The 72,089-nt window shown below is 37.6% G+C and overlaps 1 protein-coding gene across 5 annotated transcripts; it reads right to left on the bottom strand.

Annotated features, from left to right (window-relative positions):
• Window positions 1–669: 669 nt before the first annotated feature.
• SFSWAP (splicing factor SWAP) lies at window positions 670–50,041 on the bottom strand. Of its 5 annotated transcripts, none has more exons than XM_056326941.1 (19): window positions 49,496–50,038; window positions 46,845–47,014; window positions 46,186–46,323; window positions 44,014–44,099; window positions 39,807–40,032; window positions 39,230–39,345; window positions 38,249–38,384; window positions 35,414–35,651; window positions 34,948–35,079; window positions 34,479–34,572; window positions 32,066–32,243; window positions 29,288–29,521; window positions 27,678–27,868; window positions 15,726–15,991; window positions 9,509–9,649; window positions 8,038–8,163; window positions 4,003–4,173; window positions 3,346–3,418; window positions 670–1,092 (listed from the first exon to the last, which is right to left on the bottom strand). In XM_056326941.1, exons 1-19 carry the CDS (start codon window positions 49,753–49,755, stop codon window positions 1,027–1,029), a joined length of 3,042 nt encoding a protein of 1,013 aa, XP_056182916.1. In that variant the 5' UTR covers window positions 49,756–50,038; the 3' UTR covers window positions 670–1,026. The 5 variants fall into 5 exon arrangements, with proteins under 5 accessions (XP_056182916.1, XP_056182918.1, XP_056182923.1 ...); XM_056326943.1 differs by having other exon boundaries at window positions 46,892–47,014; window positions 47,393–49,638; XM_056326948.1 differs by having other exon boundaries at window positions 46,892–47,529; window positions 49,496–49,620.
• Between the last annotated feature and the right edge of the window lie 22,048 nt (window positions 50,042–72,089).

The raw sequence follows: 72,089 nt of genomic DNA on the forward strand, positions 1-72,089 counted from the left end.
TGGAACCAGGTAACTGCCCATAAGAGCATCTTCTGAATACACCAACTATTACAAACCCTCACAGTTAAAGCAGGCTTGGGGAAAAATCCACACATGCCTTTTTGTACTCATTTTAAGAGTATTTCAATTAAATAATAGTCTCACTGTACTACAAAGAACGCATAATGAACAAAGGTGCAATTATAGAGGCCACACACTTTTCGAAAACTGTATGTCAGTAAAACAGCAGTTAGTAATGATCTTCCTCAACTGTATGAAAGACGTTGAATCAGAAGAATGCTGATTTCTGTAAAGTATGCCTGCTCAATGACCACAAAAATATACCCTCTTTCCCACAGCTAACTAGAAAGGACAATGCACATTAAGGCAAGGACTACTGACCATTAGTTATTGACTTCAAAAGGTCAACTCCTCCAATGAAAGCTCAATGATTTTTCTAAAATGATGGACAGAAACCATGTCCCTTGTCCAAAAACTGTCCACTACTAACACCCAAGCAACCAAGCATTCTTAGATTGTTCCATATATGAGGGAAGATAAGCATTTTTCAGCTTAAGGTGGTCAGGCAGGCTAGACAGTTGTTATTTTAAAAAGCAGAAAATATTAAAGAAAATTAATTAGTAACAAAAGTCAACTGTAAACAATTAAGGACTCCACAGAAACTCTAGCTAATGAAAGATGTTTCCTTCTTTATTACTGTGTAATACTTCACAGAAACATGGTATTTACAAATATACACATATAGACTGCTGATCATAAAATGTTACTGAAGAATTAGTCAAAAAAATCAATTTACAAAACCCAGAAACTTTCCAAAGATATTCTGGCTGAAAAATTTAATGAAATTTCAAGGAGATGCTTCTGTACAGAAAGACAGGGTTTAGCTCCTCAAGGTCTGGTAACATTAGACGAGTTGTGAACCAAGTGAGCTAAGCTCAGCTGTACATTTGAGATGAGGCAGTTTGTTTTGTTTTTTTTAATATTGTTCTTTTTCACACAATTTCTTGATGGTCAGTTCAACAGGTCTCAGGAGGCACTAGTTTGGATGTTTTTGGAAGCTGCAAGCATTGCTCTCACTTTGGCCATAAGGTCCTGTAGAAAATAAAAGGACAATGATCAGACATGTCTGGGCTTTGACCAGAGCTAAAGTATGCGATTACAAAAACCTGCATGAAAGGGTTAGCTTATGCTCCAGTCACATAGAATAGATTCACAATCATCAGATATGAAAAGTCCCTGGACTAAATGAATGAAATAATTTGGAGAAAGTTCCTATGACAGCAACTGAAGTCTGTTTTTACTACAATGCTACAAAGTGCTCCGCATAAATGTTTAGAGCAATTTCTATATAACGAAACACAGAAATCATGTCAACTCAAATGGAAATAAATAACTGTTATCTTCACAAAAACTGTAATGAACACACAACTACTAACCACTGAAGGTTCACAAAAAAAAGAAAGAGGAAAAAAGAGAGAGAGCACTAACAATTACTCTGTAACAGAAAGGATTTTTTGTTTGCTTTGTAAACCTGAACCAAAAATTTACATAGCAGAGCTATTTTCACATATGACAAGAGCGGCTGAAACATTAAGGCTGTTGTGAAACCAAACAGCAACTCAGTCTTGCCGAAGTATCCAGTGGGAACAGCGTTACAAAAAGGAAATGAAATCTCATATAAACAGCATCAAGTAAGTGGATTGCAAAAAATGTTCACAAAAATAAGAAGCGTGTTATCAGTAATGAGTTAAAGTTACTTAAAACATTTCTTCACAAATTCTTAGTTCTTTTAAAGCATTTTTCATCTGAAGCTCTCAAAATACTTCACAGGGGAATTCAGCATCATTATGCCACTTTACAGATGGAAGGATTTGAATGAGAAAAGATACTGAATTAGTCAGGGTCAGCCAGCACACTGGCAGCAAAATGATCTTACTAATAATTAGGCAAATTAAATTTCTTTGGCCTCTTACAAAAAAGCTGAACTAATCTATGTTGGGAAATACCTTGCAGATTCATAACAGTTTCATTCCTCTTTTTTATTTTTTGCAAACAGTAACTAAGAACTGTTATTTTAATACAGCAATCTTTCCTCCTCTTACAGCTGCACTTCAAGCAAGCAGACTAATATCGAACTAGCAAATGCTATGCCATAAGCAATATTTAACCCAAGAAACAATTACCTTTGTCTGAAAGGTATTGTGTTTTTTAAAGGGTGGGATTTTTGCTCTACTTTGAAGACCAGGATGTAGTTCATATCTCATTTCTCATACCAGGTATTTGCATGTATTGTTTGGTAACCTAACAAGTGCTATGATGTTAGTACTCCACTTTCTTTCTCTGGTGTCTATACTTGCTATTTTCTATTTTCCTGAATATTCTTGTTTTGGATTTCTCATTGAAAATGGATCAAATATGGTATGTAAGGTACTAATCTACTAGACTTAATTCCCAACTACAACTAAGTCCCCAGCAAAACTAAATCTTTGAACAATATTAATTTATTGAAAAAAATAGTCTATCCATTGAAAAAAATGAGAATATAAAAAAGCAACTCTGGTATTATATTGCAAAATTTCCAAAGCATGATTAAAAGCTTTCCTCCTCTAAACTTGGCCTATTCAATTGAAAAAAAAAAAAAGCGTGAAGACTCTAAAAGGATGAGTGAAATTAAAAATGTTAAAGAGTGATACCATGCAGTAGCTTTTCAAAAGGGAATGGAATTATTTTGACAGAGGTTAGGTATCTTAAAACTTAGGGAAGCTAAATGCATTTAGATTACTGCACAGCATATATCAGGCAGATACCTGATATGCCATGATTCACAGCAAACTTGAATATATCAACAAAATCATAACACCAATAGTTCAGAGACATAAACAGCAACAAGGGTAAGATAAGTGAGCTGAAGATACTGCTTAATGCAAAGCATGCACTTCAGTTTGCAAGAGGACATAGATTTCCTCTACTGCCAACCCCACAAACTTAACCTTTGCCAAGGTATTCCTCCTTCCTCCTTTCCTCCATCAAACTTGTTAAGAGCACTACACGGTAAGATAGGCTATGGGTAACTGGGGTATTGTAGCATAACGTGGACTTTCATATCTTAACAGTGGATATGTTACAGAACAGTGAGTTTAGCTCTGTCTTTAAAAGCTTGATTAAACTTGAAAGGACAGCAGCTAGAGAAACAACAAAATTGTTTTTCTCATAAGCAAACAGATTAAGAATGTCTCTACATCACAGGCAAAGCTCAGAATTGTATAAGGTAGTAAAACAATGTGATGGACACAGTTAATTAGAAAAAAAACAACAAACCAGACTCTGAATCTGTTTTATTTGTACCTGAGTAATTTTACTCTGCACTGAAGACACAATTGCTGAAGAGATTTGGCCATCTTTTTCCTGAGAAACTCCCCTGAAAAAATAAAATTATAATAAGAAATTTACAGTAAATGTTTTAAAAATGCATTTAACTCATCACCATGATTTTGGATTTCATTGTACAAGTCTCTCATATGTCAGTCAACACTTCTCTCATTCAACTAGAAGCCATGTTCAGTCACAGTCAGAAGAGTCACTTCTACAGCTGATGGAGAAATCAGGACAGCAGCCTAGGGATCTTTTAACACGACTGCTCTGTAGAAACAATTTAATTGTGAATCTTGCACACACAATTAAAACCACTATTAATAAAATTCTACTTCAGAGAGTACTCCTTTAGTGAGAGTTTCCAATTTCTAACTTAGAATTATGTTGCAGAATTTCCTGCACCATATTTACTATAAGAGTATAATAGAGATGTTTAATCCAGTAAGCAACAGAGATCAAATTTCTTCATCAGACTGATGCACACAGTGCTGTCCTCTTAGTGTCTTCTACTTTTAGTATGCCAACATGTCACACACACACAGAGCTCCTTACCCCACAAGTTAGGTCAAAAGATACGCTGGCAGTCAAGAGACATCAGCACTGCAGTATAATAATAAATAAGTGTATTACCTGGAGCGTTCCTGGCTGGATTCCCTGCTCTCCACAGGAGAGACACTAGTTGAATGTACAGAATTTTTGTGTGTGGATGGTTTGCCTGGTGACATGGATGGTGAAGGAGACCTAGCTTTGGACTTGGTACGTGATCTAGACCGCCTCTTCTTCTTCTTTTCATGGGGACTTCTGTGAGCAGAAAAGATTTTATTGAAGGATTATTTGGAGCAATATTACACTAGCTCAGCTGAAATTACTTTTCACACTTCTAAAAGTTTATACAGCCCTCTTCCACAGGATACTTCTCATGCATTCAGCAATCATTAGTCTTACACCGATACTGCACTTCTATGGCTGTGCAAAACACATTCTCAGCAGCTCTTTATGACATACTACATTAGGCAACTACTAGTACCCGAGGTTCTCACTTGGAATGCTGCTTCATGGGTACACAGAAATCACTGGCCAGTATTTGATCACTTGAAGGATATTAATGGAAAGTCTTTCATTGGAGATTTGCAGAATAGCTTTGCTAGAGGGAAGTTCCTTTCTAAACAACATCAGGCACTTAGAACATAATGAGAAACATTAAGAGTTTATATCCCTTACAATCTTCCTAGCTCATAAACGAGCAAACCATGGAATCATAGTTATGTGAAAGATCTACAGAGCAAAGCCATGGTTGGTTTTTTTTTTTTGCTTTTTACAAGAAACCACCCTTTTCCTTGTGATCCAATCTATACTGCAACAAACTGCAGGCTCCAAATTATAGAAAAAGCTCTTCTATGCCATTCAAACAAACCTAAACCTAGCAACATGTTTTAAGTGCAAATAATTTATGACTTGAAAATTAGATACACAAATATTTGTCACTATGAAAGCTGGAACAAAGGACTTCAGAGTACCTGACATGTTCATTATTGACAGAAGGGGAAAACAGAGGTAGCCTCCTCATATGCAATATTAAGCTCAAAGAGAATTAATTTAGTAATATACTAGAAACAGAACTATCAAGTCTTTATATATGATTGTGAATTTATGTCTGTATGATTTACATAACAGTATTGATATTACTGTTAATGCCTTAAGGGTTAGGCTATACCTCATTGTAGGCATCTCTCTCTAGCATGCACTGCTAGAAGTCTACTCAGAAGAACATTGTTGAAGCTTCTAGAACATCTTAAAACACTGTAAAACTTTGATCCATTTTTAAGTACCCCATCATTCATTCCTTTACTTTGATATTTTTTATTTTTTCTTTAGGAATGTGATACTTTAAAAGCAGCTATGCTATAACATATTAAATTCCCATATAAATACATACACCTCTGATGCTTAAGATTTATCATACAAATATCTGATTTTTATATGGAATTTAACATTCAGGACTGCAAAACCCCCTTAAACTTTTCTTGCATAAATTATCATTAAGTGTAGAAGAAAAACCCTGCAGCTCTACTAGTCTCTAACATTTTCATGACTATACAAAAAACATCAGCTACAAAGCTAGTTATTCCTTGACTAGCTAATTATGTACTGTAATTGCTCAGTTTCTTAAAACATCATTATAATCAAGCTGTGAACATATTTCATACTTCACTCTTGAAAATCTCAGCAAACATTCATCATGCAAAAAAGAACATTCTACCGTAAGCTTTTTCAGTGTTTTTCATCTCAGATTATGATGAACAAACATCGTAACAGCTGAACAAACGTGTCTATCAATTTTCTATTTTTCAAACATTCTATTTCTAGGCTTACTTTTTAATATTTTTCTAGGTACAAAAGCTAGCAGAGGGTGACAGAGCGCGGGAACAGGCTGCCCAGAGAGGTTGTGGAGTCACCTTCTCTAAAGATACTCAAAACCTGCCTGGACATAACTCTGTGCAACCTGATCTGGGAGAACCTGCTTTAGCAGGGGGTGGAACCAGATCATCTCCAGAGGCCCCTTCTGACCCTGACCATTCTGTGATCCTGTGATACTCTCTGCAGAAAGTAATTCACTGTAGTCAGATTAAAATGCTAATTTACATTAGACTTCTTTTTAAAGTGACTATGATGGACTGAGATACAGGATAAGCAGAAGAAAAAACAACTGTTGTATTTATTCTGAAGTACACCTCATTGTACAAGCAGTGAGCCAGCAATTCCCAGACAAGACAAAGTAAAACACAGCTTCCTAGTTCCCACATATTTTCTTCTGGAAATATACTTAAAAATTTACAAGCAATGCCAGCTCTTCAGCATCACAACTGATCTCAGGTCAATGCCCTGAGAAAGTTTAAAATATTGCAGTACTTGTTAATTCTAATTTTCAGTCCTCTGAAAGTACTGGATTCTAAAGCTTGCCTACTTCTTAGTGTAACTATGGTTAAAAAACACCACTCAGCTGACTGCTGCCATGTAAGACTGAAACTTGCTCTCAGCCGTCAGGCAAAATATACATTACTCGTTCATAGACCCAAGTATGCTAATCAGCTTTTAACAGCCCTTAAACCCAAATGTTGCTTCCATTACACCACTGCGAAGAATCCACTCCATAACTGATGATGAAAACTGGTCTACCACAGCATCTACACCCTTACTTGAAAATTTAACATGTCAGTCCTAACAGGGCTGAAACAGTAGGCCTTTGCAATCAGAACTGCAAAATATCCTTATCTATGTTTAACTACAACATTCTTTCTTCTGACTACATTTTTTGCACTTACTGCCAGCCATATTTTATTGTGTAGTGTTCTATGTTCCTGTTTAAGGCCTAACAGTTTACAGTTTCCACCTATATACACAACACTGTCTAAAGAGGAATCTAGTTTGTTTCACAATCATCATCATAATTTCCCATGTGGAGTGGTGTAAGTCTAAAAATAATTCATAGCTTAACACACTGAGTGGTCAAGCAGCAGACACACCACATAGCACAGGGCCATGCAAAAAAATTTGCTTGTGTTTATAGGAAGAAAAACATTTATGAGCTTCCATATCTTTTCTGTTTAACCAAATCTGCATGTTGAATTCCACGGATGCCTCTGTTATCTCGAGTTGAATGCAAAAAGCTGAATCAGTTGAAGCACACACTGATGAAGTTCTCAATTACACATTAATTAATATAGAGGCTGTAAGAGATGGAAAGTTATCTTAAGAAACAACAGAAATTTTTTAATAATCATAAAGTTGAAAGCGATCTCTTTGCTTCTTATTCTACAAGAGATATGGAGAAACAGGTTAAAGACTAAATCTTCACTGATGAGCAGAAAAAATCTGTATGCTCAGTTTAGTAACTTCAATGTGTTGAGCTTTGTGCACACATACATACAAGCATGAAACATTTTCACTTCCTTGCATGTTGAAGACACAACACACCATAAAACATTAGAGACACTAAACATTTCAAAGCCTTCTGGGCACACACTTTGCAGATGTTTTACTTCTGCAATTGCTTAGCTGAAATAATGGTTGGTATCCCATTTTGATTATAATAGGTTCAGAGAGACTATATGCAAGGTGCTTTCAAAAAATGGCACCTCTTTATTCGCATTTCATATTCCACTCTACCAGTAAAATAACCGCTACATGTAAAGCACATGTAACATGCTACATGCTTTACATGTAGCAGTTATTTTACTGGAAACCAGAGTTTCCCATTACTTATGCAGTTATGCTGTGATGTCAAGCAATGCCAGTAGGAATAACATCAATACCACCATACGACCTCTGTGCCAAGGTCATACAGCTTGCACAAGCATTGCATGAAAAATGACCCCACAAGAAGGAAATATGAAAGTCTAAATAAAATCTGAACTCTCACAGCTAGGAGGTAGTAACATACTAACATTCACTGATTTGGTTGTACATTTAGCGTTCAAATGCACGGAAGAATGGGAGAAAAAGAACAATTGCTTCTATTATTATTTTTTTTTCTCCACAGTAGTATTTGTCTGTTAAAATAAAGCTCTGGAGCATAAAAAAATGTGAGTATACATCACATCAGGCAATGCTTGAAGTCTTGTACAATGCCAGGACATCACCTTCTCCAGGACCAGACATACTTACTTGGAACGTGGGCGTTTCCTACTATTTCCAGGACTATTACTAATGCGATAAGCTGTTGGAACACTTCTTTCATCTCTCCGCCTTTCTGGTGTGTGAGTCCTTCTCCTAGGTGACCTTGATCGTGACCTAAGCAGGAAAAAAAATCCAAAAGTTTGCTTTTTGTTACTTATTTCATTACTTTTAATTCAATGGAATTGTGCTGTCACCAAATGCAAATATAACACTGCTCAAATGTTTATTTTATAACAACATGGGGTATTTAGTCTCCAAGACTTGTCAGCTGCATACAAATTTCCTACCCATCCAAGACATTCAGGATGTAGTTATCCATTGCTTTTCACTCCCAATGGGGGAGGGGAGGGACGGGATGACAATTAATTTTTTGTTATTGTCTGCTAATGTCAACTTCTGTATTAGTAGGTGGCAAAGTTTTACTTCAGTCCAGTTACCTTTTGTGGCAACAGAGCTTATTAACATCAGTATGTAGAAGTCCAATTTGGCTTGAAGCCTGGAATTGTCAGGCCTGACCCTATCTTCTCAAATTAGTGGTATGTTTTTAGAACTGCTGCATAGATAGAGATAAGATACAAGTTTTTGTTTTCAGCCCATCTCCAACACTGACAAGTCCAGGAAATTTTGTCCCTGATGTCGCAGGATAATCCTAGCACAGCCAATATCTTCACCTATGCAAGTGACCAACAACCCACGATTGGTATTGTTTGGCACTAGCACTTTGACTTGAGGTATTTTTTCCTAGAAAAGTGAGACAGAGAAAAAGATCAAGAGGGGAAAAAAAGAAAGCATGCCCAGTTAAGATCAGAGATCAATTTAAAAGCTTAACTCTTTTTCTCTGTGATTTGGAATTAAGTGGATGTGCAAAACCTGAGTATTTTGTAACAACAAAATAAATGGAATGAGAAAACTCCTGAGACGTAGAGGGGAGGGGAGAAGAGAGAGAAGGGGGCAATTCAGGGACACAGTTTGGAAAAATGAAAGAAAAAAAACCCCCAATCCCTATATCCACTCAAAATTCCTGACAGTAAGTTAGTTTTGTTCTCAATAAAATATATAGTTCTACTAATTTTAATTCTATTTCCTTATTTATTTTAATGCCTTTCTTATTTATATACTGTATGTCATTCCATCTACACCAAACATTCATGTTCTTGAAAATACCTAATTTTCAGTGACTAAAAGACAAGTCATTTGCAAAATCACTGATCTTCTGTGGACTCACACCATATATATAATGTACACAAACACACACTCCTGAGCCATTTCTCTTAAACCTACAACAAAAGAGATCAACTGAAAATGAAAGAAGTAATCATAATGGCAGTTAAGTGTTGCAAATTATCTGGTTTGTCACTTAGAAATCTGATCTTTACCAGGCCATTCAGAAGGATTAAAAAAGGAAAAAAAAACAACAGATTATAAAGTTTGGGGTCAGTCAGACACCTTGACATTTTACCGATTTCCCTCAAAAGAGCTCCAGCAGTCAAATCTTTTCGTTGTCGAAGATGCCTGATAATTTTCCTGCTCTGTTGCTGCTCCCATTGATGAGCTGCTCAGACCCGGCTCCATGCTCAGTGTCCCTGTGGATGCTGTGAGTCTGTGATACGGAGGCACACACTTCACATTCAGAATAAAAGTCCTAGTTTTGGTATTAACTAGAATCCTGAAAAGGCTCAGTCCCTTAACCAAAAGCTGAACCTTAGTGAAACATGCCTATATGGACCAGCCTAAAAAAAGTCCAAACAATCAGAAAGAAAAAAAGCATTAGCTTCATTTTTATGAACTGACGTTTGTGGTTCTACAACATTCTTCCAATCACCAATTTCTAAGAACTTTGGCCGTTAGCTTCAAACAATTAAAACCAGCTTAATAGTTTTACTGCAATACATCAATTATTACTTTCATTAGACTGTTATTTCAAAAGGCACTCTATTCCTTTAAAGTCAGTATCACCCGTGTTTAGAAGGGCCCCCGAAGTTCAAAGGGTTACGAAGCTTGGCATATCTCACTGCAAAATAGGAATTAAAACTACGTGAGTTGCCTCAGCAATAAGAAAATCAGTTTGGAAGGAGAAAAAACACCCAAACAATTTATTATTATTTTTTTTTTTACAAAGAACAGCTACTTCCACATCTCTTAAATTCCTAACATTGAGGCAAAAAGTCTCACAAACACACACACAAGTGTACTCTATCCAAACTTACTGAAAAGTAACCTGTTGAAGTACACCACTACTAATAGTGGTTTACAACACATTAACTGAATAAATTATGTGGCTTATTACTACCCTATTACTAGATGGTATAAATATAAATCAATTGCTATCAAAGACAAGTTTAGACTTTCCATCTCTACTCTAGTTCAAAATGAGCATCCATATTTCATCTAACCAAACCACGAAATCATTCAGTAACGAGCGCATCTGCTTCCCTTCCTCTCCTCTCACATACACGCACAAACCACCCTCACAAATATATCATTAGCTTAGATCATGTACAACAAATATCTGTTGGTAGAAAACAGACATTCAGATCAACACTGTCATTATTTACACTTACTGCCAACCAGCTGTGAAACCTAACTTCTCAGCTAGAACCGCACACTGAAAACCCCAGTGACTGACAACCTACGCTCCTTTAAAGAGGGGCACTGTCAGGTACATTTCACATCATTTTTAATGGTGCTTTGAAGTTGATCAGAAAAAAAAAAAAAAAAAAAAAAAAAGATACTGATGCAGCATTTACTACAGATGACCAAAAGGTACCAAAGGCTGTTTTCCGAGACAGATTTAATGTAAAAGATGGGGCTAACTAAGTACTTATTTGGAAAGAACTAATTATCTTTTTGGGACTGACGGCTCCAAAGCAGTCCACATAGCAATACCTTACAGCACTTTTGGACATGGTTTACTGTTTCCATGACTTTTTTTAACTTTAATCTGTCATGTTAGTCTAGAATTAAAGCTGTAAGATACCAGGAGCTTTATGGAAGGAATTTTGGTACAGAAATTTTGTTCCAGAAAATAACATGCATTTATACAGAGAACCACTGTTAGCACACCACATGCCACAACTAAGCCAATACATCTGGGTTCATTATGTAGCTACAGTTTTTTAAAGTTGCTTCTGTAAAACAGGTTTGCTTGTGCTACCCAGAAAAATGAATATCCAGAACATGCTTTGAATCAACTTCACGTTATTCAAACAGAATTTTTCAAATTTAATACTGTTGAAGATGCCTTAGAAAATACAAAAAAATGCAACAGTACAAAAAATTGCATTTTACCACCAAAGACTATTTTTAAATTAAGCAGAGCCTCTAGACCTCTAACAATGCAAAAATAACTAATAAAGAAGTGATATTAAATGGTATAACAGCAAAGTATATTGTGAAGTTCACCTGTAGGATTTCTAAGAACAATATGCAAGGGGGTGTGTGTGTGTGTGTTAAGATGCACAAACCAAAAAGAGAGAGCTTAGAAAAGTACACTGAACATCAACTGGATAAAGAACAAAGTAAGTTACTGCAAATCTCTGTTTAACTTCACTTCCCACATCTCATTCCCTATTAATTTGCCACAATAAGTTATACGGTAAAGGTGATTTTTAATCTTACTTTTTGAAACAACTTATACAATTAAATAATAAATACTCAAAATTGAGTTTTTAAACAAAAGGTCAACCAATGCCTATATGGGAACCTCACAAAATCTAAGGCTTTAAGATTGTTCCCCCAAATGCAGGGTATGTGTTGAGTGCCATTATTAAAATTTAGAGATTAAAATTCATTATCATCTGAATGCAATATAGCGTAACGAAAAGTTACAAAATAAGCATGGCTCATCTTTTGGCTATCATAGTTAATTTAAATATAATAGTTCAAATAACTTCAAATCCAAAATCACTGTGCAGGTATGTCAAACGTAATAAGCTACTCTCTAAGAAAGTTATGAAACCTTGTTTCTTAAGAAAGAGAATTGTTTGTTATTCTAAATCATTTGATTAACAGCAACTAGAGCAGTAATTACTACAGAAAAGAAAAATTCCAGCTTTTTCCAGTCCACTCTTGAGGTAAAATAAAGCATCAATAGTCACTTTATATTGAGATTTGCAGGTTAGAATATGTTTTGAACAGAATAAAACAAGGCAACAAAATCTCAAACATGCAACATTAGACTGAGACACTCGAATAAAGCATAGTTACTCAAAAGGGATGTTCTACTATGATTCAGCATCGATGTCCACACAATAAAGGCTATCTCTAAGCACTACCCATTTAATATGAGACAAATGCATTAACTTCTACAGTTTACACTTATCCCAGGAGGGTATGACTCTTCACGTAACTATTCACCAGTAAGTTGTAACACCCAATATTGTGGGAATCTAGGAAAAAAATATTGTTCTAGGTGAAGCACTAGGAAAACTAAAGAGCGAAGAGATGTGAAACGTGCCATGTTTTGAATGAGATAAAACAATGCATGGAAATAATCTTCTCTGAATCAACTCTAAATAAATAAATAATAATAAACCCCCCCAGTCATATCTTCTAGCTAAGCAACAACATTTGCCTTTTTTGGCAATTACTCAGGTAAGGTATTGTTTTTGCCTAAACATTTGAGAAACAAAACACATCAGTATCTGACTGGGTTACGAATCAGCCTCCCACTCTTGATTACTCTATACATTTTCTGGTTTCAGGAGCAAAAGCTTTAATTTTGGAAATACAGCGAGTATGTTAAGGCACATCAAACACCTTCAATAAAGCAAACCTTCAATCATCACCATTTCTTGTACAATGTGAGACCATGTAGACCCCAATTAGAAAGGCAGGGCCAGAAAAGACTTTAAGAAATAAGACTATTCAATATTCTCCAAACCATAATTCTTGAGACAGAAATTCCCCACAATGGAGCCTTCACAAGCTGTATTAACTACCTTTACCACTGAGACACTATGAAAAGCTTTCTAGTCACTCTGTTACCAATTTAAATCCACTACTTATTGTCCAGACCCCAAGGACTGAAGATGAATGTTCTATTCCCTCTTTGTTTTGGTGTGAAGACTCATTTCATCTTCCCTCAGTCTTCTTAAGCAGTCATTCCAACTCTTTTTTTTTTTTTTTTTTTTTTTAATTCTCAAAAATTGTGATGATTCTCTCTGAACTTCCTCCAGCTGGTCTAATTCATTCTAAAGGATGCACAAAACGGGACACAGTACTCTAGGTGAGGCCCAACAGAACAACAGCTTCCAGATGAGGAGATATCTGATGCATCCTGCATAAGACTTGCTTGTCTTTACTGATTAAAGTAAAACAGCACAGTTTCTATATTATCAGATGCAGAAGAAAGGTATTCATTGCAGCTGAACTACAAGAGGTTCAGATTTAGCCATGTTCTTGTGGAATGCTACGGACAGGAAGGTACATTCAGATTTCTAACAGGTCTCCCACCTGACATAATTGTCAATAAAAGTATTTCATATGACCTGCAAAAAGCTCATATGGAATTGGCACCCACTCACCACTGATGATACTGCCTTAAGCTCCCAGAAACAATGGATTTCTGAATCCACTGAGGGGAGAGAGACCCTTCAGAGACCTTTGTTTAAACTAGTACTTGCAGAACAGAAAGACAGGCTGAATGGAAAGCTCCTTCCCATTCAGCTTTAACTTCTGTCAAGTTTTATAACGTGCGTAATGTTTTCAGTGCAAGATGTGGTGCAGTTTTTCTGAAACAATTGAGGCTCTGTGTGTCTGTTATTTGATTTGTGCCACGAGGTACACTGAAGATGGCACACAAAGATTAGCTTGAGTAGATGAGCTATTCTTTGTGTAATTTCTCTACCGGCTGAACTACAGCCACCAAAAAAACCCTTCAAACAACCAAAACATAGTAAGACTATCTGCTATGTAGACCATGGTGGAAGTATTCAAGCCTCTTTAAAGGACCAGATATCTTACCTCCCTAAAGACTTATCTCAGTATACATCAAACTGAACTTGCAGGTTCCCATTGATTTGGTTACTGTCCAATGCAAACTCAAGCAACATGCAGGATTATCCTTATCGTATAGAGTAGTATACCCAGGAATTGGTAAGGATCTTCTCAGATGATTCTTTGTCCTTTTCAAGGTATCACAGAAGATGACTTAATTTTTTTTTTAGCATGAGTATAAAGTTTTCTCCTTGGTTTTACCACATGTCAGCCAAATCATGGATAAATATTTGCAGCATAGCTTGGATGAAGCGATGTGGGAGGTTCAAGTGAAGATATGGCTCAACAAGGAGTTGAAAAGATCAGTAATTCACCAGTGGAGACTTGTCCCCAAGATATCCTTAACTTTGAGAAGACTTAGGTTTTGAGAAGATTTGCATTCACTTCTTAAACAAGGACAGCTTCATTCAACACCAAACCCTTTACACGCTGGTAAGCACAGAAAAGGACTGGCACACAGTATTTTGGAGTGTGCCTTATAACATAGAGCATCATGACCACCTACTGTCAAAGGCAGTCAAATAATCAGCATGTCAAACCGACCGTTTCAGGCCAAGTTACGTTGATCTAATTCCTTGCATCTCTAAATAGCAGAGAAGTCTACAGCGAAGTACTGTATTTAACCTTAAAAATACAGTACAAAATAAAAAGTTGCAACATGTTAACACTTCCTCATATTAGTGTAGTTAAGACACTCTGTTACACAAAAAAAATGCACATGGAAAATACAAGACGAGAAGTTCTGTCACACCGCTGTCAAGGGCTAGAAGGTGTTTTCCAGGAAGAAGCATATGTCACAGGCAAGGCCACAAAGATAAAGGATTATATAATTTTGCATGCATCACATATATAACTGTAGTAGTATTTATATGCACCATCTGTTTGAACTATGAGTTACTTAAACACTGTTTGGTAGCATGATCCAGGGAACGTAACTTCAAGAATAAACCCTTCCTACTGACCACAGTAACTGCTGTATGGCGAGGCGTTCAGATACGACAAATTTGTAGAAGGTGCCTAGATTTAAATGTTTTAGATATAATTAACAGCATTAATATAACACAATATAGATAATCTTATAGCTGGATAATTGAGATAGTGAATTTAATCTCATTAATGATTAAATACAGAGTTAACTGCACTGGGCTACATTATTGCATGGTCTCCCTTCCTCATCAACTCTCTTTTCACCCTTCTTGGATTCCTGTCATATCTCTCCTGCCATTTATATTTATCCATCATATTTTTTCACACACCACCTAACTGCTTGCTTTCCTTCTGAGCTTTGCTATTCAACCACCTGGTTCTCTACCTCTCTTTCGTATCTTAATATTATCCGGTTACTTTACTCCAGCAACAGAACAGCCACAGGCTTATTTGTAAGTTTTCTTCCTGCTAGAATCACATTCCTACAGATTATTGTCAGGTATTTCACAGACCAGAGTGAAAAAGCATTTACTGGTACAAATTTTGCACTATGCAATAAGAAATTAAAGACTCATTATTTCATTAAAACTCTTTTCTAAGACCCTCCACATCTTCTGATATTTACTGTCCTCAGGGTGACTGTAGCCTTTGTAATGGGTATGAAGATGTTTATATAATGGAAGAAGTGCAAAAATGTTTTAAGTGTTAGCCCACACAGAATTCTAAAGCCTATGTTTGGTTTCCAAACCCACCTTGAATGCCTGACAGTTCTATAGGCAGTGGGAAGTGAGTGCTTTGCTTTTGAATGTGATCTAGATCTGGATTTAGATGATGAATGGTACTTGAATGGTGATCGAGATCGTGTCCGAGATCTTTTCTTGTGCTTTTTTCTTTTCTTTTCCTTTTCTTCATCCCTAGGAGGATCTTTGCTTTTGCTTGAAGGCCTTTCTGCTTGTTTAACTTCTAAGGTGGGTAAAGCTCTGACTGCAGTCACAGGACATGGTGTACTATTGACACCCTGAAATCAAAGGTAGACAAAGATCAGTGTTAAGTTTTCAAAGCTTCATGCAAATTTTTAATTTGCGAAAACCCTGTAAGTATGGACAACACATAAGCATCTCCAGTCCTTTATACTAAACAGAGAGCTACATCTACTCCTCTGCATGCCACATACATGCAAATTTTACAGAGAAACTTAAGATATCCTGCATGGTAGTCTTGCCAATATACAATACAGGGTTTTTTTTGCAGAAATGCCGATTAATAAGTACAACAGCAAGGAAAATAACAACTAACAATCACCTTGCATCGTTTGACTCATGAAAGTATGTGAGAAATACATCGATCTTAAGAAAGTAGTTATTTAATCAGTAACAATCTAACCACCCACGAATGCTTTAAAAACTTGAAGTGCTGCATCAGCATTATGTAAAGCGTGCATAAGTAGGTCTGACATCTTCAAGAACATGTGTCTAGTAGTATTTAATGAAGGTATACAGTTCCCCAAAGATATACATGCAAGTTGGGATATGCATGCTAAGACTGTCAGCTTAACTAGGACATAGTTCTGAAGTTTTCAGAACTTTTTTCCAGTTTTTAGAAGAAAAGTGCTCTAAAAAAAAAAAAAAAGGTACTATCAGGTATCTTTTCATCTATTTATCCCTTTTATTTAAAAAAGGATAAATCTGGAAACATGATCAGGAACTACTGACATCCAAAGTTAAGTTCTAGTGTCACTTTCATCCCTGAATTGAGCTGTTTAATTTACAACCCCAAGGAAAACAACAAGATGAATTAGTGCCGACAAAAATTATTTCTGTACTTTGCAAAATAAGTGTTTTGCATTGACAGGGTTAGGAAGATCACAAATATTATTAATTTCAAAGACAGAACAGGTCCATGCACAGTTTATGTTCAGTGAGTAATTCTGGCTGCAGTTGGTTAAGCAAAACATAGCATACTCCACGAAATTTTCAAATTATCAGCTTGCACCTGAGAGAATTCTGCTCAATGCCTTGTTGAAAACAATTCAAGTCAGGCACTCTAGATATACTCCTGATTTCAAAGCCTGTCATTCCCCCAGCTGCCATTTCAAGGCAACTGGAGAAATCAGTTTCCCTCTGTCATAATTTCTGCTCCACCTGGTCTGACACTTCCACCATCTGATACAAGGATGCCTACCGTGATTGGAATAAAACATAATACACTAAAGCCTGTTCCTAACTTGGTTGTTTCAGGTTATCTTTTCCTTTCTTTTTACCCATCTCCTACTGTGAATATGTCGAGGCAGTAACTGACCACATTTGAATAACTGGAAATCTAGCTTTGCTTCAAGTTAGAGCACCATAGTTCTTTTCTGAGCTTTAACTGATAAATGCTATTGCGGTATTTACAAAAGTAGCAATAAAGCAGTACCTTTGCTTCAAGGATTATAAACACTTTATAGCACAATCATTTGAGTGACTGGTTTACCAGAGGTCCATTTCCAATCTCACTAACTTCACAATCCACATTTAATTACAGACAATGCATGCCCAAACTTTGGAGTTTGCTAAAAGACCACTGCAGCTGACTTTTGCTCCTTGACAATGTTATTCATCTCTTTATACAGTATCTTAGTCTTGGCTTTGAACACTACTGAATATGTAACAGACTGGTTTGCCTTGAAGTAGACTCCTCTAACAGCTTGAAACAAAGGAGCTATAGGCAAAGTAGAGTTAAGAAGAGAACAAGGCGTGGGGGGGAATTGGTTTTCACCACCCAAGTTCATTTGGCCGCATAAAATACAAGCTGTCATACCACTGCCAAAAAGCAAGTTAATATATGAATGACACACTTTGAGTTCACACAGAGGTGCTCTCAGAAACCAGAATGAAGAACCCCACAATGCTAAGCCCCTCTACGTATCCACGAAAAGCACTGGATGCTGAACCGTGGACTCCCCTTGACTTTCAGGATGCTTACACCAAGGGGTGACAGTGCTGTCCAGACACCTCTGAGAAAAGCACAGCTGCAGGCTGGCTGGCTGTAGATTCAGACACCACTGCTTCAGGTTACTAATGAATCATGTTTGGAAAGCCATACAGAAGTAATTTTAGCTACCCCTAGGTGAGTATGTAGGCTCTGGAGTGCAATACAACAGCTAACACACAGGGAGACGTCACCTATCCATCTGAACCTACGCAATGCACCACTGCAAACCAGCAGCTCAGCTGATCGTTGTCAGGGCACAACACAACTGTGAACAAATGCGCTGATTCCCTCAGTGGCAACCCTGGTTGCCTTCAAGAAAAAAAAAAAATCATCAGCAAAATGACCTGATTCACCATCAGAGCACAGCACAGAGCTCAGTGAAAGAACTCAACGCCCACAAGTTACCAGGCCACAAAGAAAATTTCTGGGTGTGCAAGTAATGCTGCTGAACAAAAATAATTTGAAAAAAACAAACCCCCTGTCTTAGCATCTGGCAAATAGAAGAAGCTGTCAGGGGTTTGTGTTTTCACTAGTGAAAGCTGATCTAGGCAAACTAAGGTAATGGGAACTAAAACTGGAAGCAGGAATGCGGGAGTGGGTGTGTGGGTAGAGTGGTGGTGGTGAAATCAAAGCAAGCAGATACTGACAGATTATTCAGCATTTCCAAAACCGGCCTGGCTTTGCAAATCTGCAGGACAGTAGAACAGTCTTAGAAAGCACGGTAACAAACTGGTTACCTGATGAATTTTATTATGCATCTCAAAGGATGAGAGATTTAAATTTTTTGAGAGCTCTTCTAAGGACTTACACTGCAAACGTTCAGGAAGCATTCACTTAATCTCACTTCCTTGTCCATTTTGGGTAACACCACAATTTTTTTGGCCCTTATTAAATGTTACAGTGGCAGACAATTTCACTGACAGAGTTGCTCTTCAACACTTTATCTGCATGACTGAAGCAAATCTGCCTAAAATAATGCTTCCTACAGTAAACACTTGGTATAAAAAAATGTTTCAGAGATACCTTTTTGGAAAACAAAAATGATTCAACAACTTGTTTAGCAGGAATGGGTTAGGAAAGAGCTCAGTATCATAAAGAAATTATAGCTTTATGAGCACAGAAACGAGCACTTCAGTTCATCACAAGACCTTTGCATATTTGCAGTATTCTTAAGACCAGAACACAGACTGGGTATTCTGAGGTTACACTACTTAAGCAATACAAAGCCAACATGAGAAGGGAACCAAAAGGCGCTTATTGCAACAGAACAAAACACTAGCACTGTTCCTAGTACAAACAAAATCTACTGGTAAAGAACATTATCAATAATGTTACTAACACTTTTACAACTGGGTAGTATTTCTTCTGTTCTGAACAGCTGAATTTTGCAGTAATTTGAATCTTATGTTAGATCAAAATTGGAAAGCGAGGAATGTCAGAACTGTGAAGTCAATCAACAATTCTTTTACTTCATTAAAATCTGAAAATACCCTAGATTCTTTTCTACTACTGTACCTTTTTCACTGCAGGTTCCCCAAAACTTATGGTGAAGTATCCCCTGACTGAGAATTAATAAGCAACTGTCCACCAGCAATGCAAGTGTATGATCGCTCTGCATATCAAAGCGAGCAGTTACCACTTTCAGAAGTTTGTCAGTCCTAGCCTCAATAAATTGGGCCAAAATGATTAAACAGAAGTGATAAAAACATTTTGTATAGAATAAGTTCCTATTGAACAAATGCAATACTCAATACTCATAAGACTCAACAGTTTCATCAAGGTTTACCTGCTGCACTGAAACACAGCTATTAACAGTACACTGACTGTGTTAAGTACTCCAAAAACAGTCAGAATTTTGCATTTTCAATTTTGGACGCCCAACTGTAAAGAAATAAGTGGCTGTGAATCTGTTTGTGTATGGACAATCAACATGGCATTGTATCTTGAGTACTCTGAAGACTAAAAATCGAGGCATAGAACATTCTTAGCTCCCTCACCTATCTTAATTAAGATGGCAGTTCCTGATTTTTACCTTTATTCCCCACTATTAAATATTAATAAAAATATTACAGTATCAGGAATTAAACTCAAGTGTATTTTTATAGTAGGGTTCTTGCAATGAAAAATTTCTAAGTGCCAGCAAGCTATCCACCCCCCAAATGCCACATTAGTATGTGACATTTTGTTCTATGTTTTTATCTGTCCTTTTGAAAAAGCAAGATAAAGGAAATATATAAACATACACACACACCCCTTCCATGCTAAACAGAAGATACAGATACCTGGATTCAGAAAAAAAAAAGGTAAAGAAATTAATGGTCCTGAAATATTCTAAAGCATTTTTTCATTAAGTACTGATTGGATAGTTTTCATCAGACAATTACATTTTGCTCACAAATTAACATTAAGAAAATATGTAAACATAAAATATAACATTATTATTCCAGAGAGACATGCAGTAATATCTACAGTCAGTCCACTGCTAAAAATAGTAGGATCAACTACAACAGTAAGTGTGGAAGACGTACATTGTCTACGGTTGTTCATAACTCTGTTATGCTTGGAAAAACTTGAATAGCATCTCATTTTTAAACATGGCACACTTCTATTTCACTTGTAAACAGACTATTTTCCACAGGAAATAAAAATAAAAATTGTTACGTACACAACAACCAAAGACAAGCCATGTAAAGAAACAAATAACAAAAGAGGGCTTCAAACCAAGGAAGATGAAAAAGCCAAAAGAAGTGAAGTTTTGTTTTGTGCTATAGAATCTTTATATTCAGAGGCACACGGCAGGTGACATTTGGGACAAGCCGTTAAAATAGAGCTACTTTCAAATCACATGCCTGTCTGGTTTTGCAGCATTATTATGCCAACTTTCTCTCCTTGTTTACATCACATACTAAGTTTTATATCGGTAACAGTTTCGGTATAACCAACTGTCTTTTACATGTGTATCAAAGTACTATTGCCCCTAAAGCATTTCTGACATAGGATAAAATACAAGAGAATTAGCAGAATAATCTGTATTAGAAGCCCATGAGACATGTTATTAGTTAAATCATGCCTGGCAGAAAAAACCTGGACAGTACAACACTTGCAGAACACTTGTCACTACATCAAGTCACTACTTTCAAGAAGTCAAATACACTCTGCCTCATCTAGCCAGTCACCAGTGCTGGCCCCTTCTATTTTTTTCAGGTATTATCAGCACCAGTAGATTCTGGAAGAAATTTTATCAGTTATATTACTTTAATGGTCATTTATGACTAGTTTCTTTGACATAAAATGAAGTCTGCAGGCCTTCCTTTGACAAAGGCAGCAGGGAGGGGACTTTACCAAGGCAAATTATATTTACCAAGACTTTTTGCTGGAAGCAATGATTTGGCAGCTTAAGATCTTCCCTCTGCAAGACTCCTATAACCTCCTACCATTATCAACCACTGTTAACAAAAACACTAAGCAAGTGTTCACAGGCAAGACACTGAACTATGACAATTTTCATCTGTCAGGCTTGGCTGCACACAGATGGAGACCCAGGGCTCCATCACAGATTCTTTTACTTTTTCTTTTTCAACCTTTTGCTCCCCGATGCACTCACGAACAATGCTGCTCAGATGGACAGGGTTAGGGATAATCAAAAGTCCTGAACGGATAGATTTGCAGACAAACAACATTTTGACTCCTGAAAAAGGTTGGGAAAAATGTTACAGGCCTACCATACCAAGTGTGCTGTAGCAAGCCCTACTACCAAGGGTGACACTTGTATTCAGAATTCAACTCATGCCAATAGCCAGCATGCTTGTTTTGTTAAGCTGGGTGGGGGTATAAGTAAAACAAGACAAACATACCATCTTAACATGACCTCTCCCAATGTCTAATCTACTTAATTCAGGTTTTGATAAATATATATAAGAGCATGCACAAGCCTTTATTCTCCTTATATATAAATATACGTGTAATCTTAAATTTTAAAATTTAAATTAATTTTAATAGTTTTGGAATGAACTTTGCGTTTCAGACCATGAAACACCTTACTTTATTTTTTAAAAAATAAAAAAGCACTTCAATGCAGCACTCCAGATAACCTGGTGTACCCCAGCTCTGCATACCTAGAAGAACTGCAGTTGTTAGAACTGCAGGTTGTTTGCTGTTACAGGACAAAGAACCTATGTTCACTGCAGAATAATTGCAATTTCTCTTTACTGACACTGCCTGACAGATGGGCCAGTTGGCCTGATTTTTCTTGTTATAAAAGCGTCTGTGTGAATTACACATGTAAACACCAAGAAGTGAAGTGCCACTCAGTCATTGTTTACCCACGTCCTGAAAAACAGCAAAGACTTCACTGCCATGTTACTGGAAGCTGATCAGATGTGGAAACTAAGCTACGTATTTTCCAAGTACTGCTGAGGAAATACGATGCATAACTCTACTGTTGTAATGCATGCAAGAGTAGTGAGGAGCCAATTATGAAAAGCTGTGCTGCTCCATTGCTCGAGCTCATTTTTCAGCCTTTTGTTCCTCTTGCTTGATTTCACTTTAAGGAAAAACAGAAAACCATATAAAAGAAATAATTCAGCTATGGAAAAAGTAGATCTGACTATTTTTAAGATTCAGCTGAAGCCAAAAAATCGTAAAAGTGCTATGTTCTGTGGTATCGACTGTCCTTTACATGCAGTTAGTAGAATCAATTTTGTTCAAACTTGTAACATATACTCAGTACTAGCACTTCTTTCAAGAAATACTAGGTATCAGGAAAATCTGACAGAGCTCAAAAAAAGCTTTGCTCATTTAATGCATCTCTACAGCAGTGTGATAAGCAGGTTTTCAGCACAAACATACACTGTGTATACACATAAATAGCATCAACTAGTTTTTATATAGTTGTTAGGCAGGGGCAATTTCAGAGGAATTATGCATCTCCCATGAACATTCTCAACTTCTCTTCATGCTTTATTACACATCTCAGTCATTACTCCATTTTTTGAGACATTTTAAGCTACAAAAATAATTCAAGTACATTAACTCTATGGCCGCTGTAAATCAATTGTTTGTTTCCTGGACTCTTCATTGGATGCTCCTTCCCCCCAAACAGGAGATGAAATACATTAAGTGACATTTCTGCGGACTTTCATATTTAAATAGTATTGTTTAAATATTTAAATTCTGAAATTTCCCCAATTAGCACCATTAACCCAACTACAAAACTAAATTTACATCTCTCTCTCAACCTTTTTTTATACACACATTTCTATTTTTTAATTGCAATCAGTGTTTTTAAATGCATCTTCTTGTTTCTGAAACATGACTGAAAGAGCTTAACCCCCCCCATGCTACGTATTTATTTATAAACTTATTTAGACATCATGATGCAATTTACTATATTCTCAGTGTTTAGAAAACAGAGGCTACCAAATCCACACTATGATTTCACTTATCTTTTTCCAATAAAATTTCTTGAATCAAATGGGCTGTTACCAATAGGCAAACCAGGCAAGTAGAGCAAAAGGCAGATTACATATTGGAATGAATGTAGATGGATGTGGATACCTGGCTAGCTGAAAAGGGTCACATAGACATAGTCCAGCTGGCTGGACAAAAATGCACACTGCTCTCAGCTTATCTGAAGTAAAGCAAAAATACACTGTCTTTGGCTGTTCTTGTTACACAGTAACAGGAAGATTTCGGTGGGAAAAGAATGTTGCAGGTGGGAACAGATAACTACAGAAGAGAAACTAGGGGCGGGCTTGATATTTAGGCAACTAACCAATAATGAGCTTAACTTTTGTAATATGTATGAGCTAATTATAACAAGGCATAAAAGGTGACTGTAAGGGACAATAAACGAAGTCTGCTGATCACTCATACTGAGTGACTGTGTCTTCCCTCCGTCGCAACAGATGGAAGCCTTTTCAAATACGGCAAAATGGAAAGGCAAACAAAACTGAAAAGCATTCACGTTTCAAAATGAAATTCTATATGCATGTATCTATATAAACATAGACAAGCATGTCAATAAGCAAACTACACTTAGGACGAATATTACTTCCAAAGACATTATGGCATTTTAGACTGCTCATTAACACATTACTAGCATTCCCAATAAAGGAGTCAATTTTATTTCAAAAAAAACCCCCAGTAACATTTAAATATGTATTTGAAATCCTAAATAATCCCTTTTATAAAGAAAGCATCTCCAAACTATTTCTATTGGTAAGAAGCAGAGCAATGGGTTACTTTAAAATTCTTAAATACACTGAATTTTTTTCTGTGTGAAAAAGAGATGCCTTCTCTGAAACTGTACATATACGGGAGAAGGAAAAAGAAGTTCTTAGCAAATGAGTTTACTGAGAAGTGGGATTAGGGTGCAGTTTTTGTTGAAAAGTTCACTTGCTTTTTAGCTATTTCAGCTTAGAACTTCAGCAAGTACAGATGTGAGTGAGGACACCCATCTGCTCTTCTGAAAGAGGGTCAGCTGTTACTGAGGAGTTACTCCTTATTTCAGGCATTCTCTTAAAGAAAAATAACCAAAAAACCCTAGCTTAGCAACTTTTATGTCCTTGACAAATCCCCTTGAGAAGGAGAGCAGAACTGCAAGTCTGGGGAGCTTTGCATTATCACTGGCTCTTTGCAGTCACTCTTCAATATACAACTGGAAAAAACTACTGATCATTTACGTCAGTCATGGAAAATTTGTTAGGAGCAACAATGAGAATCCCAAACAGCATCTCTTTGGGATATGACCACACTCAATTCACATATTTGATACTCCGTGGTGATATGGATCACCTGAACTACAGGTGCATCTCTTCCAATTGCCTGTTCTCTTGAAAGCATTTTGAGGGCTAATCTATTATTTATTTGGAAAAAATCAAGAATGGGGCAACGAATTACTTGTTAGGTACTGGAATTCTTTCTGTGGGAAAGGAAACAATGAAAAGGCGTGTCATTCATTCTTGTAACAAGTCTGTAACAATCAATACCTGAAATTTTCTGTCAGTATCCAGAGATTAAGTTTTGCTTGATTAGTACAACCAAGAATGATTTACTGACTTTTGTGGAAGCAATATAATTTCAAAATGAGGAAACAGGTTCTACTTCCCAACAATATTTGTATTTGCAATGTACACAGAAAGCCTGCAGCATTTACAAATGCAGTAGTTTCAATCTGGCTTAGTGAAGGATCCTGCAAACACACCCTAAGCTGCATAAATTTCCAGCCCTATTTAGGTTGTTTCCAGAAACTACAGAGTCTACAACAAATCCCATTCCGACATTTTCCCCACAGCTGTTTACAACTACTGCAGTGAAGACGAATGTCAAAGGTAAATTTGTCGAAAATGGATTTTGACAGTTTTTCTTCCATTATGAAGGGAGATGGTCTGGACTTGCTGGAGGTGTCCATACAAGTACTGGAAACACAGGCTCCCCCATCTTTTAGCAAGCATGCATAAGAACACACCAGATTGGCATGTGCTTATGGATAAAATGATGCTTAGGCTGAATAAAAATGAGTGACACTCCTGGAAGTAAAATTACTACTTCTAAAGCTAGGACAAGCACTATACTGGCAGAAGGAGATTGGCTCTGCGAAAAAGCTGGAACAAAGGGAAAAGAAAACAGAACAAACAGAAACAAAGTAGGAAAATAGCCTATCTCCTCTGTGGGTGAAGTTAAGCAATTAAGAACTTAAATGGACAATACACAATGTAAATAGGAATGTGACTCTTCGATAGAGAACATACTCTGTTGCCAAAACCTGCAGATGGAGAGAAAAGCTTCAGGACAGCATTACGATGCAGGAACAAATCAATACTTGAAGGATTTTCCTATGTAATAAATTCAAATCCCTCATTTAGGCTTTTAAAATTGTATTTATTTTACACAAATCAGAAAGGGTTTACGAGAAACAATTATTTCTTAGCTATTTTAAACAGCATTGTCTGTTAGTAGGGAAAAAAGCAAATGTGTGGCTTTGATCAATACAGGTTTTTAGAGTTTGGTTTTATATTTCATTACTGAAGTTTAATTACTAAAGTCTTTTGGCCCAAGATTCTGCTTTACCCTTGCCTACTCAAAAATTCTAAATCTTATTAAAGTGACTTCTAGAGACTCTACCCAAAAAAGATGCTTTTATTATCACCACCCGTCAACAGACTGGCTGGTAATAGTTCTCTTCACTCCAGAAGATAATGCCAACTAACTGATTCACAATTACTTCTGCAAGATAAATCCTGTTTCTCGTCTTTGGAGTACTGTTTCCAAAGGAAATTCATAGCTGATTTTTCATAGCCATGCACTGAACTACTAGAATTTATCACAAACAGCCAAATGGCAAGGGAACTTACTAGCAATCTTATTGTGTTCCTAAAACCTAATAATAGGTCGTCATCAATATCCAGGTTACTCTTAGATTTGGCCTAAGAGTGCAGTATCACGATGACCCACTCGGAGCTTCTAAAAACCCTCAAGCTGTTATTACCATAGTACTACCTAAGGTGGCTGACTACCCAAAGAATGAAAATGCATGCAGACAGAAAAGAGAATTAAAAGGCAGAAGAAACATGGAAAACAGTTTGCCTCTGCCACATGACTATTTCCTAGTAGTCTACAAAAAAGCAGAGGATTTCAGTTTCTAACATCTATCAAAAATTGTTCTTTGAAAGAAGTGCAAGAATACTAACACTCCAAATTGATTTGCTACAGAAAGATACTTGCTTCTACTCTCTAAAATAAGAGATTCTGCTGAATTGAATGAAAGGATTAGGTCACTTCATGATCAAGTAGGCACAGGCAGCGTGCCTACTTCCAGTTCTCTGGAAGACAGCTAGCAGTATAATTAGCCCACTCAGTTATTTCACTGTGAGTTTCTTGTTTTGACTCTTCATCGCCTATGCCCAGTGAATAACATGCATACATATATTTGTCTGAATTTTGTGCCACTACCTGTAAATTCAGCTTTACTTTAAAATTAACATCCTTATAATAAAACAAAATCTTTTATAACTCCTACACTAAACTTGGGCCTAAAAGAGAAAAAAGCATCCTAGCATTCTAAGCTTTCAAGGAGTTTACATGAAATACACAACTAACATTAAGATGATGGAGTGCAACGAGTATATAGCCTAGTTTTCTCCCACCTATGTATTTGTTTTCTTGATTAAGGATGTACAGCTATAAACCTTAAATCACACAGATGAGCTCACTAATTATTCCCCTCAGTTTCATGCCAGTTTAATTAAAAAAAAAACAAACCCAAACAAAATCCCAACCAAACAACAAAATCCAGCAAAACAGGTGCAAAATAAGTCCTAAAGCTCAGTTGCCTGTGATTTTTTTCTGAACTCAAAGACATCAACATGCACATTAAGTAAGTATCAAAACAGATATCCAGATACTCTTGAAAGATACGTATTCTAATTCATGGACCACTCACTAGTACAGAGTTAAACTTGCAAGCTCAACTTAGAGAGCTTCCCATTCTCTAACTAGCTAACTAACCTCTGAATTATCCATTGTTATTTCTCTACCAGATCTTTAATAACAGATGACACACATATGTAAAATGACTGAAAAAAAGATTTAAGTGTTTAAAATTCGAATTTCTCCCCATTTAGAAAAGTTTCTATCTCTTCAGTCAACTTCATAACCTACTGTCAGATTCACGCTCCATAGCTAAGTTTTCTGCTAGCTTTATGGTAACGAGAAATTTATTTCCTGCTTACCTCGTTACTGAAGGAATTCTCTTCAATTTTCTCAGATTCTGCCTCTGCCAGAGGGTTCTTCAGGGTCTGCAAGAACAGTGCAGCTTTCCTCTTGCGCTCTGCTTGTAGCTGCTTTTCTTTTGATTCTTTGGAGGCCTGTGCAAGCTTCTCTCTTGCTGCAGCTGCTAATCTATCCTCTAGTTTCTGTTTTGCTAAGAAGGACAATTAAGCGCGAAGTGTAGAGTGAGACATGCTTGGGGAACTTGGGTTTCCTTAAACACCCTCCACCCCCCACCAAACAGCCCTCCAATCATTCTCAAACCTTTGTAGTACATCCGTTCAAAGATCTTAATTCACAGATACATCACTTGCTTCATGAAAAGCAGTACTGATGAAGTAAACATTTTTAAGCTTAAAGAAAATTACATGAAAATCCAATCCTGAAAATCCAGGATACTTGTCCTTTTCTATTTACAAAAGCTATCTACAGAAAGTAGCATGGTATATTCAGAAGCTTTTTCTTGTGCTTGTTAAGAGTGATGCAAACTCTCCATTTTGCTCTTTCCACAGATCTGATCCTTACCTTACGTTTTCCAGCCCTATTCACATACATCTTAAAATGTTTACACAAGGGCTGCTCCAGAAATTTGCAGAAACTGTTTCACCATTGTTACAACCAACAGTTATTGTTATGTGATTACAGAAAGAGTAAGCCAGTTTCTTTAACTATGCACCTAACTGATACTTTGTCTAATTTTTCCATCTTACACTTCTACTTTTGTGTTCTGTGTATGTACAAGACAAAACATTTGCACAGTTTTTCCAACTCACAGTTTTTTCCCCAACATGTTTTACACTTTATTTTTATTAACATACAAAGTATTTTGTATTTGCTTTAGATTTGTATCACCATAGGTACATAGCATAGTAGTACCCTGTGCTACTAAAGTTCACAAAAGGAACTGCTACTTAGGAGCAAAATACCAAAATATTTTGAAGATGAAAAATGAAATACCTGTGGTATACTCATATTGGAAGAGAAATAATTTTTTAAGCTGGTGAACACTGACAATGCCTCCACTTTATTATACACTCTCTGCTGTTACACAGCCTTGGGGAGGAATGGGGTAAATTTGATCCCTTTAAAATATGCTTTCATTCAAAATCACAGAGCATACCCTTCTGCCCACATCAACAAGTTGATATTGGTCTATATGGGAATGCTATACAACTGAAAAATAGCTTGAAGCATTTCATTGTTCTCTGAAGAAAATGAGAAATGGCCATGCCTTTTTCTGGGCTCTGTTAATGCAATCTGGAAACCAGAAGTTTAGTGTTTTACTCTGAGGTTGTAATGGAAAAACACAATAAAATTCTGAAAGATCATGCATTAGGGCAAAGTACTCAACTCTGGTGTGTTGTGAGTTTGATTTTAGCTGAGCAACCAAGGAAGATTTCATGCTTAACAATAAGCAGGAAATTGTGGGAAAAGAAAAGAATTCCAATTCCTGTCCATGTGACATAGTGAAGATTCAAAATAGCTAAAATGCCATACTTATTTACGTGACAGTTTTGTAGTTTGCCTGAAGGACTCAAATCTTTCACTTTGTTTGCTGTGTAACATGGGATACCTTGTTTAGCTTCCAGCTCCTCCTGTGTAAGTTGAGGTTTTTTCTCCTCAGCAGCAGTACAAGGAGTGGTAACAGTCGGAGTATGGTTTGAAGCACTATTAGCATTCTCTTGGCCTTCCTTGCCCTCTTCTTCCTCCTCATCACTGTCATCATCTAATTTAACACGGTTCTTCTCCAAAGGAAGAAGGTCATTTTCTTTGGCCTTAATTGCAAAGCTTATTGGAGCAAATGATGCTGTGAATGAATGGGTAAGAATTTACACATCATTAGACTACAGTAGAAAACAGGTTTAATTTCTTGACCTTATCCATTACCCATGCAGACTACACCACACACACACACAAAAGAAACTCATATCATCCTTATGTTATGCTAATTATTCTGGGGAAAAGGACAACACAAGCTTTTTTTCTTTAAACAAATGTTGGAAACTTCATTTGCCCTGTAAAGATTTATTTCAAAGTCTTTTTCTAGTACTTCAGTACCATTAGGGATAAAGAAAGGTACTCCAAACCACCTCTGGAATTACATTTCCTAAAATAAAATAAATAATTTCATATTCTGTCCCAAATAAATTTTAGTTTCAGTATTTCTTTTCCCAAATGAACAATCTACTCATTCAGGCCTAGGATGAAAACACTCTGTGTTCAGGCTCCTATCTGACACACGACAGTAGGAAACAGTCCCTTATGTTTCCTTTACGTTAAATAGATGTTTTGCACAACAATAGCATTTGGCAGGCTCACAGAACAGTATTTAAAGACTCATTTCCATCTATATGAAAATTAATTACTTTAGGGAGTTAACAACATTTTATTACAGGAGATAAAAAGGCAAAAGCTAAGTACTTTTCCCCAAATGTCTTAGCTAGTCTTGCTGTAGCAAGATTGGTGGTCAACTATTCCTTCCAAGCAGCCCCTACTATTCTAACACAAAAGGACAGCACACCACGCTCATGCCAGCACACTCAAAAGGAAAAAGGATGCCTGTAAGAAACACTGAATACCACAACAAAAAGAAAATTATGGATATTTCAAGCTAGGTTGTATTAATGGATGTTCAAAAAAATATTAAGCATAGCTAATATATAAAATATTTAAGTCTGAAATAATCTTTTTGCCTCACAGAATTTTCCTTGAAACATTTTTTGAAAACAAAACGGGGAAGTAATCTCTAATCCATTTATCCAAAATGCAACTTCTAAGAATAAAGAGTGGAATTTCTCACACATCTCAAGCAATGCAACCTACAACCATATGGTCTGCTGCAACATTTATCTTTCTCAGGATGTCTTTTGCATATATATCCTAAAAGATTTCAGTCAGGGAAATTTAAATACAGTAATTAAATTACATACCAAGGCTTATAAAATATAAGCTTTGCATCTTGTAATTCTGGGGTAAAGAAATAGGCTCAGAAATTAAGAACTCCAGAATTCCAAGAAAAGAGATACTATAATAGTGATTTTCCAACTTCTTCATATGACAAAACAAATCCTAAAATGGGATTTTACTCCCTCAGAGGCAGAAGAAAAATCTAGTGTGGATGTTATGTCTGTCTTGCAGCCAAGTACTGTATTTAGGTTACAAGAAAGTGAGATTTGTACCTTATTAGAGGAAATGAAAATAGGTTTATAGAAATAGGATTGTCATGAAATGACTCACTGGTTACATTCCATCATCTAAATTTGAGCAGATTATTATTATTAAAGCACGGGCTCCAGTGTGTTGTTTATTAATAACACAACAAGAAGAAATGATATAATTTTCTATTGCATATTACATTATCTTAATAGGGCATCTTTGAAGATAGGGAAGATTGCTCCTTCCCTGGGGAAGCCACTCAAGCTGCCCAGAGAAGAAACTGCAGAGTATGGACAGCCAGGCAACAATGGCAATGAGCTTGGAGCTTGCAGCCCATGGAGGGAAAGAAATTGCAGTGAGGAGCAGGAGAGAATTCCAGGGAACCACAGGGGATAAACTTATCAGCAATTCAGAAAGCCACTGAAGTGGCAGGAAGGCAGTACCTATCCATGGGAACACAGGTCAAGAGTGTTTTTCCTGTTTCTTTTTTTTTTTTTACCAGTGGCTTTCAGTTCTAGTGAAAAGATTTAAGTTTCTAGTTTTTATTGAGAATAAGAAATTTTAGGGTATCTTTTCCCCATACACTAGGAAGGTGGTTCCCAAGTATAAATAATTGCTTCTCCAACTCAGGACACTAAGAGTATTTTAGCTGACTTTGTTTGACAGGCTTCCAAGAGATCCTCCCATTTTGTCCCTCTGCTGCCATGGCTACAAGAGGAAAAATATTCCACTCGGACACAAAAATGGTCTTTTTTACAGAATGACTAACATCCAACACAGGAAGACTAAGCAACTGAATAATAAGCCTAGCGTACTTCCTCCATATGCATGGTTTCAAATAAGACTACTGCTTTTATTCAGAAGGAATAACCTCTTTCTTGCACAGAGCTTGTAACTGGCAAGTTTAAAATGACAAAAATAGGAATCTACTGGGGTCACTGATGAAAGCCTTCAACTTTGCACAAAACTGAAATAAAGCAATTTATTCTGTCAGACCATAAATACCTGACAGTCTGATAAGAAAGAAATATGAAAGCAATCAAATTACTTCAGTTGGGTTTTGATGCTTCCAGTGAAAATATTTTTTGCATGATAAAATTCTTTTCCTTACCTTCCCCCTGCCTTTCTCCCCACCTTTTTTTCTTTTTTAAGTGCTAACAAAAATTTTCATACCCAACAAATCATGCTAACATACCTTTCACCAGTTTACCATCACTGACAGTTTTAGAAGGAGGAACATCCTTTTTAGTTCCTGAAACTCCCTTAGCACTTGGCTCAGATGCATCTTCAGGTGCATGTTCATCTGCAAATTGAGTCTCACTTGGTGTATCACCGGCAGTATCTGCTGGAACATCTTCAGATGAAGATACTCCCTTTTCAAAAGAAACATGCAAGCTTACGAACTGGGTAGTTCATGAAAGAATTATTGCAGTGTCTGTGGAGCTGTAATTTTGTCAGCCATTTCAAAAATCACTAAAAGCTAGTTTTACATCAATAAGCACTCATGCCCCAAAGTCTGCTTCTTATAAATAATGCACTGCTTCATGTAAACCCACAGGCTGCAAAAACTACAGACCTACAATAAGAATGTGTTGTTATTTTACAGCAAAGAAAACGTTCTTCAGCTGGTACACTTTTGCCAACAACTGTTTTAAAAAATGTATTTTTAAAATTAGACCCTGAAAGTATATAGGTCTTGATCTCCAGGGTCTAGGACAAAATCCATTAAAGTTAAAATCACAGAATGAAAACTTACGACATATTTTTCCTAATGTGCAATTGCACAACACCGTCTATATAAAATCAGGTTTTACAGGGATCAACACAGGTTAATATGCTTGATTTGTTTCAACATTCTGCTGAAAAATGTTGGGCCTATCAAAGGTTTTTGTGGCATGAAATTGATACACTCAGATGTGCTGAGATTTTCAGAACAGTAAAGAATTACATGACTGAATCATTCAAGATGAACTCTAAACTCACAGTATGAAGGCTGTAAAGGTGGACATAGCAGAACATTAAAGAACTTTACATGGTGATTACATAAAGTAATACAACATTTAAACGAACTTCTCAATAAATAGTTTGTTTGCTTTCCACTGGTTGCTGCTAAGTATACTTAACGTTGAAATACCAGTATTGAAGACATCCTTTCATCGCTCCCTGCAGCCATTCCCTGACCAACAGAACTAATTTCTGAAAATCCTCGAAGGGTAAAAACACAAGGAAATCAAGGACTTCATCCTGTATTTACTGAAGCCACTAGCACCATTTCTTATTAACTTTAATGGCCAAAAGGAGAACAATCAATTGCATTAGTTGCCTATATGTACATTACTAAAGCATAAAAATAATATTGAAATCATTATTCTAGAAAAATTAAAGACAGTGGCGTTATCTATCTAACCATGCAGTAGGAAAATATGTATTGCTACATGTGACCTCAAGGGAGTTAAACCAGTTTCTGCTTGCTTCTTAGCTGTATGCATTTGAAAATTTAAAATTAATTTATTACACTTTGGTTAATGTACAAATTCCCCCCAAAATAAATGTTAACAAGTCCTCAATAATTCTGATAAGTATCATGAATTCAACTCACTGGTTGGCAAATAAGAAATTACAGAATAACAGTCAGCATTGTGGTACAGGACAATTTTGTTTGTAATTTATCAACTGAGTAAGATCACATTTACCACAGCTTATCTTTAAAAACAGTGTTTTCAAAACATTTTTCACTATTAAAATATTAGAGACAAGTGTTTCAAACAGCAACTAGTATTGAATTCCTTCATTTTCCACAAAGCGATTTTGAGGAGTTTACCCACAGGCCTACCTTTCTTCAGTTTAAGGTTCCCCAATCTAAGCCTTGAGATGACAAATGACATAGGGCCTAAAAAAAAAATAGCTCTTTCCCATGAAAAGTTAACATCAGATAATGTATTTCTGATACCATTTGCAATTTTCTTTTCAGCAAAAGAACAATCAAATGAGACTAGTTAAAAACAAGGATGCTAAATCTGGGTATCATCTTCTAATAAAATGGACTAAAAGCAGCAAACCACGTAGGAAACTGATGTAAGATTTTAAAGCTCCAATATTTTTTCAGTCAATCACGACAGGAGTCTTCTTTAATAAAACCTCCCTCAGAAAAAGGCATCTCAGAAAAGTAGTCAATCTACTGTGCTACTGTTCTACTAAGAACCACAAGGCATATGAGAAGGTAAGGTTGTTAAAAAGCTATAACTAACCTTTCCAACAACATAACACTAATCCTAATCCTACAAAGCTCTAAACTTCCACAAAGCATACATTCCCTTGTAAGAAAGCAGAAAGATTTTCAGGTTGCCATTTTGTATTACAACCACAGTGAGTGACTTATACTAAAAAGCAAGAACTAAATATCACACCACCTCATATATCCTTACTTAAATATTAAACAAAACTAAAGAGCAACAACAACAAAAAAGCATTCACATTTTTTCCTGAACAATTTCTCCTTAATTCAGTGGTGCATTTTTAAAACCTCTCATGGTAACACAACAGATAATCAAGTCCTTTTCTCACTAACAGTGTATACACATATATTACAAACACAAATGCACACGTACCTGACAGTTGTCGTTGCTCTCTTTTTGAAGGAAGAACTGTTTTTTAAATTCATAGTAAGCATTATACTGGTGCCATGGTTGCAGGAACTCAAATCTGTTAAAAGAAAACTGAATATATGAAAATGCACAAGAGCATAACAAATACCAACAACCCTTTGCCATCTAATTTTCTTTAGCAAATGGTACACTATTTTATGTTTGGAAGCATTGTAACTTATGCCTAAACTTCCAGAGGATATGCATTCAGAGCAGGCTTTCTAAGAGACGCTTTTGTTTATATTGGTTGTTTTGAGGATTTGGGCAATAACGCTTTGGCAGTACCATTAAACAGGTCCCTGAATTTCAATTAAAAAAAAAGAAGAAAAAAAGACAGTACTCCTCTTCTTGAGACCCACATGTCCCGGTAATAATCTTTTCAAATGAAAACCTCAGCTTTAAAAATAGAAGTTAAAATAATGTCTTCTCTTACCTGAGATCATTCTTGGCACGAACACTGGTTTCAAATTTTATTCCATTCCTAGCAACATACTCAGCTAGCTTATCAATAACAGGTTGGATATCTGGGGGTGGAGGTATAATGGCAACCACTGGAGCAATTGTGCTGAAAACATCAGAAGTATGTAAATTTTATAAACAGAACACAAATATTTTTCAGACACTTGCTTTAACAAAAAAAATATGTTACTTAGAAGTTTGCTTTCTGGGTTCATTATGCAGTTAAAATTACTTGATTTTCCATCATGCAAAGACTTCATAGTAGCTGAGTAACAATAACCATGTACAGTATCAAAGACCAAAGTGGAGGGAATCAGAGCTGTATAACCACTGGCGAACGCTACTGAGGAATCACCAATAACAGCACCCTTACTAAACACTCGATACTGAAGAGCAGCAAAGACACCCCTCCAACCAACAAGCAAATCTATATGCGGTACCTTGTAGATGTTGTGGCAGAAGACAACCCATTGCTACTATCGGTTGTGTCTGGGGGAGGCGGAGGTGTTGTACCAGGGGGTGGAGGTACTGTTGCTACCCCTGTAGTGCTTGATACAGTCACCCCTGCAGGCAATGCATTGTAGTAGGTGGCAACATCTATTCCTGGAGGTGGAGGTGCGAGGCAATAGGTTCCATCAGGTAGCATATAGTAACTGTAATACATGGCTGCCACAGTTGCTATAAAAAGACATATTTAAGAACCATGTTCTAATTAGAAGAAAAAGACCCAATTAAAAAGAACGATATTGCATTAGTACAAACACATTGAGAATGCAGATTCACACAACACACCAAGAAATGGTGTCTATTTTCTTGTGTAAAAAACCCAAAGACAACGACAAATGCTCATATTAAAACACTTAGAATGAATAAGAAATATGTAGATTAAGGGACATAATCAGAACATACTAAAGGTCAGCTAGAAACCAAATAGGTAACAATGAATGAATGAAGTGAACCAGAGAAGGTCTATTAAAAAATGACCTAATATGAAATCATTCCTCCTAATACAATTCACCTCTGGCAGTTTAACTCAGGTAAAACTATGCACGCATTAAGAAAAAAATGTGCATATATACAAAATTAACATCAAGAAATTAAACTACTAGCATCACTATTAAACCACTACATCATCATACACATATACCTACTTACTGAAACCTCAAAAAGTAGACAAGTTTTGTAATTTAACACCAATACAATGAACAACCAATCTAAGCAAGTTTTCCACACTAGAGGCTTCTCCAGTTCTAAATATGTATTTCTTGAGAGTGCAAAGGCATATGGCTTGCTTTCTTTAAGAACAATACATTATAATACTTTAATAAGCTTAATGCTTTTAAACAGCAGTTACTTCTTGTAAATACAAAGATTTTCTGCAGAAAGACGTACAAACTAAAGCATTCAGGTAAAATATTTCAAAGGATTTACAGTAAGAGTTTACATTTCTGGAGGCAAAGCTTAATCAGTGCATTAGTTTATAATGAATTATCCTCTTAAAAGTTTCCTAAGCATTCCTGTGTGGCAGTATTTACTTTCTTCTAAGAATAAGTTATCTATAAGGAGAGCAGAATAAAGGTCTGTTAAGTTTTAAAGACAGGGAGAGAAACTACAAACTTAACTTGTGTTGCTAGTAAATTATAACCTCCCAGTTTGCATCATATATATTCAGATTTAAGTCTGACAAAAGTAATCAGAAAACTGACAAGCATTATTCTGGAGATACTTATTCTGAGTATAGTCTTTCTTGAAATAACCAGTAATTTTCCACTTTCTCCACAGAAACATTATTTCAGTTTTGTTAAGATTCTCTCAAGGTTCACTTTTAAATAAAAATTACTTCCATGCATATTCCTCTCCACATATTACACCCTGACGCCTGTAATCTTAAGGTGATATTTATATACTGCAACAACTTTACTACAAAAACAAAACCACCACCACCACCACCTTGAATTAACACTACTCATTACCAACAAATTTATAATATCCTGAAACCCTACGGTAGCGAGCACTGCAGTGTAACTTTTCTTATAGCTCAATAATATCAAATTATAAGTCCCATAAATGAAAGGCCAAGTTTCATTTCTATACTTAAGGAAACAAGGACTTTCAGAATCCTGCAATTTGAAAAGTCAGAGGCATATAAACCCAAATAAGTTTGACTTCACCTTTTTGATTAACAGAAGTTACAGTGAAGCTGCTTAATTGCTTTAAGCAGCTTCAAAGATAATGGAAACCAGAGACATCCACAAAATTTAAGATAAAGGTGCTAAAGATTCCATAGCAAGGTTGATTCTTAAAAGAAGTTATACACAGGACAGTATTTACATTTATCTGAAATGGTTCAAGAGAAATCCAAGATTAAAGATTTAATAATAATTTGGAGATAGGAGAAAGTCTTGGTATTTCACTATCAGACACAGAAAAAGCAGTTGACCACACAACTGTCCACATCACTCACTCACAATGTAAATATGTTACCACTTTTCTTTTAAGGAAAAAACCAACAGAGTAACAAATCCTTTTTAAAGGATGGCCCTCTGTAGCTATGGAACTTAAAAGTTAGTACTCCCTCTCAGATATTGTAGTGAGTTCTGTAATTTTAAAAGATCAATTTTTAACCATGAATCTTGCATATTCCTTAATTTTATTCTACGTTACACGTTTTCTACATACAGCATTGCACTGGTACACAAAATAAAAGGCAAAATAGTGAAAAATCATGGGAATTGGCTGTATAATAAAAGACTTATTTACCATAAAACTAATTCCAGCTTTAGAACAGAATATTCTACTAAAACCTGGTTTTATCACTTCAGCAAGATTCTTCAATTTACACTATTTTACCTTTGCAGATTTTTCTTCTCCATCTGCATTTTGCTTAATATAGTAAGCTTTTTTTTAGGGGAATCTCATTAATTACTTTATAGGACAGATTTATACTCAACAGTGAAGGCATTCGTTAAGCTTCATTAATAGAAACTGATGGAAGTTATCAAAAAATATTAAAGGTATTGTGCTAACCATTCTCAGAGACTGGAGACTTGGCCTCCTGCCTGCCCACCCCCTCCACCCCATTTCTGTTTTTCCTAAGCAGCTAACAATTCGACAGATACTTGGGAAGAATGCACTTTCAACAATTCAGGAGATTGAAGAAGAAGAAATACCAGTTATGAATGACCAAGTATGAAGCTAATGTATTTTCTTCCCACCAGCATCTACATACAATTCATCACAACACATCACCAGCTGCCTAATCACAATGCACTTACAATCAGAAGAATATTCTGCTTGTGATGTCTGTACAGCTGCCCCATCTGTTGACTGTGGTGTAGATGAGTTATTATCTGATTGCGCTTTGCGCACTAGTGCTGCAAGTGGATGATCAGGGTCTACTACCTTCAAAGGCTGTAAACATTTTGAGAATAGAAAGATTAAAATTTGAACTATGTATTTAAAGCATGATAGCATCAACCTGATTTGGAAAGCAAGTTTATCTAAGTTAATACACAACAATAATATTGTCCAAACACTGAAGTTACCATTTTTGTAGCGCTCACAGCAGAATCAACAACTACTTTAAAAATTAGTGGAAAACAAAAATATACTTTAAAGTGAACAGAAATTCATGACATCAAAAAAAAAGTGGGTATTACTCTTATTCATTTACCGCCAATGCTGGGACACAGGCACAGAACCTGACTTGTCTAATTATCAGACAGCAACACTGCCATTCCTCTGAAAGTCTCATATATGTACAATCATCAGTTATTCCATTATTCCATCACTGATCAAACTCAGAAAATAAAAACAACAAATCCAGCTACATTTACATTTAATGAATATTACATTCTGCTGAAATATTATTCGCTGAAACTATTACTTCATGTCAACATTTTATCTACTAAAATCTGAAAAGAAAACATTCTCAGCTTATATACAGAAGGCATTAAATATCTTAATCTTTCCAGCTTCGATACAGGTTTTGTGGGGGAAATCCTTGAGCGATGCCCTCAATACCAAAGGGCATCAAAAACAGAAATATAATTCTTTACAAATGGAAAAACAATTTATGTACTAGAAAAAAGGTAACTTGGCAGTTAACAAAACAAACTTAAATTACCAAGACAGAGTGGAAATAAAATCAAACCAACTTTGTTAGCAGAAAATCTTAACATTTGCATGTTAGAATTTCTGTGCTCATGAATCAGATGTTTTACACTGTAGAAAGTAATTTTATTAGGGTTGAGTACCTTCATGAGCTCTTCAAGCCTACTGCACTTTTTAGATGCAAAGAGACTTGGATGCAGATAATTTCCATCATCATCGTCATCGTCATCATCTTCTTCCTCAGATTTGACTCTCGAGTCTAAACAGAAGCAGTGTCTAAGTTTTATTTGGGTTTGCTATGAATTTGTGTTGGGAGGGAAAGTTGGTACAGGATAAGCATGCATTCTTAAGAAACTACTGTTTTCATAAACGTGCTTATTGACAAAAACATACATATAAGAAGATACTGCTAGTCATCAATAAAACTAAAGCTTAAGTGCACAGACCAACCCTCTGCTGAACTCGAGCTATGCAAGTATTTCTAAAAGCTTCAGGATCATAGCAGCTCTTGTATCTGAAAGCTTCCCAAAACAGTATTTTATTTTAAGAATCTCCTCCAATTTAAGCAAAATTTTGAATCACCACATCCATCTCAGCTGCAGGATAACTGCACTGCTATTGCAACACACCAAAACGATGTGGCTATTTTACAAAAAAAGACCAGTGCATGTTTCAATGATTCACATCCTGAAACCATCCATTTGACAAGCAACAACTTACGTTTCTTCTCGTCCGCTTTATTTTCAGAAGGAGCAGCATATCGTCCCTCTTTCATAGCCTTCTGAATGAATTTGTAGTAGGGATTGAGGTAGTGATCAAATCGCAAGAAGTCAAACTGGGAGTTGCGTGCTTGCTTGGCTTTCAGCATAATCTCAAACTGTGCTCCCTGCTTGCAGACAAAGTTTGCAGTTCGTTCTATAATTGCATGCATTTTTGCTGTTGGTGGCTGTGGGAGTAAAATAACATATATTTGTATTTTCATAAGCAGCTTGTGAAGCGTGTTAGAACTCCAGAGGGAATTAGAAAGAGCAGTAGTTCCCTGCCCCTCTTCTCCGCTTTCTCTAGCTACTCATTTTCATAATCAATTTCAACTAGTGAAAGCTTATCAGCACTAAAAGAAAAACAAACGGTCCTGATCTTCCCTAGCTGCTCTTTCATTTCCTTTTGCAAGATCTTCTCCCATCTGCACAACTATTTTTGCCACTGCACACCAAACTGTAAAGGGGAACAAATCCTGTCTGCGTTTGATGCAGCACAAAAATTATTTTAAGCCAGGATCATTCCATAGCCATACAGAGGCTTCTGGTGCAAGACAAGAGACGAGTTTCTTGAGGCAGCAGTGCCAACTTAAAGTGGCCCTACTATACAATACCTCAAGGTGCTCCGAAGACTCAACTTGTATAGTCTTCTTCCCAACAGCTGTCTTTTATTCTGTTATCACTAAATGTGCAAATATTGTTTCCTAACTAGAAAACCTTGTTACTACACATTTGCCTAGAAGGAACATGTTGCATCTTAAGACCAACATAAGAATTGTAATTCCTATGTGCTGTCACATTCCCATAAAGAGCCATTGAACACTTCAGCAATAAAAAGAAAATTAATACAGTCAAGCAGCATCCATGCATTTCCACTCTGAAATCTCATCTAAGGAGCACTGTTGTATCAAACCCAAGAAGTGAAAAGAGCAAGAATATAGTTAAAGAATGAACCTTGCCATTCGCTGTCTTTAATTTCATACTCAGATAGCTCTGTTTTGTCTTGTGCTCAATAAACTGTAGAAACACATACTCTGTGTGCCTATAAAGATTTAAGTATCACATTAACGATTAGTTTTAGCTCTTCATTTTTATTGGTCTAGGTACAGAAGTATGTTGCAAACCTCAGGAAACCTTTTTCAGAAGATTGGAAGCACATGAGACAGTGGTGTTCTATTCAGGGGAAAAAATATCTGAATGTGATCAAGCAGCACACTGTTAGCTGATTGGATCCCCTTCTAGAGGAACATTTTCAATATGGAAAATAATTAGTTATTCCAAGTTTTAATTGTCCCTGTAAAGTACTACCAAAGACTATTTTAATTAGAGGCAATAAAGTTCTCCATAAACTAAAAACATTCTGTGCATTGCCAGTTTCACTATTCAATAATGTATCAAGTTTTCTCTTTCTACAGTTCTTACGCAGAAACACAAAATACATTTAAGGCTGAGAGATTCACAAAGCTGCAAATCAGCAAGGAAGCTCAAAAAAGACTGTATCTGAAATTACTATCTGGTCTTGAATTTGAAACTGAGATCACTGTAAGCTCTGGAAAACAGGCACTATAAATAATAACAATAATATGATTTTAATTGACTTCTAAGATTACCAGCACCACTGATCTACAAAACTTCAGAAAAATTTACAAAGTGAAAAACATTAAATGACAGACATGCAGATACTCCAGTTTGCTGTTTAATAAAGACACTAACCATTTTAACTGAGAACTGTTAGAACTTCTGAAAGTAACAGTACTTGCCAGAGCAGAGAAAAAACCCTTCTGAAAAATACCCCAATGACATAAGTGCTATCATCTAGTCAGATATTCTGTTCCAATCTTTAATTGGTATAGTAATTAGATGTTTTTCATGACCAAGTCTGCCTTCCTTCAAGTTAGGCAACTATCCTCCAATCTTCAGTAAGCCTGGAAAGTAAGTCTTATGTTGCTTTTCAATATTCTCATCTGGAGAAAACAAAGCGATTTTCAATCTCTCCTTGTAAATTTAACTGATTATTTCCTCTTGCAGCCCATTTCTGTTCACTTCTTAAAATGCAACGATCAAGAACAGTCATCTTCGCCCATAATCCTTACATCAACAGTTTTAAGCAGTGGAAGAACTCCTGCATCCTTGACACAACTCTTGTATTTTAAGTTCCTGAGTGACATTACTGCTGCAGTTGGAGTTGCCATACACTGAACATTCTATTGCTCACTAGAGCCTCTGGATCTGTTTTGCAGTAGTACTGCCTAGGTACTTACGTCATCATTTCACATTTGCAGTTTGGATTGCTTTGTATTACAGGAACCATTTTATATCTGTCTTTATCGAACTGCACCTTGCAGACTGTGAATAAAGTCTCCAAGTTAGCAAGCTGATTCTCAAAGTTCATCTTATTTCCACTGCACTGCAGTTTCTTCCCCAAAATCATTCAGAGTCCACAAGTGTCCTTCCCCTGACATGACCATCAACAAGTGCCGTGTCTTTTAACTTGAACGTTAATTAGCAATAAATTCAGGAGAGACCTAGAACACCACCCTGGTAGTTCCACAGATCAGCCACGTATTACACCTTTTCCAATCACTTGTGTATCAACATAATGGCAACAGAATTTCTGATTTATTTCTCTCTCTCTCTCTCCTCCTCTCTTTTTTTTTTTAATGGGTAGAGTGAGTAGTTTTTATTAAACATGCCTGTAAAACCCCACCAATAATTTACCAGACTTCTATCCTTCACAGTAATTGAACTACAAAATACAGAATACATACATTCAATAGGAAAACCGACTGACAACATTCAGTTGAACTGAACAACAATTCAAGGCTGACAAAAAAAAAATTCTCACAATTCCAAATCCAAGGTGAAGTATACCCTGTTTTCAGGGCTGCTGTCTAGATTTATTTTTTTTTAAATCAAAACCAAGTGTGTCCACATTTCCTTTCTGTTCATTTGAACATACTAGAGTTCAATAGCTGATGAATTACTTCAGTAAGCCCCACACTACATTCTGCAACTTACATGTAAAATATACCTTAAGTTTCAGAACAAAATTCAAGCAAAGCAGCTATCTAAACCAGCAAACATTCTTTCACCAGCAGTTACTTTTTGGAAACAGCATTCAAATGCTAAATAACCAGCTTCTCACTGAGCACTCAATGTTCTAACTCCAAGACTAAAGTAGAACTCATAATTTAAAGGCAATATTGTATAAAAATCTTCCCTGAACTCAAAAGTAGGTTTGTAAGCACTTCACTAACAAAATATATTGTAAGATTGTAAGGAAAAGTAGAGGAAGTAAAATTATAACAAGTTGTGCATTACATTTGTTATATAGCTCTTATTTCATATTAAAACCAGAACAGGATAAACATTTTCAATTAAAAGCCAATGAAGCAGAAAAACTCTTACACAAATACCCTGTGTTCACTATTAGTTATCCTAACAGAGTGCTTTGAAGCTTTACTGGTTGAGGTTATGAAGTTGAGAAGGCAGCCCAAATATAAATTAACACTTTCACCACCGCAATACAGGAGAAAAGAGTACTATCCAGTTTCCCAGTATCTTTTAGGAAACTTGAAATAAATTTAAAATCCTCATGGTTACAACTGTACTTAAGCAGGCAACTGTTCAGCTCCCTTCAAGAAAAATACACGTTTCAATTAAGTTTACAATTTACTATGTAGAAAATTCTCACAACATCACATGAAAGAGCGAGCTTCTACATGCTTATCCTTTCAAGTTATTTCAGAATTTGCTAGAAATAAACTATTGCTTTTCTTCTTGAATAGGCTAGTCTTAAACACAGTCTTTATATCAGATCACTTCCTACCCCCTTCAGATTGGGACTCAGTTAAAAAGAATCCAGAAAAAAATTTTGAACAAAAGCAATCATTTGGTTTGATGGTCCTTTACTTTTGGAATGTCAACCTTGACATCTCAGTAAGTATTCATTCCAAGAACACCTGCCTTTTTTCTGCATTACCTAAAATAATATCACAAGTGATACTGAATGCACTCACTATGAGACTGGAATAATTTCAGTGTGAAAAACTGTTCTATCAAGAGAGTTGATAGCGTTCTATCAAGAGAGTTTATAGAAATTAAGAATTCAAGAAAGAACACCTAGAAAACTAACAGAAACATAAGTGGCGCTAAATGTACACACATACCAGCTCCACATCAGAAGGTACGTTCAGTCCTGGAGGGGCAACAAAAGGTTCTTCATTTTCTTCTACATTTTCTGTCTGAGCTGTTTCTACAAGACATGACAGAATAAAATACTATAGGACAAAATACATCAAGTACCCAAGTGCTAATAAAAATTTGTTTTAAAAAAAGTACATCTAAAAGGATATGCAATCAAGAAATTTACCAAATGAAACTATAACCACATAAGATCCAGGCTAAACAGGCCCAGCTCCCTCAGCCTTTCCCCACCAGGGAGATGCTCCAGCCCCATCATCTGTGTAGTCCTCCGCTGGACCCTCTCCAGCAGCTCCCTGTCTCTCTTGCACTGGGGAGCCCAGCACTGGACACAGCACTCCAGATGTGCCTCACCAGGGCAGAGCAGAGGGGGGGGATCACCCCCCTGACCTGCTGGCCACGCTCCTCCTCATGCCTCGCCAGGACCCCACTGGTCCCTTGGGCACACTGCTGGCCCACGGGCAACCTGCTGCCCACCAGAGCTTCCAGGTCCCTCTCTGCAGAGCTGCCTCCCAGCAGGCCAGCCCCAGCCTGTGCTGGTGCATGGGGTTGTTCCTCCCCAGGGGCAGGACCTTACACTTTCCTTTGCTGAACTTTATTAGGTTGCTCTCCACCCAACTCACCAGCCTGTCCAGGTCTTGCTGAACGGCAGCACACGCTTCTGTTGTACTTTCGCATCATCAGCAAACTTGCTGAGGGTACACAGTGTCCCTTCATCCAGGTCACTGATGAGTAAGTTGAACAGGACTGGACCTAGTACTGACCCCTGGGATAAATCAGGAGCGACAGACCTCCAGGTACTCTGTGCCACTGATCACAGCCCTCTGAGCTCTACCATCCAGCCAGTTGTCAATCCACCTCACTGTCTACTCCTCCAACCCATACTTGGTCAGTTTACCTATGAGCATGTTATGGGAGACAGTGTCAAAAGCCCTGCTGACGTCAAGGCAGACAATATGCACCACACTCCCTTTGTCTACCCAGACAGTCCTTCCACCATAGAAGGCTATTAGGTTGGTCAGGCACGATTCCCCCTTGATGACTCCATGTTGACTACTCCTGATAAACTTCTTTTCCTGCACATGCTTAGAGATGACATCCAGGATGAGCTGTTCCATCACCTTTCCAGGGATGGAGGTGAGGCTGACTGGCCTGCAGTTTCCTGGGCCCTCCTTCTTGCCCTTTTTGAAGACTGGAGTGACACTGCCTTTCCTCCAGTCTTTAGGCACCTCTCCTGTCCTCCATGACCTTTCAAAGATGACACAGAGCGGCTTAGCAATAATATTTGCCAGCTCCCTTAGCACTCAGGTGCATCCCGTCGGGGCCCATGGATTTGTGGGGGTCAAGTTTGCCTAAATGATCTCTAACACAATCCTCCTTGACCAAGGGAAAGTCTCCAGGCTTTCTTGCCTCTAGGGCCTGGGATTCCTGCGGGCTGGCCTTAGCATTAAAGACTGAAGCAAAGAAGGCATTCAGTAATTCCACCTCCTCTGTATCCTTTGTCACCAGGGCACCCACCTCACCCAGCAGCATATTATTCTATAAATCTCATCATTCTTGGTAAGAAAAACAAAAGTGAGGCAAGCCAGACACAACTTGAATGCAGTTCTCTTATCAAATGAAGCGGGACTTTTTATTTATTCCTTATATAATTGATCAAAGGTAGATTCTGTAACATTATGGCACATTGTCACAGTCTTGCAAAGGCTTCCTACAATACAGACAGCCTTTAAGGTTTGACAGATTCCAGTTTTAGTGACCAACAGAGAGAGGGCATTCACCTTTTTAATCACTATGCAGTAGAGAAAGACAGGGGAGCAAAAGTACAAACATGTTCTTCACTATCACCTCCAATTTTTCAGTAGGCTTTTCCCTCTATATACGCAGATCCACACAACATGAAATACACCCCTATGACAAGAAACACTCAAAAAACGTGCTGTAGCAGCATTTAAGCACATCAAGAGCAAAGTCTGCAAAAACTCAGTAACGCAGTTCCATAAAAACTTTCCTGAAATGCTTCAAGATTTTTAACTTGCATTTTAATGTAACACACATTTTCAACCTTCAACTGCAAGTGAGAGACAGGGGTGCTATGTTCTTCATCTCAATTAACCCCTCCTGTTTTTACCCCTTACCTCTTTGTTTTGCAGGCTGATGCTCCTCCTCCTCAGTGGGTTCTGAAGGGTCATAATAATCACTTCCATAACGGAATCCCACTGCATTATAGGTACCATCCTCTGCCAAAGCTTCACTCAGTCTTTTATATTCCTCCTCTTGAACAAAAATGCAATTACCGATCATTAGAACACATTTAAAAGCTAATTTATTTTTTTTTTAAAGTATAATGTATCTTACTTTAGTTTTTAAATGAGAAGTTTTCATCTAATCGTTTTAGCTTTGATTTAAAACTGAATAGAAAAAGACAGCATGTACATATGCTGACCACTTCTTCCTGAAGAGATAAAGGCTGCGGGTTAAACATTCTAATGTAATTATGCATACAAAAGCACAGAATTTCATTTAAGAACACTAAAAATGAAGCAGAATGTGTTTATTTGGGGGGGGTTGGGTCTGAAATCCCAGTCTGCCCTCAGAATCTGGCCAATTTCTCTGTTGATCTATTTTTAAACTATCCTGAGGTCCTCTCACATACGCAAAGACTCCTGTTTTTCGAATCCACTGGGTACTGTCAAGATAACATCAGAAAAAGAGAGTATAAAATTAGGAGTAAATTTAATTTCATAATTATTTATTTAAACATGTGCTAAACTCGGGAAGTTTCCTTGAGCAATACCTTGCCTCGCCTCCTCCTCAAGCAAGTCCGTATGCAAGGCTAAATACCTCTCTTCATCACAGAGGGCTTCTATTCTAGCTTCCTCTTCAGACAATTGATAATCTCTGTTCCACGTGGAATATTCAGCATCATATTCAGAAAGGTCATGTAGGTGACCACGCCCATCGTACCTGCAAGATGAAACAGCTGGTCAATGCAAAAAACTTAGGGCTTGTGTTTATGCGACTACTTAAATACTTACCCATTAAAAATGAAAAAAAAAACCACAAACTTATACATTAAAGCATACTTCCTTTTAGAAGTTACGTTTAATTTTGCTAATCATTTGTCACCAACTACTGAAAATTTGTTTAATAGTCTACATTCCTCTCAAATAATAAATTATTACAATTAAAGGCAAAGGTATCCTTTAATAGTTTAAGTGGGATCCATTTCCTTAACAGCTCTTACCGTACGTGCTTCAACCAACCAATCAATGTCACTTGCAAAATACGTTTTTCTGCAAAGTCAAATAGCTTACATTCACACAAACCCGAATACATAAATACCTATCCGTAAGAACCAAACGGTCGAAATTTCCTCGCTTCTTTCTGCTAGTCCCGAACTCTCAGGAGATATCTTCACCATAGAAACTTGCGTCCATTGGAGGTAAAATCATGGCTAGGCTCGGCCCCTAGCCATTTGGCTGAGGAAATAAGTTCTGGGTTATGTGATAGAGAGACACACATACATAGGAACAGTAACATATACATGCAATTTAAGGAGGTTCACCGTAAAAACGGCAAAGATCAATGACGTACAGTTCCTTTCTACTATGCAGAAATAATCTTATTTGCAGGAAAAGCACTGCATTGGGATAATGTTTATGCATCAGTAAGAGAAACTGATTAAAAAGTAAAGTGACAGTAAACTCGACTCCGCTGAGGTGTCTTCCCACACACAACTCTTGACTTGTGCCAACTTGCTAGACCAAAACCAAAGAAAGTAAGTAGTCTCATAGCAAAAAGTTAATGAAACACGTAGGTCTGGTTAATCAAGTTCTGTCCACAGGCAAACTTCAACCCATGTCTTCTCATAGCAATACGCTTTTCTTAAAATGGTGAAAATGAGGACTTCCTGCTGCTGGAGATGAAAAGAATCTAAGCTTCCAAAGCAGTTTATAAGATTAGTAATTGCAAGCTACCTTAACTTACAAATGTAATGTTATTTAGATTTTTCCATATTATATGCACATACATGCACATACTTAGGTTTTGCTCCCCGCAATTTCTGTAACACCTGTAAATTGGGTTACTGCTGCACAGGACCACAAAAATAGCCTGTACCTATTAATGAATTCTGTCACGAAAGTGATCTGGATTAGAAGTGTGCATTGTAACACTTCTATTTTCATATAAGAAAGAAATTAAATACAGCTACAAATATTTATGGTAGCTTTTTTCATGTCTTTGCGTTTATTCTTATTTAAGAAATTAATTTTAATCATAAAAATCATTAAAGGCATAAACCCCAAAGTAGCGCAAGGGCATTTCTTTCTTTTCCAGTCTTATGGAAAGAAATGGAAAGACCTCCCCTTACTGATAGTAGTTCCAAGCCAAACACAGTTGTTAAATCAAAGCAAGAAAAATCATGTATAGCACCAAAGCAATGATGAAATTGAGGGAACAAATATCTATAGTATGTCATGTGATCCTTTTCAAACCAAAATCCTTCCATCTTTCCCACTGAGGTTTTCAGGGTCAGCCATAACTCTTAAATTGCACTTTCAGCGCTCCACTCAAATATATCCAACCTGACCTCCCATTTTCCCCCCTCCCCAGGAAAACGTTCAGACAATTTATTCTGAATGAATTTATTTCTAAATCCCACCCTGCAGTGCTGAAAAAACTTAAGAGACCAGAAGAAACATCAACACAGATTCTGTTATCCTCTCTGGCCATGAACCTGTGGCTACTGCAAAACAACCAAAACCGCCACCTCAACATAAAATTTGAAAAGCAAGCACCCAAAATCAAAGCCATTCTGCCTAAGACAGTGAATCACGGCACACGGAAAAAGTTATTAGGTCAAGAACTGCTTTTGGGGTATCCCACTAACGGCCTGCAGCCAGATTACATAGGAGAAATAAGAAAAGTCCATTTCCCCTAAGGTGGATAAATAACCTTCCACTCCGCACATCGCTTAAGTTCTCACTTACAGAGCGTTATAAAGTGCCTAACAAGCATTCCCATGCAATAAGGCTCCCTTGGTTTCCAAGTGAGAAAAGATGATGTTTCTGGTTTGCATTGAAAAGGAATAGATCATTCCCACTCTCCACTCCACCCTATAAACCCTACCCTGACAAGTGGAGCGGAAAGACCCACACACACAGACTGCCAGAAGGAGAGGAACCTCCCAACACTGCCAGAGCGGGGAACCCCAAGTTCCCGCTGCCAGGGGGGCGGCCCTGCAGCGTTACAAAAGCAGCACTGGAAGCACTCTACCAGGAGGAGCTGCCCTCCAACTCTGCCACTGAAGAAGATCCCCACACGTCTGCCAGAGAAAGCCCTTTGTTCATCCCCCGCCCTCACCTGCCCACAGCACAAGGGGAGGAACAGAAAGAGGCTATAACAGGAGATCTCGCAGCAGTCTGGGGGTTGTGTTACACCGACCTATCGATCATGATCTTGGGGTCTCCCATCCAAGGAATAAGATGTCGCCCCTGCTCCTGGTACTGAGCCTTCTCATCATCTCGAAACAGCTTGCAGGCATAGCCGAACACCAGCAGCTCCACACGGCTATTCCCACCTCCACCTCCTCCTCCACCTCCTCCGGGGGGCCCGGGGACCGCTCCCCCGCCTGACAACAACATTAGGGGCGGCGGGCCTGCTTCTTCTGCAGTCCGTCGAGAACCTCCGACCCCTCCGTACATCACCAGGGGATGCAGCGAGGAGGAGGAAACTCGCAGTAACAACGACTGTCCGAGAAGCGAGTCCCCCAGAAGGCCGGGCCCGCACTAAACTCTCCAGCTCCAGAGCACCACAGTCGCCATCACCTGAAACAAAATGGCGAGCCTTCCGCTTCCGCTAGCGGAGCGGAGGCTCGGCTGGCTTCCGGCACCGCGCAGATTCGCCCTCGGTTTCGGGAGCCTGAGGGCGACGTGAAAGGGCGGCGCGGCTCCGCGTCCCGGCGGGGCAGGCGGCGGCCAGCGACAACAGCCGGGCAACACGGAGGGGCTGTGACGCCACGGGTGTGACGAAAGTGCGGAACGCAGGAACGGGGCGGAGCCGGGGGGCGGGGCGGAGCGGGGGGGCGGGGCGGAGCCGGGGGGGCGGGGCGGAGCCGGGGGGGCGGGGCGGAGCCGGGGGGGCGGGGCGGCCCCTCTGAGGCGGTCAGCGTGCCTGAGCAGGACCGCGGCGGGCTCGCTGCAGCCTCGGGGCTGGTGAGGGGCCTCGGGCGCTTTCCCCGCTAAAATGCCTATGTGGAACTTTAAAAAAGGAGGGAGGGGCCGGAGGCTCTGCGCAGGGTAGGGAGTCGTGGCTTCCGACGTTTGTCGCGCTGCTGAGGGGCCCCACAGGGGCCTGATGGCGGGAGTTGCCGGTGAGGCGGGCGGCGATGGAGCCCAAGGAGACGGAGGCGCCCGGCCCGCCCGAGGAGGCGCCCGGCGGCGTTCCCCTCAGGCCGCGCCTGGGGAGCTCGTTGGGAGAGGGCCCGGTCAGCCAAGGCGGGAGGGCTGAAGTGCTAAGGAAAGTTTTTTCCAAAAAATTTATAAAATTTTTCTTTGCTAAAATTGTGTACTCTGGACTGAAATTCTCAGTATCATTTACCTCAGATTTAGGATTTTCATCACTCTTTATGGAAGTGTAAAGAACCATTTTGTGTGGTGTATAATACAGGTCTGTCAGGAAGCCCCTGTGGGAGCGAGGCCAGCGCCCTGGTGATGGGGGGTTTGGGCACCCGTAAATACAGGCAGAGCTGCCGGGGGTTTTGTGGGCAACTTACTGGTATCATTGTATACAAAGGAACAAAATATGTGAAGTAGCATGAGAAAAGTCATGCGCAAGCACTGGAAAAGAGATTAATAGCTTGTGTTAGCATTTAGAAATACCTGCTACCACATAAACTTGGTGGAGGAGGAATCTAGAAACTTGCTTGGATGCTCCTTTACTCATCTGCAGTCATGAAATTGAAAACAGTATATGGCGTTTCCACAGTATCTTTCAAAGTGAACAACAAAATCTGAGTAAACTTTGTAATGCTGCTTTTGGGTAATAGTGATGCATATACAGTTCCACCTGCTGCTCCATGTCCTAGAAAAGATGGTTAAAAATCTTCTGGAGTGAACATATGTGTCCTTTGCAACAAATACATGGAAGTTGCCGGTAACTCTGATACTTCAAAGATTTTAGTAAACAAATCTGCTAAACGTAGATGCTTCAGACATATCTTACTGGTTTACAAAAATAATGACTTGAGTTGTTTGATGAAGTTCTAAGAGTAACACTCACCTTTGAGAAACTAAATAAAGACCTGAACACCAAGGATGCAGGTCAGAACACTCGATCATTGTGCAAAAGTTTTATACCAACTGGGAAACATTTGGAGTAAAGAGAAGAGCAGGAGAAAACAATAGAACTCCAAGAAAAAAAAATGAAGTTTTTTCTGGGGTGTATAATAAAGCAATATGTGGTGAGGATTTTGTGCCTTCCTTAGGTCTTCTGATAATGCAAAGGATTCAGCAAAAAGATAGTATGGCACAGAAGTGGCTTTATGCAGTTGAAGTGGCAGTGTAATAAGATAACTTCAGATTATTTTACCAGGATATCAGCATTTGAGACAAAGACGTGAACTGTGCATGAGTCAGGTGAATGACAAAAATTGAAATCTTAGTTAAAAGAATGCAATTAGAGAAAGATGGAGGGAGTATTTTAATGATCTCTTTAATGGTGAAATGGATAAAGGCGAACAAACAGCAATTTTCTAGCCAGCTGAGCCATTTGTAGAAGAACCAAGAGGCAACAGAACACCCAGGAACAATAAAGCACCAGGTATTGATAATGTTCCCACTGAATTATTAAGACTTTAAAAAGTAATTTGTGTTTGGTGGTTTGAAAATAATGTAAAGAAATGGAAAAGGAGAACCACACATCTGTTTTTGAGAAAGGGGACAGTGTGAAACCTGAGGCCTGGGACAGCACCTTGCTGTTTGTTACAGCATGTGGTGTTCTAGGCTGTTCCCGTGTAATTAGCCTGTAAACAGAAGAGGGATTAAGAGAAGTTTCTGGAACGACTCGAGCACAACAGTTACCTTCAGATTATTGAGTACCTGAGGAAAAAAGGTAGGATGGTGAGCAGACCACATACAGGGATCTTTGATGTATTTAAGAAAGCATGTCATAACGCATTATGAATTTGCATTGCAATAAAAAAGCACCCATCCTATTATCCCAGTATGTGTAAAAAACGAAACTTTTTATCCATTTTTTTTTTTTTTAGTGCTTTTTACTGTACACCATCATCGGGAAGGAAACTTGGTGCTAATTGTAATATAGGGTATGCTTTTTTTACCATGTTTAAAGACAAATCCAACTTTACTAATAAGAAAAAATACTCTGAAATTACTATAGACAGAAGTCTATATGTGTTTATATATATAGATATATTATGTGTTCTAAAGTCTTTATGTGGTAGGATGCTCATGCTGTTTCATTCAGACCCTTGATTAGCCCTAGCTGTCCTGGCTATGATGAGAAGAGGCTAGCTGTAACAGGAAAAATTTGCAAAATTGGTATTTCTCAGTCTCCCGCTCTTTTTTGATTTTGCTGTAGGTAGGAAAGCAAGTAAAAACAAGCCTTCTTTTCCTAGGTGTATACCAGTCTTTTCTTCTCTATCTTAATGGAAATCTAGTCATCTAGTATTGTTTTGCAGTTTATCTTTAGCTAAAAGTGTGCAATAACATTTATTTTTTAGTTCTGAAGTAGGTTTGAAAGAAAAGTATGTTGTGCTGATTCTAAAGTAAAATACTATTTATATCATGTTTCAGCTGTATAAAGAAATATTCAGCATACCAAAAGAATGTGTCAAATGTTATTCCAAGCACACAGGCGATACGAAATCTGAAGCTCTGGGGTTAGGGACTCTGCAGAACACAAAGCATGGGATAGGTAAGCAGTTCAGTAGAGAAACATGGAATTTTTTGTTAATTAAGAAGCTATAATTTGGGAGAGGGTTTTGATATAAATTCAAAGAACAGGCTTGTATTCTTCTGTATTGGTTGTAAGGGGACAAAACTATATATGAGAGTGCTATCATAAAAGATTTAAATGATCAGCGCAAGTGTGATGTTTTATGTAGTAAAAATACAAAGCTTGCGTATCACTATATTAATCCTGACATTAGCACTCTCAAACTATTGAAGAAGGTTTGTTATTTTTGTAGAAAATGCTCTGCTTGGTCAAGCTGGAGCCAAGAGCTAAGTTTGTTTCTTGGTCATCATTTGTTCATTATGGAACTTGGCATGAAACTGCACTGTCGTCAGACTTTATTTTATCTCAGTGGTGTCTTTTAACAAAAAAGCTGCTGTGTTCTTTAGGGAGGGATGCACGGAACCTGCAAGGTTTTCTTGAACACTGGAATTGTACATAATTATTCTCTTAAAGAAGATATTCTCTAAATTGTCATGACTTTTTGAGCAGATTTTATTGTTATTTCTGGCATTACTGTAGCATCCACATATAAAACATATGGTAATTCCAATCCAATTGAAGTGGAATCACATTTTAAATACAGAATTGCTGTCTAACAGTAGCTAGGTAAACAATTTATCAGTATGTTACTGTCTGCAGTATGTAACTGGCTGCATTAATGACTAGGTGAAGAGTAGTGGTTAAGGATTTCTAGCTCTTTTTAATTATAAGCTTGCTGTAATTCATAGAGATGCTCACTTCATACCTAGAGAGTTACTTACCTCTTTATGAATTTATAAATTGTATAAAGATGCTATTTACCTCTTTAAAAAATGAGGTAAAATCCCCTCTTTTCTTTTTAGCATGGTGTTTTTGTCTATTGAACACCTTATTCTGGCAAGTTATACAGATACACCATGTATCCTTTGGTAGCTTTGTTTTGTTTGGGGTTTGTGTATGTATTTCACAGCCTGTGAATTTCTATGACTAATTATTTGATTATTGTCTTTAGGCCAGAGGACTCCTTTATTGAGGGTGGTTGTAAGACGCAAAAATGCATTAAATATAACACAAAAAACACACAAAGCTTGTTCCTTTTCTGTTCCCTTTGCTTTCTCTTTTCTTTATTCAAAACCATCTTCACTGTAGTAGTTTGTAAGGCGTTTTATTACTGTGTGCTTGAAAAGGGTAAATTAAAGCTTATGAGTAGCACTAACAATCAATATTGGATTTGCTCTTGAATTCTCTTATAGCAGTAGCTTTGTTTTCTTACAGTTTTTCCCCAAAAAAGTGCTTGTGTATGAGACATTTTCACTGTGCTATAAGCAATTTCTGTTACTGTACGGAATACTCAGAGAAAATGAAGTAGTCTTAAAATATAATCAGTTTATAATTAATCAAATTCTTTACATTCAGGTTTCATCATAGATTTTCTTTTGTTGTTACTGTAGAAACTGACAACACAGGTTCCATAAGGAATATGTTGTGCTTTTGTTTGCCAAGTGTAGTATCACTGAATAGTAACTTACATTGGTTTGGTTTGGTTTGGTTTTAAGTAATAGTCTGTCTTGCAGATCAAGTAATGAAAATTAACTGCTACTTTGTAGGCAGTACTGATGTGTTTGAGAGCAACCTTCAAAGCTGATAGTGTATCTGTCCTCTGGGCAGGGAGATTTTACACAAAATTTTATTTAATCTCCTTTTAGCCGTTAAGAGGAATCCTCTCCACAAAAGAGGAGAAGGTTATAGCTGAGCTGGTGTACTGCATACAGAAAGTAGACTTATTTTTCCTGTGAGTGGTACCATTTGTCTAATGGTGTGATAGCATTCCTATCAAAACCTTGACAATCATTAATCTGCTGCTTGAAGACAACACCACTTGATAAACAAAGAAGTAAATGCTTTCTGCTTTTTTTGTTTGTTTGGGTTTTGGGGTTTTTTGTATGTTACATCACTGGGAATATGCAAATATCAAAAGGTCAAAGTCTGCCCTTGTGTAACTCTGTATTAAAGCCACTGTTATTTATTTATAACAGTAGCATGCTTAAAGAACCCAAGACAGATTCATTAGCTTTAATGGATTGTAAGACAATATTTATTACTAATAATAACAAGGAAATACAGATAATTAATGGTTGTCATTTTTTATGAGAAAATGAATGTAGAAGCTAGGGAAAGGCTTACTTGCAAACTTCATGGCTCTGGCAATTCATTGTGGGTTTTGGGTTTTCTTTTTTGCAAATGAAGTAAGCATTGTTCTTCAGCAGCCACTGTGTTTTTAAGACTTCTCTCTCAAATGATGCTAAAGCACTCCTGGCCCTCTATGTGCTTTAGAGAAATCAATACTGCACTCTTGTGTGGAAATAATTACTGAAGATTTAGGCTGGGTAGACTGCTGATCATTCCTAGAGGAAAAAGGTGGAGCAGCAACAGTTTGTATTGTCTGTTAGCATCTTTAATGTTCTATGATCTTCTGTTCTACAGAATTATTTTTTTGAAGATTTTCATTCTCTTCACACTTAATTTTTAAATGGTTTACCAAAAATTAGAAATTCAATGTTGAAAAATTTCATAGAGAGGAGACATCAGAGGAGCCTTTAAGTCTCCCATGTCAGGGGCTATGCTGGGTAGTGATCTTGTTTTGGTTTTAATGCTGATAGTTGAATGTCAATAAACTTAGTTCCTTGGTACCTTTAATCCATAAGAAGAGACACAGGAATGTGTAAAAATAAAAGTGATTAAATAAACCACCAAAAATTATTCCCCCCTCCCCCCTTTGTCATACTGTTTGTGAACATATTGGAGTATGCTTTACTATCTTTTAATTTTGGGGTTTTTTTGTTGTTTGCCTCTCAATTACTTTCCAATTCTTGTGGATGTTCACAAAGAGCAATTTCATAGGTCTGTTAATCTATATGTGCAGCAAGTCATGTGCTTGCTAGACTGCTATTCATGTCAGTGGGGATTTTGTTAATCCATACTGGGAAGCAGAACATTCAGCCCATGTTGTAGGATGTGAACCTTGAATACAATTATGAATTGCTTAGGTTTTATGGAAAATGAACTTAAAGTTTGACTAGGTTGAGCTGTTATGTTGATTGTTGTCAAACAGAAATCAACATCACTGCACCTCTGTGTGTGGGTGAAGGGGAGAGAAGTTGTCTTCCGAAAGGTTTACGTTCAGGATTGCTAATGGAGTCTGACTAGGCTGCAAGAACAACATGGACTGTCTGTCTAGTAAGCCTGTAGGCAGAAATGTTGCTATCAGGCCCTTGATAGCATGCATAAAATCATGTAATCATACGAACTTAGGAGTAAAAGTTGCTCCAACTGTGATATTTCATATGTGCTTTTTTATGAGATCTCACTGTAGCAAGATTTTTAAGTCTAAAATATTTGAAAAATGCTTCTTGAAATAAATCTTTCTTTGAGTCAGGATATAACCTTAAAAAATTGTAACTTTGGGGTAGACAGCTTACAAATCAAAGCAGACTGCAATTTACCTAGCAGTTATGTAGCTGAGTAATAGTTTGTCGGGAGTGTGAAAGCAGTCACTGACAGACATGTTAACCCAGGGCCAGATGGCACAGTGGGACATACAGACTGCATGCTGTTGCTTATGGCTCTCTGCATCTTGAAGTTGACTATTGTGCAAAGACCTCTGGCAACACTGCCTTTCTGTAAGGCTACGTGATTCACAGAGATGCCAAGTAAGAAGGCTCAAGTGCCTTCATATTGATATTGCCAGTTTGAGTAATCAAATCCAGTTAATTCTTCCCTCTAAGACTTCAAAAATTTTTTGACAAAAAATCTTGGTTTCTGTTTCAGTGTTCAATGTTTGGCTTCCGAATGTCTCAGCAGTGTCAAGTGTTACACTCAACAGCTGGTGCTTTCAGAGTGTGCTATACACTGTGCCTTCAAATCAGTCAATGTAAAGCCATATGTAATCTGCCAGTTTTTTCATGGTTTTTTTTTCTCTAGTGCAACTTGCTATCATCACTTGCAAAACTCTTGTCTTTCCCATTCACACATTGACTGAGATGGTGAGGGGCAGGGGAAGCCAGTGGAGCTGTTGTTCCTTCATGGTGGATCAGCTAGGTATAAGTTGTTAGTGTTTCCATAATGGCAATACCTAAGACTTGAATCCAAAATAAAAAAGAGCTCACTGCCACTGTTAATTGGAAGTGTGCTTTAATACCTTAGCCTCTGCTATATGTGATTGAGATAACATCCATTTCTGAGAGTGGGTGAGGTTGGAAAAGTTACCTGTACTTAAAGGCATGTACTTGGATCCAATTATTTATTTCAAATACTTCAATCTGAGATAGATCTAAGTAGAAAATGCTAAGTGTGAAAAGAGACATCCTATATTAGAATTTATTATTCTAAAATTAATTTACTTTTTTCAAAGTTGTGCCTGTTATGCTGTCTTTCTCTACTGATGTCAGTTCCCACAGCTTCTTTGTTTTTTGTTGCTGCTTTTCCCAATACATGATTCTATGTCCAAGGCCTAGAACATTATTGCTGCGAGGGGAAAAACCCTGAGCTACCAAACGTGGAAGCAAACTGCTGCGGGATCTTTTGATGCCTCATAAATGTGCCTCTGCCTAGTGCAGTGGTTGTTGTTTTCTTACATTGAAAGGCAGAACTGCATAAGACATTTCAATTAATACAACTTGCCCGTACAGGAGAACCCCAAACTAATGTTTCATGGGGCTGGGTAAGTTGAAGAGACCTGCTGTCATTAGTAAAGACAGACAAGATGTATTTGCTGTCTCCATACTGTGTGCAGTTTTGACATAAAAGTACACACAGTAAGGGGACAATATTGATCAGCATGATAAGCTGAAGTCTCAGCATACAAGCAGTCCAAGCCTTGTGATGCTTTTCCTAGTTTTGTAGGCCTTATAATATAGGAAGACTTCAGAGGCATAGGTCTCAGCCTAGTATCTGCTCTGTGCAGCCAGAATGATCTGTGTATCAGTACAGTTGCTCAGGCATGTCTGTGTGCCTGTGCTGATCTTAGTCATAGGATCAGACTTGTAGTAATGTTTTCTTCTTGGCTTGCTAGTGTTTGCAATCCTAAATCTTTATTCATTCACATTTTGTATGGGAGTACACTTGTGCTGAAATATTAAATCATATCTCAGAATAATTCAATTGTACTGGCATTTAACAAAAAACTTTACAAGCAATAGGTGTGTTAAAGATCACTTTGTGCTAATCTCTTCAGTAAGCCCCGGGGTTTCTACTGCTGTGGACCTAAGGCAGAAAGACTCTATAATTATCACTGTATTGCTTCTGTTCTGATCTGCACAGTCTTGGTCATATTTCATTGTGTTAAAAAAGTGTCATACTGAAGGAGAGCACCCCTAAATGTGTTAACATGGAAAGGAAATAAATGCTGCTCAGCAGTCAGTACTTCCTGAAGTTTTTTCCAGTAGAAGTAATTTACATTCAGTGCCTTGGTGGCTTCTGTTTAAGAACTTTAGGGTTTGAAATATTGGATCAGACAGCTGGTTCATGTTTCAAAGGGAAGTAAAGCAATAACATAATATAGGTTTTTGATATGTCTTGGGAAATAGAATTAATGTCTTTGAGATCTAATTTATGGCATAAGAAGCAATATTTTGGTGACAGGAACTCAAGTTAGGATGGACAACAATAACATGAAAAGTGAAATTAGAATGTTAATTACACACATAACACTATATTGTGAAACTAGTTTATATCTTTGTCCTAATGATAAAAGCAAGAAACAATAGGATCAGCCACATACAGTATTCCCTAAATCTGGAGTAATGAACTCCCTGCTGAGGCTCGGGGTTGATATTTCATAGCAAAGTTCTTATTTTTCAGGACACTTTAAAGGCAAGTTGATTTCTTCAAGCTTCACTTCATGCAGTTTCCACAAATTTGGTTTCTAGAAGGGGAATTGTCTTCAGAAGATTTTAACATTTAAAAAAAAGACATACAGTACCCAGCCCAAGGATTTGGCATAAGCCTTGAGTAGCCTGGGCTGACTTCATAGTGAATCTGCTTTGAAGAGGAGGTTGGAACGATGACCGCTCCCAAGGTCCTTTCTAATCTGGATGACCCTGTGAATCTGTACATCTCTTCCACTGACATGTACTCAGTGTGAGGAATAGATCATCCCACTAATTTCAAGAGGATCTGTCTCTCCTTCAGGGATGCAGGCAGCGATGGGTAGAGAGTAGGGACAATGCTGCTGTAAAACTAGAATATGATTTAGTTCAGTTTTAAGTTGTCCTCTCTAGCCACTGTTTGACTTGCTTTTCAGCATTTTGGCTTGGGTTGCATTGCTCTTGATAATGAAGGCTCTTTAAATTACATGTCATGCAGGAAGCTGCCACTGCTGAAGGGTCCTCATTTTTTGCCATCTTTTCAATGCAGTTTGTTACTCTTTCCCTGTTGCATTTCCTGGGAACTCGTGCTTCTCAGCAGATGAGATGACAATCTTCAAAAGACTAGTGATAATTTCATTGAACAAGACAGACAATAATACAGCTGTGTGAATCACACTTGTACTCTTCTGCCAAGAAGTGGATCAATGAAAAGCTTCTAATTTTAAATAGCTCTGTGTGTGTGTACCCGCATGTACATGAGGGTGTTACTGCCCTGTTAGCAATGGGAGAATGAAGAGCACTTACTTTCTTGAATTTCTGGTCAAGGAGTGGTAGAGGAAGGTTGTCATGTATTACCCTGTATTAATTATTGACTATTTGACTTGTGTTAGACTTCTGTTCAAGTGTGGAGACTAGGGAAATGACCATGTTTGAGCTAAATGAACTCCAGGTGGCATTGATCTCAGTTCAATGATCGAGGCCACCTGGATTGAACTGAGGGTTAGAGCCACGAACCATGCACAGCACAGAACTTCTAGATGCAGACTTTAAGCAAGTTCAAACATTGAGCTGAAAACAAGAGTTAGAAAATACTTTCTTTTCAAACACAGAGGCTGACTGAAAAGCTTTGAAAGCCTTTGTAGGAGAACTTTGACAGCAGAGTAGATGTCTCAAACATAAGTTTATATCAGTTTGTGTAAGCAGAAAATCAGGGTTAGAGAAATCCTAGAACTCCTCCAGAAGTAAATTCTGCATTTTGAGCTCAGACACCAGTGAACCCACACTGGAAAAAAGACCTTAATGCTGTCAGACTTAGTGTCATCTTAGCAAAGCTGAAGGAACCTCAAAAAAGCCACAGGATTTAACAGAGATGGGGTGGGATCATCTTTGTACTGCAGCAGGGCACAGACACTTTAGTTTTTCAGTTGATTATCTTCTGGGTGGCTCCTAACAACCTGCTGTCTTCATAAGATTTCTTTCTGGATCATGTTATATTAATTAATTATCGGCCTAATTGTATCTGAAAAATGTCACTGTGGTTTTGGAATATGTTCTAGGAATGGAGTGTGTTGTTTGCAGTTTTAGTCCTCACAATTACAAAAAAAAATCTATAGATGACTCTCTAGTTCCTACCTAGTTGCTGCCAGTTCATTTGGAAAAAGAAACAGTGATCATTAAAAGAAACTGAGACTTTCAGCCACGTCAGAAATACTTGTAACACTTGAGTGCTGTTTTCTGTGGGCACTGTTACTGCAATAAGCTTGAGCAGGTCTAACACAGTGTTTCAGAAATGCAAGAAGCAAATACCATTGTGTTCTCAAATGGATAGCTGTCTGCAGAAACACTTTATCTAAGAAACCACTTCACAGAGCTTAGGCAGGATCTGGCCACACAAACCTTTCCCAAACGCATACTCTTGGCAGGATTACTTAAGGCTGACGTTCTCCTGGGACACTTCTGTCATGGCAGGCTAGTGAAAAAGCAGTTTCCTTTCTCCCCACAACAACCTGTTCTTCATGTAACTTCCCCAAAGTTCATTTCTTTGTTGTTTTTATTGGTAATTTTATTAGTGTTTTTCAAAGGTTTATACTCAGCAAAAAAATAGGTTTTGTTATCCCATAGGAAGACTTTTTTCTATCTTCAGTCTTAAAATTCAGGCCGCCTGAAATGTAATGCCAGCAATGACTGCTCTGTGCCTTTCTTTTGTGTGATAATCTGCTCTAACAGTTTTTTTGAAGTCTGGTTAAGTTTATTCTTTCTTTGAGGCCTGATCATCTCACAAGACACAGAAAATTATAATCTTTTCATCCCTCCTCCAACATCAGTTCCACATGGCATCTGATCTTAGTCTTCCTTTATAAGCAGTTTACTGACCAAAAAAAAAAAAAAAAAGAAGTAGTCTTAAAATACATCTTTCCTCTGCTGGACTGTGTCGTTCTACTATAAATCCAGTCCAACCCACTTGTTCCTGTAAGAACATATCTTACTCAGATGTAATGAAGCCTACTCACAATAAATAAAAATAAAATTCCCAAATGATTCAGTGTATTGAACCAACAAAGTGTGACTACTTAGTGTGAGACTGCAGTGTGGGATTTAATTATTTTGTGGGCAATTATTCTGGCATTTTTACCTGGCTCCTTCCTCAGGCAAAAATCTCTGATGTTATTGCAGTATTTCTGGGAGAAGCCTGAGTACAATATGAGTATAAATACTTCATAAGAGTATATGAGTATAAAAACTTCAGATCTGGCCAAAATTCCAAAACAATAAAAAAAGACGTTAAATTGGCCTTGTAGCTCTTTTAAGCCTGCCTAAAAGTTTATCCTGAAAAATAATTTCCAGCTTTGAAAACGGTGACACTATCAACTTTAAGTGTTGGGGTTTTCCTCTCCTCTTAAATTTTCCTCTCCTGTGTAAATTTTCAGTCTGAAACTTTATTACCAGAGAAAATGCTTTAGAAGAGAAAATGGTTTAGATTGGGGCATGTGACATGTTTTGGCAAGTGTTTGTTTTTTTTTTTTAATTATTAACAATTTTTCTTGGGTAGTAATAACCCTAGTTTTTGGAAAAAGTACAACTTCGAATTTGGCAGTGGTGTTTGAAAGTGCTAAAATGTTTTGCTGTAAGCATCATCCATTCTTGCTATTAGAAGCCTTTGAAAAACACCTGTTGGCAAAATTGCCTGAATATCCTGTGAGCCTTTTATCATGTGCCCATGCTCCACACCGGGCTAAAGGGAAAATAAACTCCATGATAATTCTTTCAGCTGACTTCAAGAAAAGGGCAGCGGAGCTTAGTGATGTCAGGAGGACTGAACAGCTCAGTGAAATCCTGTAATTGGAATATATTGCACATTTAGAACTATTACAGAATAATGTGATGCTGGACAATATTCAGGGCTAACAGCGCAAGCTAATGTGAAGATCAATGGTACTGATGGTTTTGTGTTCAGTGCAGTAATGTTAGAAGGAAAAATCTGTCTTCTAAGACTGAGGAAAAGGAATTATCCTCTATCATAGTTTCTTATGTGTTCAAAAGTATAATTTAGTTCTCCTATGCAATTTTTCACATACTCTGTGCTCAGAAAGTTCTGCTGGTCTGGACAGCAAGGTGCAATATTCCTGAGACTTTATTTATGCCTTCTCAGCAAATGGCCTGTTAGCAGCCAAACTGAATTAATACATACATTGCACATTGTACTGTGGGATTTTTGCTCCTCTTTCCTGAGTAAAAAAGGGCAGAAGTTAGATTTTTGGGAAGAGGAGAAAGCATATGGAATTTGAAAATTAACCTGTAAGTCTGAATCTCTAAGATGCTTCTGAAAATTTCCCTGTATTTCATGCAATACAATGCCTTGTCCTTTTTAAAGTTCCCTGGGACACTGCTCAGTAATTAGCTAAAAAAAAAAGTTTAACTTTCATATTGATTATCTATATTTCCCATGTGAAATAAATACTCTGTTTTCCTTCTGTGTTTAGCATAGAAATCCTAAGAATGTTTGTTTCTTCCTAAGTTTTTGGTAAAACATGCTTTCTAACATGATGGCTTTAATCCCCTGCATGAAGAGGAGGAAAGCTTGGCTGGATCTCCAGAAAAATGGGAAGCTGTGTAAAGTAGCTGCCAACTGTTAACCGTTTTTTTTTTTTTTTTCTCTCAAACCATTATGTTAGAGAAATGCTGCTGTAATTTAGTACTTCATGTGGGATTACTTACAGAAGTCAGTATTTCTTCATTTTAGCCTTGGTCAATAAAGGCCATTGAAAAGGCCTTTGCTTTGCTTTCAATTTAATAGCAGAAACCCCAAAAAAGGGCCAAATTTGTCTAGTAAACTCTACCATTTAAAAAGAATTCTCAACCTATTGTCCTTTTTTGATAACTTTCCAAGTTATGTTTGATTGCCCAAGTCCTTGTCAGCTGCATTTGCCAAAAGCCTACGTCTGAGAAGTATTTTGTCAGCTTCAATAAGAGAAGACTCCAAATGTATTTTTTTTCTCAGATAATATCAGAAAAAAGGCAAAAGCTGTAGATAAAATTAAAGATAAGGCTTTTCCCCCCCTCTCTTTCTTTCTTTGTTTCCCAGGTGAAAGTTAGTCGACTTTTATAAGAGCCAGTTTCTGTGTAACAAAGGGTAACACTAGTCTTCAGCATAAAGAAAATACTGCTAGCAAGGTGTTTTCTCTGTATCAAGGAATCAGTTACTACTTAGATTTCTTTTTAACTGTTAAAAAATAAAGTAAAGCTCTTAAGTAGCACCCACTCACCTTTCTAGAATGAGTTCTTAACTTTTACTGCAGAAGGAGAAAAGCTATTAAAGAAACATTTTCTCTGTGTCACAAGGTTAAGTATGAAAGAGCTTGCCATTGTTTTTCTGTTTGGTGGAGTTCTGAGCAGCCTGCTTGATTTCTGGGCTATGTAGGTTCTTCATATCCTTTTCTCCAGCCCTTAGATAACTAGAAATGTCTGAAACATTTTTCTTCTGAAATCAACAGCTCCTTTTTCAAATGTGGAGAAAGCTGCTAACTTAGAGGGTTAGTCTGCCTTGACTGTTGGCTGATCGTTGATGCTTAAGAGGGCAGGCAAAGCACTAGTTTGATCCAGCTTCCCTGTAACTGGAGCATCCAGCTCTCAGGATTGCACCACAAGTTAAAAACAACAAACACAAATACAAAAAACCCAAACCAGAAAAAAAAAAACCAACCCGAAACACCAAAGAAACAAACAACCACCCCAAAAACAGCCCAAGAAATGCACAGAAAATAGCAGGAAAGTAACTTAATTTACAGCATTTTACTGTTCACTTAGAGGATCCTGTGTTTCTCTGCCCAGATCTGTTAGCTGGGTAAGGTCCCAAACCAATGTGTGTCCCTGTAATTAATTAGTTATTTGTTGTGTTTTCCATTATATGTAAATTTAAGGACCAACTGTGTTTTCAAACAAATTAACATTTGTACAGCAAATTTTTCATTATTATATTTTAATTTATGCATATTGTAGTCAATTTTCTGCTTTAAAAAAAATCTTAAAACACTAGGTAAAAGTTCCTAACTAGGAAGAAGTAGTAGCATATTAGCCAGTTGTGGCCTTTTCTGATTTTGGATTTATGGAACTGAATTTCATTTAAGTTTCTCCTTAACATGTTAGTTTAGAACTGTCCTGTAATTAAATGCTTGTTCATGTTTCAGCAATATAAAAGCCTTAACCAAAAAGGCAGAACCTCTCTCTTGGCACTATGATGTTAAAAGCTTCTGTTGTTGAGGAATACTCCCTTTTAAATGCAATATGTGAAAATTGTTCTTCCTTGTCTTTCTGAAAGCCTCCTTTTTACTGTCAGCTATGGAAGCACAGGCTCATAATACAGAGCTTTGAGACGTAAGTGGGTTTACATGCCCCACCACCGGGAGCTGCTGCTTATGCCTTGAGACCTGACCTCACACATGCTTGTGTTCAGCACCTACCAGATTGCTGAAAGTGGTCCTGTCTGGTGGGTGGTCTGTAGCGTTCTGCCCTCTTCTCTCTGTGGGAATTTGTAGGACAAAATATCTTTTCAAAATACATTTACTGTGCTCTTACGCTCCCTGGATGTTTGTCAGTGAAAAAAAGGAGATTAATCAGTAGCTATTTTGAAAGCACTCTGTCTTTGTCTCTGGGTAGCTTTAAACACAGAAAAAAAATTGAAGATTTCCCTGAAATTTTCACCAGTGTCTGCCAGGGCAGTAATTGCTGCCAAGGAGCACCAACCCTGTCATGACTTGTAAGGATAACTATCAGCTCTAGGCAAGATCTGGTCAGTCAGACACTCCGCAGTTAGTGCACTTCTATTTCCAGTCACAAAAGTAGATGTTGGATGGTTGCAGTGAATGCTTCCGAGCACCACTTGAAACCTTATTGTTTTGGGAAATTAAAGGAAAACAAAACTTTTTTGTATAATCCCCGTTTGGGGCAGGAGGGTGGTTTGGAAATGTGCTTAGCCAGGATTGCAAGTATAACTGGAAATGAGCTGAGCTTTTCAATTTTTAGTGTACGTAGTTATTAAAAAGATTGTGAGCAGTTTCAATTACAAGGAAGTAGTATTTTCATGGGAAAAGAAATGTTAGGTCCCAAATAGTGTTTTTGTGAGAATCAGCAGATGGAAACTGAAGCCAGACATATGCCAATTAAAAAAGATTAGACATACATCACAACTGCTGCAATAAATCCATAGTTCTCTGCCCTGAAATGCCTTTGAACTAAGCTTAAGTATCTTTTTGGAAGATTAACTTCAGCAAAAAACCCACTAAGCTTTAGTCAAATGTAAATAATTGCACTTGGTCTAAGAGTGATACTTTTCCATTTGAAAAGCCATTTGATTAGACCTTCTGGGTAACTGACTTAGGATGGAGCATGACTGCCTCCCGGGGGGCTGGGAGCGGTGTTAAGGAGTTGTGGTGTTAGGCAGACGCAAGTTTCTGAATGAAGAGCATGTTTCATATTAAATTTGAGTAAAATGTGAATGGCAAATTGTGATGGGCCCCAGGATGGTATTGTGTATACGGAAACAGCTAATTGAAGAGCATTTTGGGGAGGCTGAGCAATGTACATATTGCACACCATGCAGAAATAGTGTTAGTACAGCTACCAGGCTAATAACCTACTGTGAAAACATTTTGAACATGATGGAAGATGGGAACATTGCAGCTTCGCACTTGTGTAAGCTAATGCAGTATCCAAATCAGGATGTTTCTCATCAGCTGTTAATGATGAAGAGGGATCTTACTGTTCTAGAGACTCCTTTTCCCTTTATGAGTGGTGGTAATTGAGTGGCAGGCATGCAGAAGATGCATAAGGAATTTTTACAGATTTACCTGTGAACCAGAGCATTTGCTCAACTCTTAACTTCTCCTGGTTGTGTGTTTAGACTAATTCAGCATGTATGTATGACACGCCTCTGTAATAGGGCATAACCTCTGCTACCTCTTCATAGCCTTTGATTTGACTTTTGCATCCATAGATCTGAATGTGTCAAATATATCACAGAACGCTATTAACTGACTATTTATTTGCCTTCATTCTCAAAGCCGTGCTCAAGAGACCAACAACATAAATGTAATGAAGGATCTTAGGGTGTCCACTGGGGCAATTCAAATGCTTCTGCGCTCATATATAGCAGATAAGGCACAGTGCCAACACCCATTGCTTTGTTTTTATAAAAATGTATTCTTGCGCTCTGAGCTACTTGTTATTGTCTTCAGTGCTGATAGCACAGGGAAAGAATGGCACATTTACTATAAATCAGCACATGGCGCTGGCTTTCTGTTGAGAGAAATATTGTTTATTGGAGCTGCAGTTGGCAGCACTTACTGGCAACTTTTCTCATCTATTTAAATGATAGATAGTAGCAGCCATACTGCATGGCCAGATGTATCTTTGGTCATGTGCTGTTTTGTTCTTCATATAGGAATAATGTATGGTTTAAGATGCTTATGAAAATGTTGTAGTCTTCTATAAAACCCAAATTTGCCAATAGCTGAAGCATATAATTTCCTCTAAGCTTTGTTTCATTGATACTGCACAACTTGTGGGGATTAAGCCCTTGTAAAAAAGGTACTGATGCTTTGTACAGAGAAATCTCATTGTACCGTGAAAACAGAAAAAGGCAAATAAATATATTGTCTTGGATAACTCCCACCTACTTACTATTAGTGATGCACCAACTGAAAAGAGTTCTTGTTCTGCAGAAACAGGGCAGGGTCTAACCAGAAGAAAGGAGACTTTTGTTGTTTTCCCTTGTCAGAAGAATGTGTTTGGCAATGGACAAAGAGTACAGCAAAACTGAGGATCAGCTACAGATTTTCAGTCCTAGTCCAGTATTTGAGCTCATGCCCAAATTTCTAAACTATTCAAAGCTAGCTCTCCCTCAGTGGAATCCACGTAAAGGTTTTGCCCTAGGAAGTTTTTTAAATTAAGCTACATTGGTTACTATTAAGTTCAAGAATATGTGAAATACCAAATTTTCTAAAGAAAACCCACAGAAAGTATTAATGTAACTGTGAGCTGAAGCTGAGTGATAAAACTGGGATCCTGGTCAAAGCAAAATTATACACAAAAGTGTTTTGCCATCATTTTGTTATCCCCAAACTGAGTTCTTCACTCGGTGTGCAAGAGCCGATCCACACACAGAGCAGAGATGTTTGTTATTGCATGTCTGCAAAGAGATGGGTACTAGGTGGTAAATCCACAAAGCTAGCATGCCAGTTCACACGTGGTAAAACATTTTATAGACTTGGATCAACTATTATCAGTTCTTTTACAGCTAAGTTTAGTCACCCTTATTCTCACTGGTTCTTGCGAGCCTTGTCTTCATTTAAAGATATAGTATTGTTTGTTTTCACTGCACGTGTTCTTTGGGGAAAGGGCTTTGTTAGTAGGGGGCTTTCCTCTGCCTAAGGGTGGGTCTTCTAATATATTAGTTAGGATAGTTCACACATAGTTCAAGTAGTTTTCTGTTTGGCCTAATTGGCCGTTTGGTTCTTTAGCTTATCTTGTTATTTCCTAGCTGGATATATTTAGGGTGTCATCCTATTCCTGCTTACAAGGCCGTGTCTTGTCAACCCTATTCCTGCTTACAAGGCCGTGTCTTGTCAACTATTCGTAGGGTGATTAACACCCTCTGTTTTAAAGTCTTTTGACATCTTGTTTTTCATTACAGATATTTACATATTTTTTTAAAGTAAATAGTTCTTTCATCAATTTTGGCCTGGTCTTTTAGTGCAGTGAAAGGCTAGTCACAAGCTTGACCACAGAGCTGGACCTGGGTGTCCTCTTTCACGTAAATTTTGGGTCTAGTTATTACCCTATTTCAAACCATCGTGGTGTCTTGAATTTTTTGTGTGCCAGTCAAATTCTGTGTAGGGAACACCTTTGAGTCAAGGGCTCTCCAGTTCATCCACTGATAGGCAGATCAGATTAGTTACAACTGCTTTACCAAGTAAGTGTTGGTTGTGAAGAACAGATTGTTTGTGTCTTTCCCAAGTAGTCATTACTTATTCTAGTCATTATCTTGCTTAGACAACGGGTCAGGGATAGGTCTTATGAGACAGTTTTCTGCCTTATAGGCTTCTTGTTCCTTGGGCAGTACTGAGGAATGTCATCTCTGCAGGTCTTCAGGTCAAAAGAGCTAGATGCTGTACAACTTCCAGCCTAACAGCACCGAGGTCCAGGCCTATTCTTGCCTATGTTAGCCGTAACTAATAAATGCGGGACAGATGTATCAGATTATCTCTTATTTACTATATTGCCTTATTCTCCTTAGCTAAAACAATACAACAAAACCAGCTCTTGTCTGCAGAAAGTAGTAGTGTCATAAGAAAAAAAGCACAAAAATATGCACCAAACAAGCCTAGGATTTTCCTCCATTGGCGGGGGGTGCGTGTGGGGGGTGGGGGCAAGAAGGAAGCCTGTTATTCTTCCACTATACAGCTGCTGTGATTGGTAATCAGGGAAAGAAATTAAAAGCTATCAGTTAATTTATGCACTTCATTTTCAATGCATCAGTGGAGGAACAGAAGCACCAGAGCTTGTGAGAGATTTTTTGCTTGATCTTCAAAGGGCAGGGGAGTTCTCTGCTGAGCAAGGTAGTGCTGCTTCTAATAACAGGTGGGAAATTTGCAAATCTATTGAGAACCTACTTATTTTCTCTCTATTATCTAGTTTTGGGATACTCCCAAACCAGATAAATCTAAAAGCTAGTCTACTTACTATCCTTCATCCTGAAACATACACGTGTGAGCATTAGGCAAGCTTGACATTATTGTGAGTTTACTTAAAATGAGGCACATACAGAACTCTATGATTTGTAGGATTGAGTTTACAACGCTTTTCTGAAGGATAGAATAATACATAATCTCTAGCCATGAACACAGGCACACATACCCACTTCCATTAGTCTGTACTGCTAAGGAACTGTATAGATGCTTGCATATTGCAACTAAAAACATGGCATAATCTGTGACTAAATGACAGGACTAGGGGTCAGAAATCTGTATGAATTTCTTGAAAACAGGCTGATTATAGCAGCATGTTCATCTGCAACAAAATATAGTTCTATGCTTGCAGGATACATATTAGATGACTTAAATTAGAGAAAATGGATTAATCTGGAAACTCATGCAGATGACTACAATAACGTGGATGAACCAGTATCCATAATGGTGCAGTGCTACTGACACCTTTCACAATTGTAGTGTCTATCTCTGTTGCTGCTTTTACACCTTCAGCCTGATTATTAGCAATTCTACAACAGGGGCAGAAGTCAGTGATAATTCATGCCAGTATTTTGGAGCGCTTTGAAGTTATCAGAGTTATATATAGTAAGAACCAAATCCTGATGTCATGAAAGTTGATGGCAAAATTCCCATTGACTTAAGTGGGACCTGAATTCTTATTCCAAATAGGAAATGAGTTGTCCTGAGTGTGTGTAGTATAAAGCACCTCTGGATAACTCAAATGGCAAAGGATTGCAAATAAAATACCTCACAAAAATTCCTTGAGTAATATACTTTCTACATAACATCAGTTGATGACCTCTCTTTCAGAAGTACTCGGGGGTTTTTTTTCTTTCTACTGTGTATGAGGTTAAATGACCTTGATGTGATGACAATCCAGTCTCAATTTCCTTCCAGATAAATGGCTTGAAAATATAAAGGGTATTTAATCTCATTAAGGGTGACCACATGGGAAAAAAATTAGCATCCCGTTTAATTAATCTGTCAGTGATGTCATGCGGAGGGTGACTACTGCAAATCAATACAAGTTGTTCTGCTTGTCAGCATTCAGGAAACAATATGTTAAAACCTGGCAGCAAAATCTTAAAATATAGACAGAAATTAATTGAATTTTAAAACTATTAATTTTCCTGTCTTATAGTAACTTGATTTAGCTAGGTTTGTATACCTAGCCTATTACTAGCTGTGGAGGGGGAAGCTATTGAACAGGCACACAGAGTGTCACGGACTAACATAAATATGAACAAAACTGAAATTGCATGAAGACACTTAAATTCTCAGCTCCCCCAGAGTCAGTGGTAGATCTGCTGTGCTTTTATGTGCCTCTGTTATGTATAGAGTAATTATCAGCTGAGCTGTTCCCATCCATATGTAGTACTCAAATGAAAAAGACCTAGAAAAGTGGCATAAAAAAAAATCACTTAGGTTTTGTAGCATTAAGTTTTGTAGCTTTTTTTCTGTAAAGTGAATTTCCTCTCATGCTACCCTTTGGCTTCATAGCTTGTTCTTGGTCAAAGTATGGAGTGATTTTCAACAGCAAAAGGAAAGACATCATGTTTGAGTGCAGCATAAATAAATTTCTCTGAGTTGAAAAAAATCAATGAACACTTGAATTACGTTCTTGGAATAACTGTTCTTACAATAACAACAGAAATAGCAAGATGAGATCAACAAATAAATATTATGATCCCTATAGCTGGAGTCCTATTCCCCACACCCCCAAAACCTATTTGTTTCTTGCATCTTGTACATATGAAAGGTCAGTTGGATTTAGAACTTCATGTGCTGTTAATTAGGTGATATCTCTACTCTCCTTCTCACTTGCCTATTTTGTGTTATAATAAACTGCTCATGTTGCTATGCTGTACCTCAGTAGTGTTGACTTACCTTCCCTATCCTCCTAGGACTGTAACTTTAAAAGTCACAATTTAAAAAGTAAGAGCAGCTGAGAAAACAGGAGAGCTGGTTGATATTGCAGCGTGCTTTGTAATAAAAGCAGCAGAATCAGGACCATGCCTGTTCCCTCAGATGCTCATTATGTTTCTAGATGACAAATTGCAGACCCACAGTAACATTTTGCCCTTTAGTTTGAGGTGCAAACAAAGGGCTATTTTACAAGTGTTTTGTCTCAGCTCAGATAAAAGTGTTAGTAAATACAGTCATTTATTTGCAGGAGTGATTAATGCTTTCAGCTTTGGAGCAGCATTTGTGTTATAATCACTATGGTTCAGTTTTGATGGCTAAGTCTTTGTGCCCTATGCCAGGGCAATGCTTCTAAAAAATAATAAAAAAAAAGAATGGGTGTGTGAAGACATGGAAGGGAGAATGTAGCAGCTGAGTCACTCCATTATTTCTTGCCATTATGAGGGAAATAGATCAGGTCCACTAAAAATGTAATTGTGATACTTAGCATTTGTATATTCAAAGGACTTTATAAGCTTTACCTGAGTCTATTCACTGGGGAGAAGCTACTGTGAAGTAGACTAAGAGACGAATCGAAGTATTAACAGTCCTGCCCTTACTGACAGATGCTTTTCTGTGAAGTAGACTAAGAGACGAATCGAAGTATTAACAGTCCTGCCCTTACTGACAGATGCTTTTCCACTGGATGGCATCTAGAAGCACAGAGTGCCTTTACAACAGATTTGGACAATGAGTATGTAGGATCACCTGAGCCATCTGGATAGTCCTCTCCTTATTTGTGTCTTATCTTGAGATCTGTGTTAAATTCACACAGCTGTGTGGATTTTCTCAGTAGAAAGACTATAGAAATAAGGCTACTTCTTTAAATTACAAAAAAAAAAAGGGGGGGGGGGGGGGGCAGGGCAAGGAAGCAGAAAGCCAAAGGGAGGGAGATAACTGAAAGACTCCCTTGGTTCATTTTTGCAGTGCCACTCTGGAAGGGGCAAGACTTGAAAATCAACAGGGACAGGCTTGGCTTTGAAAATCAAC

Source organism: Falco biarmicus, chromosome 1 (genome assembly GCF_023638135.1).
Source record: "Falco biarmicus isolate bFalBia1 chromosome 1, bFalBia1.pri, whole genome shotgun sequence".
NCBI classification, from domain to species: domain Eukaryota; kingdom Metazoa; phylum Chordata; class Aves; order Falconiformes; family Falconidae; genus Falco; species Falco biarmicus.

Bases quoted from the DNA above. Each gene is read 5' to 3' on its own strand.
- SFSWAP (XM_056326941.1), bottom strand. From the start codon at position 49,755: ATGTACGGAGGGGTCGGAGGTTCTCGACGGACTGCAGAAGAAGCAGGC. The intron at 29,522-32,065 runs GTATGTTAGCAT...ATTCATTCACAG, and splicing joins TGATGGTAAACTGGTGAAAG to CATCATTTGCTCCAATAAGC. The intron at 15,992-27,677 runs GTAAGCAGGAAA...CTTTGATTTCAG, and splicing joins AGAATTCCTTCAGTAACGAG to GGTGTCAATAGTACACCATG.